At 39.4% G+C, this 72,089-nt stretch overlaps 1 long non-coding RNA gene across 1 annotated transcript; it reads left to right on the top strand.

Annotated features, from left to right (window-relative positions):
- Window positions 1-32,053: 32,053 nt before the first annotated feature.
- On the top strand, window positions 32,054-66,274 carry LOC141985951 (uncharacterized). The gene is made up of 3 exons (XR_012639075.1): window positions 32,054-32,177; window positions 51,319-51,383; window positions 66,083-66,274. It is a non-coding gene; the product is annotated as an uncharacterized LOC141985951 (long non-coding RNA).
- The last annotated feature ends 5,815 nt before the right edge of the window (window positions 66,275-72,089 follow it).

The following is a 72,089-nucleotide window of genomic DNA, read 5'->3' as shown; positions in this document are numbered from 1 at the left end:
GCTCCATATCAGTCAGAGGGGGAATTGAATACAGGTCTGAACATGAACTCTGGGGAATGCCCTAACCACAGGGCTAATAGTTATAAAGAGGGACCACCAGCACCCCCATTTTTTGAATGGCACCAAAGTCCTTGAAAAAATTGTCTGAAGCCATTTGGCATATGTGTGTCAAATTTGCAAATAGTTTCAGATCCAATTGAAACTATATTTACAGCAAATAAAGCATACATACAAAATTTTTGCCCAGCTCTATCAACAAACGTGCTTATGCTATAAAACATAACTGTTATGATGTTTGTAGTTAGTTTAAGGTTGGGATAAAAGAAATATGTTAGAAAACAAAGGAGACAGCTGGGGTGAGAAAATAATTTAAATAATGATGAAACTTGCTGAGCCTGATAAGTTCACTCCAATCAGACAACAGGGAGGGTATATCTTCTGAAGATACTGTAAAGGGAAATCCACAATTTCTAAATGGTTTGTGAGCAGAATGAGGATGTTTGTTTAATTTAAAAATATATGCCTCTCACTCAGGATCAAAAGCATCATTTGAAATTGCCCTGGACTTTGTAAAATGCCCAAAATGCGACTAAGAAGAAAACTGAAAGGCCTGTGTCAAGATTGAAGTCATGTCTCAAAATTAAAATGGAGGAAATACAGGACAAGGTATAGGTTGCTCAGTGACACACTTTAGGGAACTATATTGCAGTGATATGCTGCTTGCTCCCAGGGAGATAAATTTGAGAACCCAAAGCAGATGACATTCAGATGGACACAAATTTAATCAAAGATCATAACACAAGTTAGTTTACAGTTGCTTTGTTTAAGTTACAACTATTACAGTGCATGCTATATGTCATACAGTCTTTATATTCATGCTCCAAAGGGCAGGCATATATGAGCATAGGTTAAGAATTTTGACAAGTCTTTATTACATCAACTACCATGTCAATGTGTTTATGAAAAAACAGTCAACCCATTATGGTAGCTCTCTACCACACCATGTTTAAGCTACATCTTGACACACCCCCAGGCACTGAATGATCTCCACTCAGTTATGACACTGACTGGCATTTTAGAAAATACAGATAAAGCAACATTACTGTTTGAATATTAAGCTATAGCACATTCAGATGTAATGTCAGCATAAAAATATCTGGACACTCAGGGAAATGTAGCTTGCCTGAATTATCTGTGTGCAGCTCCAATTTCACCCTTCATAGCTGCTGAAGTCAACCTTATAATCACCATATTAACTAGACAGCATCTCCTCATCTTGAAGAAACAGCAGTTCAGACATTTCTTGAACCCATTAACTTTTCAACTTTCATTTTTACCTTTGTCATGGCCATACCTTTGCAAATCATCCTTTTCTATGCCTCCAGCTGTAATTCATAAGAATAATTCTCACCATGACCCGCTATATGCAGAGTGCAGGCAAAGTCAGTTAAATCTGTTGGTGACTAATTTTCTAGTTGAACAAATAACATGATTTACCTCAGCAAACAAACAGGCAGTCCTATCCCCTGTTAAAATAAAAACTATTTTGCTGCTTACCCTGGGATTAATTTTGTTTTTTTCTCTGTGACTGTGGATTATTCAACTGAAAGGCTCATTTATAATTCATGGAGAATTATATGGGACACTACATGGTGCTTTCAAAAGTTCTTAAAGTAAAATCTGTTTTTAACTGTGTCTTAAATCTGTTTTTTTCTTTTTTTCTTTTTTTTTAAATTTACCAAAGATCAATGGTTTTCAAATAGGTTTGAAGCCAATCATTATGTATTCCCAGACTAGAAGTATTAATGTTTTTTGCACACCCCAACCCCATTTTTTTAAAGTAATTTAATTTTACTTCCATTTCCTGGAGGAAATATTCTTAAGATAACTTTTTTTATTTCTTCATTTATAGTATGTGTTCGTTCATGAGATAGTTGACCCAGGCTAATTTGTACTGTTACTAGTGAAAAGACATACATTTTCTGGAGAAAGAAAAATATTTGAAATAAAAACTCTATAACAAAAATAAGATATCTAGCTCTTTAAACCCTAGGCATCACTAAAAGGCTTATGTCTCTCTCAGTGAGATATTTACACTATCCAGTCTACTATATCACTGAATTCTTCTTCTTATAGTCCCTGCAGAGTTGTTAGTGTGTAAATGCACATACCTTTGCTTGACTGTCAGGAAAAGCATTGTCCTCTCCTAGTACTACTTGTAGGCAACATAAATAATCTTTAGTCTCTGTCTTCAAAAATAGGATCTAAGACTAGGCACTGGGGACTTATTCATAGCCGACTACATAAAGATTACTTGAAGTTATGGACAACTTGTGAACAGCTCTAAAAACAATGCTAATTCCAAAAACTGACTTTGAATTCTCTGTGGTCTATAAACTCAGACTGAAATATCTAGATGAATACCATGGCCAATGGACTAACCAATCTACTCCTATGAAACGTATGGCTTAGGAGTATAAAGAATATTTTGTAGTAATGAGTGGGTCGAATGCAGTAATGAGTGAAAAGGATACTATTTGTATTGAGATGATATTTGCATATTGGAGCATTCAGGTTTGGAAAAAACAAAGTGGACATAATTAGAGTGTAATATGGACTATGATGAGCTGTGAATTTAGAGCAGAAGCAGCAAAAAGAAGAAAACAGATTTAAAAAAATCAATTATAAATGCTTTCTTCTGATAGTAGCAGCGGAGAGACAGGGCTCCCTGGTATACAAGGACCCTGGGATAGCAACAACAAATCGAAATATCGCAGAAATAGGAGACAGTGTATAAGTCAAGTGGACCGGCAGCTGGACAAATACAGTAATACCTACATAGACCTTATATAACACTTCTCATCTATAAATATCAAAAGTACTTTACAAAGGAGGTAAGTAACATTATTCAAAGCATATATAGAACAGTAGCACAAGGGAAAGAACTGAGATTTGGTTGTTTTTCACTTTTATGTTTTTCATTGTTTATTTGTACAGCAGAATGTATTGCAATGGCCTGTGGCTACTGCTCAGCCAGAGGTACAGATGGATATTTGCTCTTACTTTGGTTATACTATACATTCTTGGGTTCACTTTCAACATGATTGCTGAAAGGCACTCTAAGAGGCACCTAGTTGAACAAAACATTTCCTTTTTTCTCTTGTGTAAATTGCTTTTGAAATCTGTCTTGCACAGAGACGATTCCAAATGGCATACAAATGAACTGCCATGGAACAAAAGATATGTTAAATGCTGTCAACTTTCTGTTATTTTCAGTGTAACTTCATTTGCCAATATTTATGTTGTTCATCTACTATGCTGAAGAAAACAGCTAGCTTGTGGGCAATAACAGCTGAAGAGCCACCTTTCTAGGCATATCTGAAATTTGGCACCTTTTCTTTTTTCCCCTTCTGCCATAGAAATGGCCCATTCTGTTGGTCCATCAGCTTTTGTCTTATTTACTTCAGTTTATTCTCTTCCTTTCCTCTCACTGCTCTGGATCCTCTTTTGCGTTTGCACAATGGGCAGGTATTCCATCCCTTGGAAAAAGTCTGGGATATTTTTCCCTTCATTGCTGCTTCTGTGAAGTCTGGGTTTGCTGTTTCTATTGTTATGATTTGTACTAGTTGAAGTAACTTGGAGTTTTTTATTACAAGAAGAGAATTTGTAGGACAATGTGGCAGATCAGTTTTATCTATCAATAATTCATATTTCACGTAGAGTAGAAATATTGATAAGGATTAAAAAGAAAAACATATGAATCCTGTCTCTTTAAAAAGCAGATAATGAGCTGCCTATTGGGCTCACACTTTCAGTCAGGGACAGTGTGCATTAGACAGGAGGTTAATTAGCATCCGAAAAGGGCTACTTCAAAACAACAAGACACTCAGAAGATGGAGGAATGCAAAAGCAGTCTGAAAAGCCAGCTATGGTGTGAATACATCTTCAAGAAATAAAAATCTGAAGAAATAAAGGTAACACAAGAAACAGAATTCCACACTGGTTTGTCAAGGTTAATGAAAACAACAGTGAATAACCTTAAATGAGCAATTAATGAGAAAAGTTGATAATCTCCTGAAAGAGGATATCTGTGTAAATACCTTTTTAGAAACAACTGATATTACAGTGGCCATGCTCTCTCAGAATTGTATAGTGTTTCCATTTATTCACTGTAACTAAACCTAAGATGTACTGGTCTAGAAGAGTTTGTGCAGCATTTCAGCCTAGATAAGTTATGCACACTATTTATTTAGTTTTAATATGAATCTCTCTCTCTAGTCCTAATCATTCTTGCTTTTAATTGACAGGAAAGCAGTATTCAGCCTTTAAAGTGGAAGTGAAGCAATTTTGCTTGGAGTCTTATCTACTTGGGTATCAGTAATTCCATCCATCTCAGCTTCTGTAGTATGAGACACCAGAAGCAGTACAGTGTCCTGTCTTGCACAGCCTTCTGATTCATATGTCATCTTGACTATGTTCTTTCCTTAATGGGCCTTTAATTGGCTGAGAAGCACATACAGATAAAATGGTTTCTCTTTTTAGACATGACACATACCTTGCTTAGTTCATCTCTCTCACCCCCACGCCCTGCCCTGTTTTTTTTTCTGTTTTTTTTTTTTAAATCTTCTACCTATGTTTGCCAGAGCTTAGGTCACTCATTTTTTCTTTTTTTTGTTCACCTTTTCTAAATGGAGCTGATGAGACTCAAAAATGTCATTCTTGTTTTCTTCAGCCTTTTTCGGTGTCCACATTTCACTTCCATACAACAGTGTTGGTAGAACTGTGGTTCTCTAGATCTGCAGCTTTCTAGTAAGCTTGTTGTCACAACACCCCCACTAAGGTTGCTAAAGGGTCTGAAATATGGCAGCATCAGCTAGGCAAGCATCCACATCTTTCAAGCATCCTCCAACACTGCTTATGACAGTTGCCACCCGCTCAATATCCAATCCAGACAGGTTAATATTGAGCTACTTGTAATCTGGAGCTGGAAGCTTTTTGTAATGGCCAGGGATTTAGTTTTGTCCAGATTAATAATCAGAACAATACAGACTACTCTTGCCCAATCAGATCAAACATCAGCTGCAGCGATTCACCAACCTGAGCCAACAAAACAGTGTCATTGGTGTATTCAAGATCTTGAAGCAGAATGGTGCTCAGCTCAATGACAATAACAGCTGCTTCCTCAAGCTTATCCATCAACCAATCAATGGTGATATTGAACATTGATGATGACACAACACAGACTTTTGATTCTTATTATCTCCATCACCTGCTCCACATCAAGTCCCCGGATAAGATCATAAATGAAGATATTAAAAGCTGAACCCAGCAACTGCCTTCAGCTACACTGGTTTGGTTTTGGTGGCCTTCTTGGTATGGACATTTGCATCCCAAGCAAGGGAGGTAAAAATTTTAGGGACAAGCTGCAGATCCAGTTGGATGAATAACCATCTCAAAAAGGTTATTAGGAGTAAAAAGAGCCTCTATAGGGAATGGAAAATGGACTGGCAAGCAAAGAAAGCTACATCTTGGAGAGTAGAAAATGTAGGAATAAAGTGAGAATTGCTAAAAATCAAGCTGAATTAGCTCCTGTCAAGGAAATTAAAATAAGTAATAAGAATTTTTAGTTACATAAATTAAAAAAAATAAATAAAGAAGGATGAGGTTGGATCACTTTGCAGTGAGGATGAGAAAGAGATTAAAAATAATCTAGGAATGGCCCAAAAACTAAATGAACGCTTTGCTTCAGTTTTCAATAAAGATGATAATATGGAACATTGGCATGAAATCAGGATGGCTAATGGAAATGAATGTATAGAAATGGAGATTTAAAAAAACATAAAGAGCTCAAATCAGGGGACTGGATGATTTCCAACCTGAATACTTAAAGAATTGGCACATGAGATTGCTAGTCCAGTTACAAGGATTTTTAATAAATCAGTCTTTTGGAGGGTTTACCATATGATTGGCTAATAGCTAATGCTGAACGGATATTTAATAAATGGGGGGAAATGATTCAGGCATTACAGACTTTTTAGTCTGTCTTCAGTAGTGTGCAAGGCTTTAGAACAAATTATTAAAGAAAGACTAATTAAATTCATGGAGGTAAATGGTAAAGCGAATGTAATACAAAATGGGGCTAGCAAAGGTAGATTATGCCAGACTAACTTGATGCCTTCTTTGAGAAAATAACTGACTTTTTATATAAAGGAAATGCAGTAGATCTAACATACTTGGACTTTATTAAAGCATTTGACATGCTACCACATGGTAAATTAGTTAAATTAGAAAAGATAGGCATTAGTACAAGAACTGTAAGGTGCATAAGGAAATTGCTAAAGGGGATAAGGCAATGGGTTGTGCTGAAAGGTGAACTATTAGACTGGAGGGAGTTTACTGGTAGATGTTAGGGGGCTTATTCCTTCACCCACTTACTTCCCTGGTTCTTCTCGCATGAACAGAGAGCAACAATACCCGAAGTCCAAAAGTGCAAACAATTCGATGTTTATTGGGGTGAACTTCCAGCAAGCATGATTCCAGTTTCCTTCCTTAGTATCCTCCTTCCCAGCTCTGACACCACAGAGCCTTATACCTGTGTCCCTGTTCCCATTTCTCCCTTTAACCAAACAGGATTCCAGTTTCCTTACTCCCATTCCCTGTTCCCATTTCCCCCTTTAGCAAAACATGGTTCCAATTTCTCCACCCCCATACCCTGTTCCCGTCTCTCCCTCACACACACCCACCCCCTCCCACCAAGGCCCACCCACTTCCTCATTGACTACAGATTATATAGTAAAACTTGAGTTCGGCTTAGCTATACCTTAACCAATCATTTTCCTGAAATTTAACTAACCAATCCTAACATATTGTAACATGATTATGTAACCAGTTATATCCCACCACCTTAATTAGTTTACACCCAGCAAAATTAATTATACAGCAGACAGGAACAATCACAGAACCAGACAGAGATTATACAGACAAACAATAGCAAAGTGGGAACTATAATGACAAAACAATACAGAAGTGAGGATTTCACATCCCAGTATTGATAAGTGAGTTCTTGCCAGACAGGATGCTGTTTCCTTTTACATTTTCTAGGCACTTCCCTTTCTCTGGAGGTGATAGGAATACAATCCTGTCCTGATAATGCCTAACAGCCCAATAGCACCTTCTTTCAATGTGACTAGTTTGGAATGTGAGGATGTGACCTGTCGCTTCCTAGCTTATGGCTGCCTCTGCTGCTTAGCCAAAGGCCTTAGCCTAAGCACAGGGCCTCAGACTGTCACAGTAAGAGAAGGCCCTTACACCAGCAGACAGTGATTTTGATTCTTTCTTTCTTTCTCTCTTTCTTTCTTTCTTTCTTTCTTTCTTTTATACTTCTAGAACTAGCCAAGTGATAAGAATACCCCTAAATTCTTAAAGTACAGGCCTTTACAGACAGGCCTGAATATCTATATCCTAACAGTGGAGATCCTCAAACATCAGTCTTGGGACCAATCTTATTCAATATTTTAATTAATGACTTTGGCAGAAGACATAGGCTAGTGCTAATGACATTTTCTGGGAATACAAGTTGGGAGTCATCATCAATACAGAGGAGGACCAGATTATTATATACGAAGACCTGGATGACCTTGAAAACTGGAGTGATAGAAATGGGATGAAATTCAATAGGTCATGCACTTAGGGTCTAATAATAAGAATTTCTGCTTCAACCTCAGGGCTCATCAGCTGGAAGTGACAGAGAAGGAAAGAGACCTTGGGCTGATCACAACATGACTATGGGTCACCAGTATTATGCAGCTTTGAACAAGGCAAGTGTGATCCTATTATATATCAGGAGAGCCTTTTCCTCTGGCAATGGAGAATATTAATGACATTGTACCAGGCACTGATAAGACCCACCAGGTACATTTCTGGGAGCAAACCCTGCAATACCAAGTCTGTAGATCCACGTTCTCAGACTCTTTGCAACAGGATCGTGAGGGGTTTTTTTGTTTGTTTTTTTGCCTGTAGGCATATTGTAAATGGCGAAGCCACCCTGTTAGTCTGAAACTGTTTACTCTTGTAGTACCACGTTTTGAATGATTTCATTTTGTCCTGCAGCTAGTGACATAAAGACAGGCAGTTCAAAGATAAAAAGGAAGAGTACGGAGTAATATTTCATCTAGTTAAATGTAGTAAACATTTTAAATAACCAAAGATCTTTGTTTCAAATTTAATTTTTAAACCATGAAGAGTTGTATTTTCTTTTCAATTAATATATTTTGCCATATAAATTTTAGCTGCTGCCATTTTTAAAAAAAATGACAGCATTCCATAAGCTTTTTCCCCCATTTGCCCAATACTTCTGCACTTTAGATTTGATATCATTTATTTATAAAAGTAGAAAATCATATCCTCAGGCAACGCACTGAAGGAAACTTTCATGTTTAAATGACAGCTATTGAAGGAACAAGACATGCTACAAAAATAATACTAGTGAATAAGAGTTTCCATTATAAGAATACATTAAACTGACACCAAATCTCTTTGATGTTCTGTATCATTTATCAACATTTAAAAATATGAAAGTTTTATTCAAAATTACTAGTTTGTTAAATATCTGTTTCTTAACATGTTTCCCATGAAACATTAACTATAAAATGATTATATTTTCATTCTTATGTGGTAGTTATTTTATTATGAAAGCATAATATATATTTTATGAATACTAAGCATTTGCCTTAATTTTTTTAATGAAGGAAGCTTAAGATTCTGAAATGAAATAAGTAAAGGCTAATGAAAAGAAAGTTGATTCCTCTATATATGCTAACAAATGAAAACTTTTCCCAATAAATATTAAGAAAAAGCCATATACACAAGGAATTCCATTAACAGAAAGTACAAAATAATGTATCTTTAAGGAACAAAAGGAATGTATATTGGAAGATGCCCAAGAACAGAGCAACTGCTGTATAGGATAGTATAAGAAATTACCTAAAGTCATGTTCTCCTTTTAGTCTGAGTACTTAAGTTCTTCTCTCTTGCCTTACGTGGATTCTTTCTTGAAAATTTCACCTAGTCTCCCATGTCTTCACTTCTTCAGCAATATCATTAAGAGAGTTCAGGCCATCTTGTTGAATGACTGGGTTAACTTCTAGTAACCTAACAGAATATTCTGTCAAATATGTTAATTACTCCAGTGCTTCCTGTGACATTTGTCTGAAATCTAGACCTTACATCTTAATAAGTGAATCCAGAAGCTATTGCTTGAAAAGGCAGGTTGGATACTGAGGAGATGTGCTGATGTGGAAAGGGACTGGCATTCCATAGAGGAACTGCAGAAGTTAATACAACAAATGCCTGGACCTAGTCTTAGTGGGGCCTTATTTGCATCCTCCCCATCAAACTGTGGGGAGAACAGGGCAATCTTTGTGACAGTGGATCCTCCAGTCCTACTGGTCCTCCCCCCCTGCACTGCTCTTCAGAAAAGTGGGCTCCATTCATGGGTTATGTATGTGCTCCCTGTGAAAACACCTGCAATTCTCACTCCTCCTCTTTTACAAAGCAGGACAACATTGGTAGTTCTGCTTGGCATCTCACCATAGCTATGGTATCAACAGCACAATTTATCCCAAGACAAGTTTTGATCACCTTCCAAAAACTACTGCCAAAAAATCCTTTAAGATTTCCAGTGTTGGGGTAGCCCTGTTGGTCCCAAGATATTAGAGAGAGAAGGTGGGTGAGGTACTCTCTTTTATTGAACCAACTTCTGTTGGTGAAAGAGACAAGTTTTCAATTTACACAGAGATGTGTAGCTTGTCTCTCTATAAATCCTTTAAAGTTGTTGCCAGTGAATTGTAAGAGACTCTCTCTATTTAAAGTATTTCTATATTGATAATGATAAAGATGTCTTCTGTTTTTGAACTGCTATGCATTTGTCCTGTTTTCTTAACTTCTAAAGGCAATCTGTTTTATGCAATTTTTATCTCATGCTTTGTCCATTGCGTAAGGTGAATGTGAATGAATCTACTGAAATGGATAATTGGTGTAAGGAAAAGATACTGGGAAGACTGGGGGGGTAGGCAGAAAAGGTTCAAACTGAGTGGCTAGAGATAGTGTGCTGATAGTTGGCTATTACAGCAGGCAAACTATAGGAAAGCTAAATATCTCCATTGTATACATCCACTAGGAAAACTAAAGTGGATGTATACAAGTGAGATATTAGAATGTTACTACTTCATTAGAATTAAAATGTACATGTATAGTTTAAATCAATAACAGAAAAAAAAATGAATAGTTGGGGTTGCTGGACAAGTGGACCATCTTGATTAGTAAGTTTCAGTGGAAAGTGAACAACTTAGAGGAAATAATGAATGAAAGTGATATTGGTTTATTCTTCCTTCTTTACTTCCTCAAATAAAACTTTTGCAAGTGCTTAAATGACTGCAGGTTTTCTGTTTCCTTTTAATTAATTGAATTCAAATGCAAAACAGAATCCTACAAATAATCATGAATGGTATCTGATTGTAAATCCAGTTTCAGTTCTAGCTTACAGTAGGAAGAATACTAGGTTTCTTGTTTAAGTCACAAAATTGTCCATAGGGACTTTATTAAATACAAAAACCCCTCCAGACATAATACACTCTGAATTTATATGAAATGCAAACAAGATTTTCTTTGGTATATGCAGCACAGATGGGCTGGGGTGAAGAAAAGGGAATATTGAAATAGTGAACTTTGCCAGCTACTAGTAATATACCCACTGGTATTGTTTCATTTTGCAGCTATCTGTTAAAATACTATGATATTTGAATCTAAAATATAAGTGTCGTTAGTTTTGAGATTGTATGAAAAAGAGCCCTGGAGAGATTTTCAACATCCTTAATGATATGACTGAACTAAAACTAGTCTGTAGAACTGCAAATAAAATTCTCCATGCTGCCTATTTAATGTAAGGTAATCAATATAGATGCTGTGGTGTCAAAAAAACCTAGGGAACTTATCTGTCTACTAAATTGGAACCATCACAGCGGAACTCAATATGGCACAACTCCAGAACTGGCACAAGCTTCATCCTCTGTTTAAGAACAGATGGCATGTTTTATCCTTCTTTGTGTGCCCGGTAAGATATTGTTCTCAGATTTTAGTGGCAAAGAAGTGCTGGTCTTGCCAGGAACATAATACTGTATTAATCTGTTTTGAATGTAAAGGACCAGCTTCTGCCTAGCCCTGAGTTGGCACACTGAAATGGAGAGGGCAAGAGAATGACTGCACTGCAACTTATATGGGGGGCCAGGTGTTGTCTGACTGGCTGGGGTTTATCATTTCAAGGGTAGAAAGGCATAGACTCTGCTGCAAAAGTAGAGAGGGTTAGCGTGGCAATGCTGACTCATCCACCAGGGACCAGAAGGGTAGAGAGTGATAAGGGGCAAGGCCTGTGGGAGAAGCCCCATTTTCCCCAGACCAGGTGGAGCAACACTCACCCTCTGAAGTGGAAAATACCAGATTTGGTCAGAACCCACTGTGGGCAGAAGTCCCACAAAGGAAACCAAAGAAAGGTGAAATGAATGGACCTTTTGCCTTGATCTACTCTTCACAGATCAACAGTGCTCAAATCAGTGTATGTGTGAATGAGAGAGGACATGTAATATTGCAAGGGTGAGGGAGCGGATACTGCACTGCATGCTCCAAAAAGAGCTCTGTGAGGGATTCTGAGTCATTGCTAGGGATTCAGTGGCCGAGTGCATTCACTCCAGTGCACCTCTGGCTGGAATGACCAGGATTTACTTCTAAAGCATTATTGATTTTTTTTAAACACAGATAAGAGACTTTGTTCAAGAATTCTTATGTCTTCAGACTATTATCTCTTATTTTGAAAAACAAAAATCAGCAATATAATCTTCTCTGCTATGACCCTGATTCAGCAAAGCAGTCAAGCTTGTGCTTATTTTGCTAAATATGTAGCTGGAATTAAGCATCAACACAAAAGTTAAGCATCGCTTTAGTATATTGGTGCATCAAAGCCTAAATAGGTACATCCTTGGGATAGTTAGTGAGGTGCTGTGCAGAAATGGACAGAATTAATAAATCATCACCCATTGAGTTACAATGGTTGCCCTATAACAGACAAGAGTTACTGCACACTGGTTTTTCCTAAAATTATATATTTGGAAATAATTGTGGAAGTCACGGTTCAACTGTATGGAAACTATAGACAAATTTTGATTTTTTAATGGATACCACTGTCTCATTTATTGCAACTGAAATTTCATGGTGATTTAATAGATGCTCTTTAATACACTAGGACAAAAAAGTAGCAACAAAGATGTACAAAATAATCAAACCCATCTCCTTAATAAGGAGAGATCTGTACATTTTTCCAAAACTCTAGAATAAGCTACAAGTAAATATTTTGGTAAGACCAATTTGGTGTTATCTTGGTGGTTTAGGTACACAGAATGTCACACAAACCATGTTTTCTGGTTTTGCTTCTTTGGAGTTGGTCACCTTTGACTTTTGCATTCAGTTTGGGTTGAATGAACCCAAAAATTTCACAGTGAAATTCAGATAGATAATGCCATAATGTTGGAGTGGATGAGAGGATATATTGTCTTGTGGTTAAAGCACTAGATTGCGATTCAGAAGGTCTGGGTTCATTTCTGACTCTGCCACTGATCTCCTGTGTGACCTTGGACAAGTACTTTCTCTCTCTCTGCCACCTATATAAAATGCAAGTCAGAATACTTCCTTTCTTCTACACTTTTTTCTCTCTATTTAGATTATAAATTTGTCAGGACAGAAACTGGCCCAAGCAGCTCAGATTCATAAACCTGGCCTGAATCTTTTGTTTCTCTCTACACAACTTTGGAAAACACTACAAGACTTCACAGTAATTGGATGGTGTGCTTCCTCAGCATTTAAAAATATTTGCTACAAATCTTGGAATTTAATGTTTTGGGTTCTCTTTATTTGGATTTATTTGGATTTATTTGGACAGTGGGGTGGGAGGAAGTTTTGTTTCATGGTCTCTGTGTGTATATAATGTCTTCTGCAGTTTCCACGATATGCTATGCATCCGATGAAGTGAGCTGTAGCTCACGAAAGCTCATGCTCAAATAAACTGGTTAGTCTCTAAGGTGCCACAAGTACTCCTTTTCTTTTTACTACTGTTCTGGTAACATTTCACCCACCAGGTATATATGACTACATAAAATGCATTGTGGCAGAGAATCAGACCCAAGGGGCCTGATTATGAAATGCGTTTCAATCTGCTCTTCTACTTTGTGTCAACAATTTTACAACTGACAATTACTGTGGATGCAAATGACTGAAAGGATATTTTATATCATATTGCCTGATTTTAGGAGGTTAATATTATTAAATGGGATAATGTAGGTTATAGGCTCACCAATTAATCTGATCAAAATATAATAAGGGTCTTGTCCCAGAATTAGGCTACACAGAGTTTGCAAGGACCCTCGGATGTATGAAAGGACACTCACACTGAGACAAATGTAGCCTTAAAGACTTATTAAGATAAATGGAATAATAATCAAATAGTAATCAAATGGTAAATCATAAGAACATAAGAATGACCATACTGGGTCAGATCAAAGGTCTATCTAGCCCAGTATTCTCTCTTCTGACAGTGGAAAATGCCAGGTGCCCCTGAGGAAATGAACAGAACAGGTGATCATCAAGTGGTAATCATCCCCTGTCGCCTCTTCCCATCTTCTGGCAAATACAGGCTAGGGACACCATCCCTGCCCATCCTGGCTAATAGCCATTGATGGACCTATCCTCCATGAATTTATCTAGTTCTTTTTCAGAGTTACAAATGCAATAATACTGTTCTAGGGATACATGTGATGTCATATACTATAAAGCTTTTGATTATACTCTTCCTTGATAACCTGGTGGTAAGAGACAAAGACACGCCAAGAAAGTTCAGGTCTAGGTTCCTCAATTCTTGAGTGTGTAGAGTTTAGGAGAAGCTAAACAGATTTTTACTTAAAAAACGGACTTAAAAACTTACAATTAAGAACGCACAGACTAATAGACTAACAAACAAAGAAGCCTTGAAACTTGAAGCTCGAAGCTTCAAAACCCTGACGCTTAGAAACGTAGAAGCTTCCTTGGCATGGTGAGTCACCCCTCTTCTAGAACTTGAGCCCTTTATGTCCAAACTTGGTTTCCTCACTCACAAAATGTTAGGGTACACTTACGCCATAGGCTGGTATGTTCTGACATACTAAGGACATATACATACTAATGAGATTAGATCAGTCTCACATTTATTATTTCTGTCCTACCCAGTTATTTCAGTTCTTTCCCTTGTGGTGTACCTGTTAAATTTACAGAGGGTATGAACTTAGGAAGCCCCCTATGCCAACCTGCTTCAACACATCCTTTACCCATCTATGTTAAAGGTCGCAGCCATATATGGATCTTATGCTTTAGCTCATCACCACCTAACTGGGTGAAAAGTCCCAGACATATGTATGCTAACTTTACCTTAACTCAACGTACAGGATGTGGCCTGTAGGTCCCTTGTGCAACAGCCAAAATACTTTAATATAAACCTAAAAAATCTATTATGGTAAAACAAATAATCAAACTGTCAAGGTTCCTTCCCCACTCTGAACTCTAGGGTGGGGACCTGCATGAAAGACCCCCTAAGCTTATTTTTACCAGCTTAGGTTAAAACTTCCCCAAGGTACAAACTATTTTACCTTTTGCCCCTGGACTTTATGCTGCCAAAGTGTCTAATAAAAATAACAGGGGAAGTGCCCACTTGGAAACATCCCCCCCCCCCCCGCCCCAAGCACTACACCCCCTTTCCTGTGGAAGGTTTGATAAAAATCCTCACCAATTTGCATAGGTGAACACAGACCCAAACCCTTGGATCTTAAGAACAATGAAAAAGCAATCAGGTTCTTAACATTCTCTTTTAATTAAAGTAAAAGAAAAACCTCTGTAAAAATCAGGAAGGGAAATACCTTACAGAGTAGTCAGATTCAAAACACAGAGAATCCCTCCAGGCAAAACCTTAAGTTACAAAAATATACATTCCATTCAGCACAACTTATTTTATCAGCCATTGAAACAAAACAGAATCTAATGCATATTTAACTAGATTCCTTACTAACTTTTTCCAGGAGTTCTGACCTGCATTCCTGCTTTGGTCCCCAGCAAAAGCATTACACAGACAGAGAGGACCCTTTGTTCCCCCACCCCCCCCTCCAGCTTTGAAAGTATCTTGTCTCCTCATTGGTCATTTTGGTCAGGTGCCAGTGAGGTTATCTTAGCTTCTTAACCCTTTACAGGTGAAAGGGTTTTTCCTCTGGCCGGTTGGGATTTAAAGGTGTTTACCCTTCCCTTTATATTTATGACACAAACCCATAAGAAAATCCTTGAGAAAAAGATATATAGGCAAGTAACCAAGCTAGCCTTATAGGCTATAATCAATCAGCCACCTAACTACCTGATTTGTGGGAGCAATCAAGTAATTAGATGTCTAAGTTGCACCAAATTGGCCTGCAAATAATTGTGGTGGAAAATAAGAGGCAACTTATAAAGCTCAGGTTCATAATGTCATGTTGCAGAGTTTTCATACTCTTTTTTTCTAAGAATGAATCAAGTTGTGGATTCTTTATATAATAAAAAGAAAAAAGAAATCAGATTTTTACAGAAGTCACTGGCATGTGGGCAGGAAGTTTCATCCTATAAGGTGTCTGAGCAATTCCATGGGGAATTAATGATCTTCTATATTCAAGAACAGCTAAAAAGCAATGCCATCTGGTGTTAAGTAGAATTCTAGCCAAGAGCTGGCAGAAAAATAGGTTTGACAACCTTGACATAAAAAACTACTTATTCCCAATGCCAATTATTTGCTCCCCGCCAGCTCAAAAGCATACATTTCCAAGAATGGCATTTAGCCCTGCTGGCATCTGAAATACAATACACACAATCTTTATACCTCAGAGATTAAAGTGCAAATGCTTATGCAAAGTGCCAAGCAGAAACAGGAATGTGGATATAAAATATCCAAAAAGCTGAACAACAAATCAGCATATTAATGACAAAGAAATAGTTGGTGACATCATTAATGGTGTCACAGGTCCAATAGAAACAGAGAAAATAGAGGATGAGTCATTAGTCCGTCTGGGGACACCAGAATCCATTCTTTGTTTCACTGGTTTTAGTCATTTGGTGACACTCGGATTCTTTTTATTCTCCTCACAGAATGTATGTGAGTGCCCCAGCTGAGGCCTATTTTCTCTAAATAAATTAAATTTGGTGTTTGGTCTACACTCTACTGTATACATTTACTTAGATTAAGGACCTGAAATAAAAGTAGACTAAGCCTTCTGTGCCAAATTCTCTCCTGGTGTACTTTGGCTCACATCCACTGACTGAAGAAAATTTGGCTTGGTGTCTTCATTTTCACATACTATTTGACAAATTTCAAATGCTAAAGTAAAGGACATGAATCATGGCTTGTAGTGTTGTTGTAGTCATGTTAGTTCCAGGATATTAGTGAGAAAAGGTGAGTGAAGTAATTTCTTTTATTGAACCAGCTTCTGTTAGTGAAAGAGACAAGTTTTCAAACTTGCACAAAGCTCTTCTTGCACATACTGTATTTCTTCTCTGAAAAGAGTACCCTATTTCCAGGAGCTCCATTGTGTTTCTATCTGAAGGCTGAATTGAGAGAGAGAGAGAGAGCGAGCGCCATAGACTCTCCTGTTCTAAATGTAAAAATTCAATTCCAAAGTCAGTGGCATTGATAGAAATGGCATCTCACTTATAATTCATAAAATGTAAAACAAGTGCTCAAGTCTAAACAGATGGGGATTTCAGGAAAATGGCAATAGTAACCTTTCTGATCTATAAATATGTATGCTGATTGAAAAAGGAACCCACTGTTTGTATATTTGGCATATATATATGGACACAATGGCTCTCAGAACATCAGGAACTGGATTTTTAAAAGATAACCTATGGAAAATCACAGGCAGCATTCTGTAGATTTGTAATTGTATAAGCCCTACTATTCTAAATAGATTTTAAACTGTAGAATCTGTTAGCATAACTTGTGAGATGTAAAATCTTATTAGCCTAGAGAAGCGTTGAGTGTGGTTGCATAATATGTCCTTGCTGTGGCTACAGGCCCTGCTGGATGGAGTGTTACAATTCATTTCTTCTTTCACTGGTGCTAATCTTGCTTACATCTTCTTTGACAAGAAATTTAGAAAAAAAACCAGGATCCAACTGCAAAGAACTACTACTAATATGAGATTTAAATATTGAGTTATTCCCAGAACATAGGCATTATATACAAGGATTGTGGTTTTCAGCCTAACAAAAAATTCCAGTAACACAGATCATACATTTTTAGCAACAGGTTTCAAAAAGTAAACACTGAGCCCCTCTTCCTGAAACTGGAAATGTTCCTTTAAAAATCTTTTTACGGTATTCACATCCTATTCCAGCTACCTATCAAAAAATCATAACAGTATCATTTCGTGTTCCTGCTCTCTACTTCTTCACTTCTCTGACGAAGTTTGGTTGGTTTTTTTTGTTTGTGTTTTTTTTTTTTGGGGGGGGGGGTGGAAAGGGTATGGGAGGAGAACAAACAAACAAAGCTATTCATAATTTTTTTTTTTTTTACTTTTAGATTACAATTGATTTCCACTCAAATTTATGCAATAACAATTCAAATTAAGCAGTGAAAACAGATTATGTAGGAAACTGAGTCATTAAAGCAGAAAAAAAAAAAACCCAAACACTGCAAGTGAATACAAAGAGAAACAGAAAAGTAAATTCCCTAATTATAGTTGACCAAATTTTCTCTGCATATTTTTAGGCATTTGCTGTAAGGCAAATATAAAGAATCACTGAAAGTGCTGAAAATCTTTTTGCTCTGAGCTACAACCTTCAAACTAACTTGAAGGACATGAACTGAATTGCAAATATGGTTACTGTTCAATGAAATGCTGCTTTGGGTTCTACTGGGTTACTGATTCAGCAAATTCAGAATACTGTATAGTAATGCAAAAAGCAAATAAGGCTCAGATGTTTTTAAATATATATATAAAAAAATGCCATATTACCAATGGATATTGTTTTTCTATTTCACACATATGATGTATTTACTTAGGCATTTATATACTGTGATTTCAGTTTAGTTATACACAGTATTTAGAGAAGCCTAACAACATATATATCATATCAGTTTCATTCATAAGAAAGATTCTACCCAATGGTTTCTATGAGATTTAGCTCATCACTCGGGGAAAAATATTTCTTTTTAAATGCTGAATGAGCACTCAGTTCTCCTATGAGAAGTTGAAACATGGGCAATGCACATAGAATCAATGGACCTTATTAACACTTCACTACTGTAGAATGTTTAGAACATTTTTTTTTTCAGTATTTCAAAAGGTTTATTCATAATGAATAAGATTCAGTTCCCATAGAAGATAATGGCAGTCTGACTTCATTAAAAGCTGGATCAGGCTTATCACCAGCAGGTAAAATACAGAGACAACTAAGTTCCATTAAAAGTCAATGGGACATAGACACTTACAGAAATTTTACCCAGTATCTTCAGTAAAGGTGGTCAGAAAATTGTCCTGTCCCCCCCGACAGAAATGTTAACTTTTTAGAAAAAATAGCCAAAATATTTTGGTCAAAACTCAAAATATTTCTGTTCAGAAGTGATACCACAGTGCCACATGTTCTGATTCTCCTCAGTGGGCTTAGCTCCCACACCAGACACCATGGCCATAGGACTCCCATGATGCAGTGCCTATTCTAACCAAGAGAGGTGACCATGGTGCATCATGGGAGATGCTGTTTGAGGAGGGTGCTTGGCTAACACATGGATGCTTGTGGCTCCCCAGCTACAATTCTCAAACCACTGCAGTGGCATTTCTGGATTGAAGTACAGTATTTAGTTTTTAAATCACACGAATTCAGGGTTGATTTGTGTCAATTCAGAAATGTAAGAACAGTGTCTCATAGAAGGTGGAGCCAGCTTAACTCCTTTTCCTGGACGAGAAGCTGGATATGAGTCAACAGTGTGCCCTTGTAGCCAAAAAGGCCAATGGCATTTTGGGATGTATAAGTAGGGGCATTGCCAGCAGATCAAGGGACATGATTGTTCCCCTCTATTAGACATTGGTGAGGCCTCATCTGGAGTACTGTGTCCAGTTTTGGGCCCCACACTACAAGAAGGATGTGGAAAAATTGGAGACAGTCCAGCGGAGGGCAACAAAAATGATTAGGGGACTGGAACACATGACTTACGAGGAGAGGCTGAGGGAACTGGGATTGTTTAGTCTATGGAAGAGAAGAATGAGGGGAGATTTGATAGCTGCTTTCAGCTACCTGAAAGGTGGTTCCAAAGAGGATGGATCTAGACTATTCTCAGTGGTAGCGGATGACAGGACAAGGAGTAATGGTCTCAAGTTGCAGTGGGGAAGATTTAGGTCGGATATTAGGAAAAACTTTTTCACTAGGAGGGTGGTGAAACACTGGAATGCGTTACCTAGGGAGGTGGTGGAATCTCCTTCCTTAGAAGTTTAAGGTCAGGCTTGACAAAGCCCTGGCTGGGATGATTTAATTGGTGATCGGTCCTGCTTTGAGCAGGGGGTTGGACTAGATGACCTCCTGAGGTCCCTTCCAACCCTGATATTCTATGAGTTCTGTGCTGCATCTATTAAAGGTTCAGCAGAAAAATCTCACACTTTAAAATAAAAAAAAAGAAAGAAAAAAAAATGGAAAAACTGAAGAGGGTTCAGAAAAAGCTACAAGAACAATTTGCGATCTGGAAAACTGTTTTTGCAGGGAGAGGCAAAATAAACTATCTATTGAGTTTATCCAGGAGAAAGCTAAGAAGTGACTCAATTATAGACAATAAATACTTACTTGGGAAGAACATTTCTGATAGCGGAGGACTATATAACCTAACTGTGGACGAAACTGTAACACAATACAATGTCTGGAATCTAAAGGGAGACATGCACCCTAGAAATAAGCCACAGATTTTCCCTGAAGGTAGTAACCATTGAAATAATTTACCAAGGCTGTCATCTGAAGTATTTTAATCAGGACTGAGCCTCTTTCAAAAAAAATATATGCTCTAGTTCATCCAGAGTTATGGGCTTAATGCAGAAATTTCTGGGTGGGATTCTATGACCTCGGGTTATTTAGGAGGACAGTCTACATCATCATAATGATCCCTTCCTAGCCTTTAAAAACAAAAAACAAAACAAAAAAACCCACCATTACAAATCTAGGATGTTAAATGTATTAATGATCTTGAAAAGACAAAAATGTCTGCAAAGTTGGAGACTAACATGCCTCTACATCATACTTTGTTTAGTTGGAAAATATTTTAACTTATTGCTTAAATGATATATTATAGTTAATACAGATATTGTAATTAACTTGATTTATTGGTTATAGTTCTTCTCTCCACTCACCCCCACCTCAGCCTTAATTTTGACCACCACCAATAACTTGATTTTTTTATACTAAACCACCAGAACAGAGCTAAATATACTATAAATTGACTATTAAAACATGTCACTATTGTAATTCATCTTTACATACACATTTCTCTGTTTGTTTATTCCTTTTCGCCACTGTCTTAAGTGTAACTTGGATTGTAAGATCCTTGGGGCAGGAACCCAATTTTATGTGTCCACATGATATGTAATGTGATTGTGACTTTAATGCATTATAAATTGCATGTTTGTTGCTCTAGCCAAAAAGTTAGGTAAACTATATCACTCAGACCTGTGAAAAGCTGTGAAAAATTTCATAGTCGGTATGATTTAGTTAAGCTGATCAAAGCCCTAGCATAAATACTGCTAGGTTGATGGAAGAATTCTTCTGTTGACCTAGCTACAGCCTCTTGGAGAGGTGGATTTACTACAGTGAAGGAAGAATACTTAAAGTGGAAGTAAAAGTGTCTACTTTCCAGCAGTGCAGCTTCAGCATTGTTGCTGTGCCACTGTAGCATTTCTAGTGTAGGCATAGCCTGAGTCTCTCATATGCCACAGATACTAAAGGCAGTGCTCATGGTAATCGCACAAGAAATTTTGAATGTATGGTAATTGTGACATGAAAACATTTCAAGCTAAAAGTGTATTTTGCAAGTTGACCTGCAGAAAGAACTTTAGGACCTAGAATTTTTATGTGAATTTAAATTTGGCAGGTGCACAAAAACAGCACAAAATAAAGAGCAAAGTGTTCTGGGATATGTTCTGGATAACTGTTCAGCAATTTTTGCTAGCCCTATTAACAGGGAATAGGGCAGAATTTGAGACGACTGGAATATGTCTGTGTGCAATGTCCAGAAGTGTTAAGTTTCATTTGGAACAGCTCTATAAATAGTTGCTTAATAAAAAGGAGACAGTTTAATTTAATAAGAATGGCGCTCTCAAGTTATCACCCAGCTGTAGCAGATGAAACAATAAGAAACCCTGTCCCAATCCTCTGATGATAAATCCGATGCTGGTAACGTGTCATCCAAATAGACACATTTTATTTTTATCTTTTATGTAGAAAGCCCTAGCTTAAGTATATCCAGTAAGTAAGCTAAAAATTACACCCATATTAGCTACAACTCATCCATCTATTGTAGTGGGAATTTTCCACCCACTGATACCACTCATGCTCACAAGGGCAACACTATTCAGAAAAATCCAGCTATAAAGTACTCATATTTATAACATTCTTGCCAAAAATCAAGTATTGGGGAAAAAAAAAAAAAGAAGAGGAAATGAAGTGGGGAAAGGGACAGTTTAGAACATGAGTTCAGCTATAGAGCTCCATTTCATTGCTACCCTATTCAAAACCAGAAGCCGCCATCTGTGAGTTTTGGGATGTTCAAAATCTGGATCCCAGTTTTTCAGCTTGAAAGTATTTTTGGAAAAAACAAACTCACTACCCCACTTTACTACTCAATCACCCCTAGCCCTTTGGCTACAATTAAACAAACCCACCCTCACACACCAAGCATCTTTAGTTTTTACTTCTGTTATGGGAGGCCATGAAGGAGATATGATCTTGCCAGTAGCTAAGGCCAATCCGATAGAGAGCTTCAGTTACCAAGACAGATATTGTGAACTGATTTGTATTTGGGGTGGGAGAGGAGCTATGATCTGATTACTTGAGTTGCTAAGCAGATGGACTGCTGTGCTTTGTACCCTGATGTCAGCTAGTATAGGGCTTCATTGCTCAACACAAGGAGTTGCAACTATCAAACTACCAAATCTGTGGGTCACCAGGGGTAGGTTTGTATTTAGTAAGACTGTGAGCAATCCACTAGCCCATCAGATGGAAATGAGTGGGTTTCCTTATTTGGACATGTCATAACATTCAGTCAAAAAGCACCCCCAAGGCTGCAAACCAGTTTAGCACTCCAAGGTATCGCTGCAGCAGTAGTAAGGGAGGAATGTAGTTTGTAGTGCTTCTTTCTGCATTCCAGTATTATCTCCATCTTCCTGACTTCCTCTGTTCTTCCCACATATGCTGAATTTTTTTAGGTGGGAGATATTGCTACTTAAATATAATGTACAAGAGCTGTAGAAGCACCAGTTTCACAGGACTGAGGACAAAGTGATAAAACCAACTTATTTTTGCTCAACCTCTTTTCTTTTTAAACAAACAGTTTATGACATTGAATGTAAAATATTTTACAAAGAGCATCCAAGAGCATGCAAACACACGAGGAGTGCCGGCCTTTAGCAGCCTTGCTTCAGCACCACTTCCTAGCTCTGCCCTAGCCCATTTCCAACCTCCAAGCAGGCCTCCCTCCGACTCCCCTTCCCCACAGCACATCACATCTCCCCAGAGCCCTCAGTCCCTACTCTACAAACATGTCTATTGCCATTATTTTTGCCCCACCTATAACTTGAGACAAACAGTGGCAAGAGTGAAGGGGGGGGTACATTATAGTGGAATGGTGTTTCTTGTCATGTTTCAGAATGATTTGAGGGTGGAATTTGTGGCAAGATCCACAAGAGAAGTCAGAAACCAGGTTTCTGTTCCAAAATACTGACACTTATATCGAAAGAGATCCTCTAGCCCCGTCCAACAGATGCACCCCTATCTATGCACATGAAGTGGTGTTTAAGAAATTGTACTCTCTCAGTTTGGGTCCCCAAAGATTAGTAGGTGCCATGTAGTACCCTAGTTACAATTCAACATTTTGAGACTATTTTGAACTGCATCACATCAAATCAATAGTTTAATCTCTAGAGGCACCTACCCAGGCTATTTTTTCCCCCCTGAGGCTTCGCTCTCTGCAACCCCAGCCTTGTTGCTGACCCAAATGTTGGTCACTAGCCCTACCCTGAATCGTCTAGATTTCAAAGGAATCTGTTCTGATTTTAAACGTACTTAGGAAAATTAACAAAACACAAATCATGACACAACCTTAACTATAGTGACACTGCCATGCTACTATAGTCCTCTGAGCAATTATAAGCAGATTCTCTATGTTCTCCATTCTCTATGTTGGCCTTTAGAATGGTCCCTTGAGAGGATCCCTGCAGTGTGCCACCTTTAAGCCTCTGGTGTGGGGGGTAAGGGAATCTATCACAAGTTAAGACTGTGTGGTCTTCCTGCCTCTGAGCATTGCTGTTTCTTATCATAAGCTCCGCCCTGCGAGTCCCACTGAGGTAGGGCTCACGGGACACACTGCATCGGAGACTTTTAATCCCCCTCAGGGATCAATTCACTTCAGCAAATATCTGCAGTAACACCAGTCAGACTTTCCCAAAACAGGAAGGTTTATTAGTCAACTGGAATTGTGCATTGGGAAGTCCTTACGTTAAGTCATAATCCATACTAACTAAAGCCAGTGTCTCATAAGCCATGATACCATAGGAAACATTGGTTTCTTTTTTCCATCTGTCCCTATGTCTTTGTCCCAGTTAAGAGGCTTGTGTCTCTGTGAGCCCAGTTCTTATTACTGCCTCCTGTCACCTCTGCTCATTGTTCTCCTGCTGCAAAGGCATGCTGAGTTCACATATTCAGCCTGCTGGCAGCCTCCCATTCGTAAGTGGGTACCGTTCATTCATTGGGGTCTTAACTGTCTTTGTAATAATTCCATGGGTGGCGTACCCGAGTCCACTTATCCACTGATGTTTTAAAAACTCCCGCACCCCAATCTGGATCTATGCTGGTTATGTGGTGTGTGTACCTCGTGAACCTTGTAACCGATACTTGCAGTCCCCCATAACCCAAGCCTGACCCCAGATGTACAGTACCTTCCCTCTTAACTTGTGTAAATTTGATTTTAAACATTAACTTTAATAAAATCTTCTGTTGATATGGGTTGCCCCCAGCCACTCCATAATGACTTCTTATCGCCCCAGACAGCCATGTGACAGTCACTTCAGGTCTCCTGCTTTGCACGGGGACAGTATTATATCGTTTCTGTACACATTTGGTAGCAATACTAAAGGTGATAATCACAGAGTTATACAGATAGTTGATAAAAACACAGTCTTCTTCCCCTTATCCCATCACCATGGGTTGGGTTGTCATGCAAACATCCAACATCTTCATCTGAGGTGGCACTAAGGTCCACCAGTTTTATCATATTCTTTAATGCAATCCATCCATTGCTTCTTCAGCTTTCATGAGGTCTATTCCTACCATTCTTTCTGCACCAGGTCTCCTTCATTCATCCTCTGCATGTGTCCAAACTAGCATAGTCACACTTCCTGCATTTTGTCAGCCCCATCACAGATTTTGACTTCTACCCTAATACTTTCATTTCAAAATCTGTCTGTGTAACTCCTCTTAAGATTTCTTTGTACATCTCAAACATCTGTAGGTGTTAAACATACCATCTCTTCTTTGCCCATGCAGAATGCAATTTTTTTCTATGCAGTTGGGCTTTCATCTCAGTGGTGTATGTTTGTGATACACTCTTCCTACCCCCTCCACACTCTGCCAAGATGTTATTCCACATTCTTCCTGTACTCTCTAAACTGGACTGTATCTTTGGTTCAAGCTTACCATTTTCCATGAATAAGCAACCAAGGTACTTGAACTAGTCTGGTTTAGTCACTCCACTCATCTCTATATCCAAATTTTCCTGTGGCACCTCTACATGAGATCAGTCTTATGCTCATTTTTATTCTTTAGCTGATCCCGCCTCTGGTTTTCAATTGCCTCTAGATCTTTTTGAAGAGGTCTTTATAGATATTTTAAACACTTCCAATAGTGATGTAAAAGCATGAGTATTAACCTCAGGGGAAACTGTTAAAAACCAGGGTACAAACCCCAAATTGGTTGCGAGTTTCAAACTTAGGTTTCACTAAGTGCAAAAAGCGAGAACTCCTCAAGTATTTTAACATGGAGTTGCAGAGTCCCCTTGGATACTCTGGCCTGTCTTGCCAGTGAGGTGAAGATCTCTGAGATAGTGGAGTCCCCTTACACTAAGAATCACAGCAATATTCAAGTTACTCCTAATTCCAAAGAACCAGTCGTTCACCTAAGGTTAATTGCATTTTAGGTCTCACAATACAGACAATGCTTGTAGCCGATCCTTTAGTAAATACTATGAAGATATATTAAATAGGAAAAGTAGTTAGATAGTTATTTGCGATGTTAAATCAGGCAAACAGACAAAGGTAATATAGACTTCTATAATCAACAAGCTCTATTTGACTTTTAAGGCCAACCATGGCTAAGCAGATGGGGATCTCTTGCTTATGCCTAGAAAAAAAAAAATCTTGCCCCTGCTCAAAGTCCAAACAGTAGAGAGTTCCCTAGGGTTTTTTTGTTTGGTTTTTATCCCCTTTCTGCCATGTGCTCTGAGCTGCAAACTCAGCTGATAAGTGGAGTCCACTTGCATGGCTCATCTTCAAGGGGAGGAGAGCAGAATAATAAATCTTTAGTCCTTTTGTTGACTGTTTCTCAATCCAGATGTAGGGAGTTTCCAGATGCTTGTATGTTTTTGATGGGTCTCCTCTTTTGGGAGGGGTATAACAACTTCTGTTGAAGAACTCTTCACACTAGTGTTCTTCTCCTATATGAGAGTTAATACAATCAGAGGCTCATGATGCAATATTTGAGTGGATGCATCACTTAATATCTGTGTTCCATAGTATAAGATTAATGCACACAGCAACTCACAAGCATTCAGAGTCCAAACACTAAAATATTCTATCAATATTAACACACAACTGAACCTCACAGATTCCAGCTATGTCTCAGATGAACATTGGCAGATGCATGGAGACCTTTGCTTGAGCTGGCACAATCTTAGTGTCCAGGATATGTTCAGCATCTTCATACCATGCAACAATATCTTTATCCCTTGAAGCATCCATTAATGTAGAAACTACCACTCTGCTTATCCATTTGTGCTTCTCTCACCCAAGACTTCCACCAGGTCCACTGTTACCTTATCAAGTCCTGCTGCTTTACTCTTCTTTATTTCCTGGATTGTATTTCTCACTTCCTCCCTTGTGTCAGGCTCAGGCACCATGTGTTGACAATTCCACAAAGTGTTTGCCTCATTTAAGAGGCACAAAGTCTTGTTTCCATTTTTTTCTTCACACGTGTGTGTGTGTTCAGGGGTTACCAGCAATCTCCTTGTTATTTACAAATGGTGTTACAATATCACCCTCCTTCCCTTGTCTCATTTTTCAATGCAATACATCTGTTTGCCAGCCAGCTGAATGTTATTTACGATCACAGTGTACAAATAGTCAAGAGCAGTCTTTGGCCTTCTTCACTGCTTGTGCTTTTATTTGTTTTGCTTTGCTTTTTTTAATTTGTTTTCATTTACATTTAAGGGATTCATCTCTTTTCTTTATGTGCCATTTTCTTGTTTTAGATCACTACTTGCACTTTGTTACCACCACTCCTCTTTACTTGGTTTCTCCACCACCCATCTGCATCATCCACAAACTTCTTCTGCCAGTGCAATCCATGTTCTTTTGAGGTGGTTCCACTCCTCTACAGCTGGACCCAAATCTGTTTCTGGACACTCATCCTGTGCTGCTTGTACAAATTTCTTTGCTACTCTTCTCCTTAGATACTTGTACTTTAGTCATGCATCTTTTGAGCTTAGTTCCATCCTTGTCCAACACTCTACTGCAATAAGAGATGTGTTACAGTGCTACTGCCTCCCTAGGTATCACTTTTCAGTCCACTTAGATTTCTTTACCATCATATCAGTCGGACTTGTTTCAATCACTGAAGTACATAACCAAGTGACTTACCCTGTCTGAAACCATTCATTAGCTATTACCCGTTGGTTGGCAATGCATGTCTCCTATCACTTTCCCTTCCTCATTTATAGTGCCTTGTCCGCATTTTCCTAAACACATTTTGATACGCCCTTCTGTTTGTGTCTGTGTGTACATTCAGATCGCTCAGCACCAACTGCAGCTCCCAATTATACCAAAATGGTTGAACTGGTGGCCAGAATTCTTGCTGACCAGGAGTCCTTCAAAGTGTATTCAAGGAGGGGTCATTGTCCCCAGCTGGAGAAGCCTCAGATGATGTTCTTAATAGCCAACCTGCAACAAAATCTGAGGGGCTTAATATTGGGCATGTGGAGGTAGAGAAGAAGCTTAATAGTCAGCCTCCAAAGAGGAAATTGTAGGTTTTGAGACTGGGGTCCCTGGACCTGATCCTTCTAACTGCTGGCTGGTCAGAGGCAGCCCAACAAGCCAAGAATGGAACACCTCAGTTAGCCAGAAAGAATGTTCTCCCCAAATGGCAGAGATACCCCTCTGCATTAGGAATACATGTCTGGGGTTCCTTGGACCCAACACTGGTGCACAGTACCCTTCCAACCCTAACAAGGTGCACCCAAGTCAGCCATAAAAGGATGGGGAACCAGCTGTTCCTCCGATGCTCTTCTGTCCCTCTAATGGGTCCACAGCCTGGTTAAATGAGAGAAGTCTGTAGCATTTATTTACAGCCAATATCAAGGGTGCCAGAACCTTTGTAAAAGTGTGTGCGTGGGCCACCGGTACTGGAACCAGGGGTCTTGCACCCCACTTTTTAACATGGGTGTAGTTTGTGCGGGACAAAGGTCATGTTGCTCCCCCCCCAAACTGCAAACCTCAGGCAGGCATGGAGCAGCACTGGCAGGGGCTGCACTTTGCAGAGGGGGAGCTGATAACTAATGGGAAACACTTGGTTTTATTATTATTCCTATCAAAAACCGGAGGAAACCTCAAAAAGTCTGAATTTCAGGCACACTTGTTGGGGTCCAGTTCCACATCCATGAATGGGTTGATAAATTGTGGGCATGTTGATTTTGGTATGAATAGTACATGAAGGCTCTGTGCAACCAAAACAAAAAACAAACCAAAAAAAAAAAAAAAAAAAAACACAGACCAGAAGCCCTCACTAATGAAAACCACCACCACCACCCACACACACAATTTGTGTGAAATCAGCATTGTTCACTCTGCCTCTCCACACAGAGGTGAAGTGTCTTTGCAGAAGGCTGGAGTTGTGGGTTCAGTCCAATTATCAACTTGCTCACCTTGGTAGATTCCATCCATGGGAGAAATTTCTCAGAGGCCCAGCCTGATGCACAAAATACATCTTGGACTGGATTTCAGAAGGAAGGAAGAAAGAAAAGTTGACTACAAAGAATGAGTTATTACAGGGTGACTGAATAAGTTTCCTCCACTTCATGGATGGTATCTTACTGAGGCTGACACTGCTGATCTGCCCAAGGTAAGTGTGTTAAAATGGCAGTTCTGCCTCAAGCAAATGAGCTAGTTTTCCCCACCAGAAGTAATGGCTGTCATGAACTGGCTGCCTTGTGGATGTACCAGATACTTAAAAGGTGTATGTAGTACACTGGTTAGTTTGTCTCCCAGAACTAGAGTACAGGAAATATCTGGGTGCTGGTACATTGCAGACATACTAGATTTACGTAGAGGCACAGTGAAGTGGATAGAGAAGCAAAGGTTAAGATGGGAGTCAGTATGGACTGTCAGAGCCATACTACTGTAGGCATCATCTTGGTTTCCTTTCTTTGTCTCAGTCTCTTTGTCTTTAGACCAAGAAAGATCTGTGTCTCTGTAAGCCCAGTTCTTATCACTGCTGCCAGTCACCTCTGCCCATTGTTCTCCTGCTGCAAAGTCATGCTGTGTTCACAGGTTCACCCTGCTGGGAGCCTACCATTGATAAGCATCAATTCTTCAACCATCTTCCATTCTAGTCCTTTTTGACCCATTGTCCATTCATATCACCCCAGACAGCTGTGTGACAAAGGCACCTCAAATCTACAACTGTACCCCAAGGGCAGCATTTTAACTCCTCCTCTGCATCCACCGGGTAGCAATATGAAGGTGATAAGTACAGAGTTATACAGATATTTTTATGAACTAGTTAGACAATTCCCACTTCTGTCATAGCAATAATATCAAAAGGCTAGGATCCTAAAAGAAAATGCAGGATGCAAGTACAGTATTTTTAAGAGGAGGAAAAGGAATGATGATTCATTTCAGTCCCTTTTAGAAGCTGACCTGCAGATTACTAAATTCAAGTATTGTAGTTTTACACATTTTTAGGCATGAAACTGATGAAATGTCATATCAATACCCCTTTTTAATGAAAAAAAACACTGTACTAGTATCATCTGCCCACTATAAACTGGAGGGAAACTCAGGACCCAAGAAAGTTACATAAGAGGGCATCAGGATATGCAAGTATGGATAAACTGCCTCATGGTACATATGGATGCTGCTGCTATAAAACCACGTCAGTGGGACAAAGGAATAACGCCCACAGCAGCTGACAAGTTACAACTTGAATTTTGATTAACAGAAGCCCTGATGAGCTTATCCAAAAACTCTCCACAAACAAGACACATTACCAATGGTTTTGCAAGAGAACACACACAGAAATCCTTGATTACATTTATTAGCTGGTGAAAGGTTGGAGTGTTCGTGAAATTGAAAATCAGAAACTAACCAATAACTTGAAATTCAGATGAACTGAACCTTTGCAGCTAGAGGGACTAGTTCAAATAATGCCTTCAGCTGCAGGAAGCACCCAGGTTATTGGGGTGCAACCTCCCTCCCCCAGGACAGATGGCAGTGTGATCTTTAGCTCTCATATGCCAGGGCCATGTGGTGTGGACTGCAAGTAGCTTGTGCTGACAGAGTGACAACTTTAGCTGCTTGGGGATCTGGAGATTTTCTAGATCTGTGACCTTCAGTGGGAACCACCATAAATTTCACCTCCCTTTTAAACAGGCAACCTTCATTAACAATTCCCTCAACTCTTTTTTTTTTTTTTTGGTGGGGGAGGAAGGGAAGGGAGAAATATTTGCAGATACTTCCCTCATCCAAACCAAGTTATGTAAAGCCAGAGATGAGGCAGTCCACAGTAAGCACAATTTTCCAGTATACAATTATACAGCCTCCGCCACATCCCACAGCTCCCATTGGCTGGGAACATCGGACTGCGGCCACTGGGAGTTGTGGGCAGCCATGCCTGTGAACAGTGAATGTAATCACTGTCTTGAGGTCTGCCAATGGATTACCTTGATGGGCCGCAGGTTGCCCATCACTGTCCTACAACCTAAGAACAGCCATACAGGGTCAGACCAAAGATCCACCCAGCCCAGTATCCTGTCTTTCAACAGTGGCCAAAGCAAGGTGCACCAGAGGGAATGAACAGAACAGGTAATCATCAAGTGATCCATCCCCTGTAGCCCATTCCCAGCTTCTGGCAAACAGAGGCTTGGGACACCATCCCTGCCCATCATGGCTAATAGCCATTGATGGACCTATCCTCCATGAACTTAGCTAGTACTTTTTTGAACCCTGTTATAGTCTTGGCCTTCACAACATCCTCTGGCAAGGAGTTTCCCAGGTTGACTGTGCCCTGTGTGAAAAAATACTTCCTTTGTTTGTTTTAAACCTGCTGCCTATTAATTTCATTTGATGACCCCTAGTTCTTGTGTTATGAGAAGGAGTAAACAACACTTCCTTATTTACTTTCCCCAAACCAGTCATGATTTTACAGACCTCTATCATATCCCCAGCTTAGTCGTCTCTTTTCCAAGCTGAAAAGTTCCAGTCTTATTAATCTCTTCTCATATGGAAGCTGTTCCATACCCCTAATCATTTTTGTTGCCCTTTTCTGAACCTTTTCCAATTCCAATATACCTTTTCTGAGATGGGGCGACCACATCCGCATTCAGTATTCAAGATGTGGGCATACCATGGATTTAAATAGAGGCAATATGATATTTTTGTCTTATTATCTATCCCTTTCTTAATGATTCCCAACATTGTTTGTTTTTTTGCTCCACATTGAGTGGATGTTTTCAGAGAACTATCCACAATGACTCCAAGATCTCTTTCTTGAGTGGTAAAAACTAATGTAGACCCCATAATGTTATCTGTATAGTTAAGATGATGTTTTCCAATGTACTATACTTTGCTTGTATCAACACATCTGCCTTTTTGTTGCCTAGTCACCCAGTTTTGAGAGATCCTTTTGTAGCTCTTCACAGTCTGCCTGAGACTTAACTATCTTGAGTAGTTTTGTACCATCTGCAAATTTTGCCTCCTCACTTTTTACCCCTTTTTCCAGATCATTTATGAATATGTTGAATGGGACAGTATAGACCCCTGGGGGACACCACTATTTCCCTCTCTGTATTCTGAGAACTGACCATTTGTTCCTACCCTTTGTTTCCTATCTTTTAACCAGTTACAGATCCATGAGAGGACCTTCCCTCTTATCCCATCACAGCTTACTTTAAGAGCTTTTGGTGAGGAACCTTGTCAAAGGCTTTCTGAAAATCTAAGTACACTATATCCACTGGATCATTGTCTACATGCTTTTGACCCCCTCAAAGAATTCTGGAAGATTGGTGAGGTATGATTTCCCTTTACAAAAACCATGTTGACTTTTCCCCAACAAATTATGTTTATCTAGGTGTCTGACAATTTTGTTCTTTACTATAGTTTCAACCAGTTTGCCCAGTACTGAAGCCAGGCTTACCCGCCTGTAATTGCTGGGATCTGCTCTGAAGCCCTTTTTAAAAATTGGTGTCACGTTAGCTGTCCTCCAGTCGTTTGGTACAGAAGCTGATTTAAATGATGGGTTACTACTACAGTTAGTAGTTCTGCAGTTTCACATTTGAGTTCCTTCAGAACTCTTGGGTGAGTACCATCTGGTCCTGGTGACTTATTACTGTTTAGTTGATCAATTTGTTCCAAAACCTCCTCTAACAACACCTCAGTCTGGGGCAGTTCCTCAGATTTGTCACCTAAAAAGAATGGGTCAGGTCTGGGAATCTCTCTCACATCCTCAGCTGTGAAGACCAATGCAAAGAATTCATGGCCTTATCATTCTTGAGTGCTACTTTAGCATCTCAATCATCCAGTGGCCCCACTGGTTGTTTAGCAGTCTTCCTGTTTCTGATGTACTTTTTTGCTATTTCTTTTTGAGTTGTTGGCTGGCTGTTCAAGTTCTTTTTTGGGCCTCCTAATTATATTTTTACATTTCAGTTGCCAGAGTTTGTGCTCCTATTTTCCTCACTAGGATTTAACTTCCACTTTTTAGAGGATGCCTTTTTGTCTCTCAGTACTTCTTATACGTTGTGGTTTAGCCACAGTGGCACTTTTCTGGTTTTCTTAGTATGTTTTTTAATTTGGGTATACGTTTAAATTGAGCCTCTATTATGGTGTCTTTTAAAAGTTTCCATGCAGCTCGCAGGGATTTCATTTTTGGCACTGTATCTTTTAATTTCTGTTTAACTAACTTCCTCATTTTTTGTATAGTCCCCCTTTCTGAAATTAAATGCTACAGTGTTGGACTGCTGTGGTGTTTTCCCCACCACAGGGATGGTAAATCCTATTCTTATAACCTGCAATTAACCAAGAAAATCCAGGGAAACCATATGATTTCATATCAGATGATAGATTAATAGGTTAGTATGACAAGGTCTATCAGGCTCTCTGCCCCCTGCTAGAGGTGTCAGTTCCCTGAGACCCTTCTGCTTAAGGAAAACCCTCTCAGTCCATATGACCAACAAGACTTAGCCCACCAGAGACATAGAAGGGACAATCAACAACCAGCCAGCCATTTAAGAAGGCCTGACTGCTTCCTAACCTAGGAACACTGGGTGAGGCTGGGGCAGGAGAACAGAGCTTCATTCCTAACCTTGACATGAAGTGCTGTGCACATTCAGTTGTCATTTTATGTTTGTTCAATAGTTTAGAGGTACAGGAAAAAAAAAAAAGCAAGAGTTTGGCTAACTGCTTAAAGACGGATGCCAAGCTCACAGCACAGGCCACTGTGCTCCAGACATGTCACACCTTGTAAACTGAGGCAGGGAGTGCATGTAGTGTCAGGCTCAACCAGAAAAGGGTGCTGAGGGAAGACCACACCTGTGACAGCTAGGCACATAGAAGTGTCAAAAGAGTTCTGTATTTTGTTTGCAGAAACTCCAAGGTTCATAAAAATAAGTTTAATAACAAAGCCAATAGTATAACACTACTCAATATGGTATGAAGCTTTTTAGACATATTTCAGAGTGCTTTACATAAGTAGTTATCATCCCTGTTTTACGTTATGAGAAAGTGAGGCAGATAAATTTGAATAGAAACATTCAAAACTGGTATCCACTTTTTCATACTTCAGATATTTGATCCCCATATACAGTCTGATTTTCATTGATGCTGTAAACTTTCTGGATTAATTATTTCTGTGGAGTTGCTGATGCTTTGCACCTCTGATCTTAGGTCTAATGATGCTGATACAAAGCCCCCTGAAGGTGGGCTTGCCCAAGGTGGCAGAGAATCAGCATCAGAGCTGGAAACAGAACTCAGGTCTGGCCCCTGGTGCACATGAATTATGATACTTTCGCCCCCAGCACCTGTCTCTTTCAGTGCATAGGATGGACAGTGCCCACTGAGTAAGCAGCTATTCAATATTTTGTTGTATTGCCATTGTACAATGTGTTTCCTGATGTCTTATTTGCCACACACTATCCACAATAATAATAATTTCCTCATGGGCTTTTTGATGACATTCATCACTACAGTATGAGTGTTTCATAAACAATGAATTTATCTTCACACTTCTGAGATGAGGGGATGGCATAATTACCATCTTAATCTACCAGTACCTTGATCCCTCATTAAGTTAAGACGTGTCCACTAATTTTGGATGCACAGTTTGAGATACTTAGGAACTGATTTTTCAAATAATTCATCCTTATAGTATATTAAAAAAACAAACCACCACCACCACCCACACCCACACACTGTTCTAAGCACAACTCCCATTGGTTTCAGTTGCAGCTGTGAGCACTCAGCACTTTTCCAAATCGGACTCAATGGTCTCATCTCAGGCACCTGGAAAATGAGGAATACATAATGGCCACCCATGTAGAAGTTTTAAGCGACTTGCCTAGCATCAAAGGCACTATGACAGATGGGAGGGGAGTAGAATTCAATTCTCCAGAGCAATGTGCAACTGCCTTCACCCTAAGACCTTCATATCTTTTACTGAACTCCCCTGTTTCCTTCATTACACTTTCCAACTTCTGCAACAAAGGAGGTGGGAGTCTACAGATAGCAGCCTCTTTCACTACATAATTTAGTCATCCTCAAAACACTGGCCATCCTGTGCAGTGAATGAGGGAGGGTCTTACTGAAAAAATACTGTGTGTTCACAAGGCTGTAATTAAAGAATATCATAAAGCATACAAACAAGAGGGGCAAATTAAGGTTGCACAGGTAACTTGAGTATTTGATTGGCAACCTTGACATTAATAGTTTTATGTGATTTTTATGTACCTCCAACTGAAAAAAAAAAAACCCCAAACCCCACAAACACAGAAGGATTCCAGGATGCAGCTGATTGCATGTGTATGTCCATTACCTATACCACCAAGAATTAAGCTTGCATTGGATTCCTCAGGGGTTGTTTGCCTTTTATATTTCACTAAACTTTAAGTACAGAAAAAGAAATCTAGCAGCTGTGCAGAAGTTTCCTGGATTTAATTAAGAAAATGGTAAGTAATTTCCTCTTCCTATAATGAAATTAAGCAATTTAGCTTTCCATGGAAAGCATCTTTACCAACAGATATTTAGAGCTATGTGAATACCTTAAGAGTCGGAGAATATTTACTGAAATAACTGAATTAGCTTCAGCTGCATTTGGGCTTTTGCATTTGTTTTCCACAATTATAACAATTGAGTTTACTGGGGATAATGGTCATAGAAACAGCAGCTGTGTTCCCCAACCCCCAGAAAAAAAAACAAACACAATTACAAGCTATTTGTAGGAAACAAATTCTGAACATATTAATGCCCTCTTCGAAAAGGTCATCATTGTTTATTCTTCCCAACAGTAGGAAAGTCCTGTTCTCGTCAGGAAAGAAGTACTTCTGTACTTTCAGGAAGCAGAAAGAGATGCTGTGGGGAACAAGTGAAGAGAGGGAGCAATAGACCTTACTAAAGTAGTATGTGCCCTCAGTTCCACTGAGAACAATAGAACACCACAGATATTTTGAAAGTGGGCTGTTCTTTGTAGAACATTCTTCTTCATTATTATTCTTATTATTCTTCATTCCTGACTTTTCCACCTTACAGATAACACAAGCCCTAAAGACAGGTGTTGGTGTGTGAGTTAGATGGAAAGGGGCAGATATTGTGTGATACATCACAATGGTTTGGTTTCACTTCTTTAAAATGTTGTAACTCCATTGATTTAAATGGGCTTATAAGAGGATTGATTGTGACCAGAGACACATGTAGTTACTTATGTGTTCTATAAACATTAAATATGAAAAGTAGAAAGGATTTATATTTGAAGACAAGAAATAGAATAGGCTGACCTACAAAGATTAAACTCGTATCCAGCATCTGATGAAACTTGCTAAAGAGCTCAGAAAAAAAAAATATCTAGAGATACTAGAGATTTAGCCACTGTACTTCTAAGCACAGTATTAAAACATTTGAGAAATAAACCATCTTAGACAGTTCTCACTATCCGATGTCTAGAATACCACCTGGGTTGAGTTCTACAAGAACGATGCCAATTGACAGCAGTGAATTTACCCTCTGTTCTTTATGGATGAAAGGTGATACCAATGGTTAGACAAAGCTACCAGCATTTAAATAACTACACTGTTTGCCTTCATTTGCTTAAACTAATCAATTTAGCAAAAAAAATATACTGGCCTGAAAAGATCTAAGCAAGAGATCAGTGTAAGCAACACTACACTAGAAGTAGACCTGGTAGATAGATATTGTACCTTAGAGAATCCTCAGAAACGATTCCCTTCTTGCTTCCCCTTTGCTCTAGAGGAAGGGGTAGTAATTGCTGTTGGTATGACCCAGCCACAAGCTCTAACACTGCCCATGTCAGCTCAGCTACACTACCTGGCCTATTGGAGAGAAGAGCCAGGACTCCCCTCATTCACTTTATGTGGTGTAACTTATGCAATGTAGTGCTGCTTACTGTTAAAATGCCTGGGCCTAACTTCTACATTGCCTAGGCAAAAGAGTGAAGAGGGGATGCTTATTTTCTTTCATCCCATGCATATCCAAGTCACAACAACACCCATTTATAATGCAGATCTCAAAGTATTTTTAAAATATTAAAAAATTAAGCCTCCCATCACATGGGAGGCAATTAAACACTCAATCCCCATTTTAACAATGAGAAAACCAAGGTACAGAGAAGTTGTGTTTCAGAGTAACAGCCGTGTTAGTCTGTATTCGCAAAAAGAAAAGGAGTACTTGTGGCACCTTAGAGAGTAACCAATTTATTTGAGCATAAGCTCTCGTGAGCTACAGCTCACTTCATCGGATGCATACTGTGTGATTTGCTAAAGAGTCACTCAACAATCTGAATGAGAACCTAGATCACCTGACTTGCAGGCAATGCTTCCTTTTGAATGTAATTGAACAGCCTCTTAAAGAATCAATAAAATTTAGTTTATAGGTATGCCTTAAAATGAAGTGGCACCCAGTATAGTTATATAGATAAATAGTAAGTCTTCTATGGTTCTGAGGGCATTTCAGCCTATTAGTCTCTTAGTGGAGTAAAGTTGTAGGTTAAAAACAGAGCACTGTGAAGTTACAATAAATTCATAAAATCATATTCCAATTAGAGAACATGTTCCTACTTATGGAACACTCAGTGCAAATATATTTTTGTAAAGTATTGAAGCAGAGCTTCTGTAATATGTATTGTGTTCATCCCAGCCAAGTAGTTCCCTATTAATGCATAATTATGGGCACTTTGCTTATAAAGTTACTGCTATAAATAGGATGCTTTCATATTTATGATGTAATAAGCTGAGAAGTGTTCAGAGAAGCTCAGACAGCTGAACAATGAATATATATATTCACACACTGAATAAAGCTTAGGTCACCATCATTCTGTTATACACCTTTCAGAGGTTTGTTTTCAGGTGTTTTAACTGTTTATTATTCAACAATAGAGATACCTATGTATACCAAAGGTAATTAGCTGAATGCCATATTATGCTAGCTACTAACCTGTTACATTTACACTTCCTATGTGTGTCATAGTACAAGTAATACAATATGGGTGCACAGCAGGATCAAAGTGCATACTCTGTAACAAATGGAAGTTTAACCATATTTAAAAGAAAAAAAACTGATTTTCTCTGCTACACTGTGTATAGGGGTTTTTTTTTTTAGACCTGCATAATATACCACATGCAATTTCTTCAGTGTCAGCCATATTCAGTATATGTATTACTTTTCTTTAGTTTGGATCCCAGTATTAAATTTAGGCAGGTACATGGCTTTTTTGTTATTGTGAGGAGGTGGGGGATAGAATTAGGAAGTCATTATTTCCTTTTTGGAGGCCTTAAAAAAACTTCAAAAGAATATGTTGTGTAAAGGATACTTGAGGAATAGTGGTGAAAAAAAAGAAGCTATAATAATTTAGGAGTCAAGGTCATAAAGATTAAGAAGTGAAAGAAATATCAGAATTGTTCTGTATTTGTTTCAATTGACTTGTTTCCTTAACTGAAACCTGTCACTTTTCTGACCACGGTTTCTCCTTTTTTTTGTGGACCATAAATAAATATGTACTGAAGTTTTTATTACAGTACCATCTACAGGCCCCAACTAAGATTGTTGTTAATTGTTGTTATGGTTAATTGTTGTCCATAACCATACTTTGAGACAGATACTGTGCTATGGAGCTTACAATGTATACAGATAAGACAGAGTGGGGGGAAGGAAGTATTGGTAATTGTTGTTATACTGACCTCATTTTTACAGATACCTACCTCTTATACAGCCTCTTCAGCAGTTTTGTAATTATAGGTTTCCTCATTATACTGATGGGGAATAAAATACAGAGATATTAAGTGACTTGCCTGAGGTTGAACAGGAAGTTCATGGGAGAGCTTGGAAATTACTTCAGGTCTCCTAAGGCTTAGTCCACTACTTAAAAGGAAAAAAAAAATATCTTTCCTTTCTAATTGAGGTTCAAATAGGTAGCTGAAATAGTAATAGCTGGCTTTCAACAAGTATTATTTTGAATACATGAAAGAATGAGAAGAAAGGAAGAGATTAATTTTCCTTCTGCTGCAGCACTGCTGGTTTGGTCAATTCAACACAGGGCTGAGTTGTGGGGAGGGGAGGGTGAAATGGGGACAGAGTTTTCCTGACACCTGGAGCATAGCAAGTTTGGCAGTGTTTTGTCTTTTGCACCTCGCACAGATCTGGAGAGAAAGGAGTGCTAGAAGGAGGTCTCAATAACCTCTCTTTTGCCCTGCAGTATGACTAGCCAGTATGTTTCTTATCTTCTACATTTTACAGATGCAAGAGGAAGGAAAATGGGTGAGCCTCAGGTGACTTAAGAAAGTAAAGAGATAAGGAAGAGTCAGGTGACCTGGGAAGGGAGTGTTATGGAGGGGAATATGAGAAATGGAGAACATGGCAGGCACAGGGAAAGATGAGAGGAAACAGGGTTAGAGGCAGTGAGAGATGAGGGAGAACTCAGGGAAGCATAGGAAGACAGGAACTGTCAGGCTGAATCAGACTTGAGGTCTACCTAGTTCAGTGTCCTGTTTCAATTCAAAATTGAAATTTTTATTTTGTGTTGCTTTTTAGAGCTGAATTTTTCCAGAGCTCAAAAAGTTGAATATTTGGGTATTCCTCTGTGTCCCCTTTTTTGCCATTAGATGCAGTAGAATGAATGAGTAGAAGAGGTTCTTTACACTTCCCCCCTTTCTACTTTACCTTTCAAAAGTTCTCCTCTTTAGAAAAGTTTGAGTTACAAAAGGAAAAAAATGAAAGATCATAAGTTTGCACCTGTAGCTTTTCAAAAGAGTCAAGGAAGTTTTGAAAATGTGGAATTAAGAAACCAAACCGGTGGGGGGGGGGGGGGGAAGAGAGAGAAACCAAAAAACCCTAAAAGACTATATGCAACTGTAGACACAATTCATTGTTTCACTCATTGCAAAGGAGAATAAAAGAGTGAGGAAATGAAAATTCAAAATTTTCAAAGGTTTTCAATTTTCTAAAACCAAAAATGAAATGAGAGTTCATTTCATTTAGAGTCCCAATAATTTTGATGAAGACATTTCCCCATAAGAAGTTTCATTTGGGGGGGGGGGGGGGGGGAGGGAGGGAGCAGGAAATGTTTTCAATCAACATTTTGACCAGCTCTAATACAGAGTATACATTATAAGTATCTTTTCACTGAAATCTGACCAGCTCCTATATGAAATACAATAGCTGCTTTGGAGCACAGAGCAAAGTTACAAATACTGGAAGGTAGATAATCACAACAAGCTTCAGAATTCCTATAGCAGTGGCTCTCAATCCTTTTCCATATCACGAACTATGTTACCTCAGAAAAAAAGGTTTGGAATCTATGCCCCATTTACCGATAAAGAAAGGAAGGGATAGTCACTAGTCTCCTGGACTGGCAGATTGAAAATCCATATCCTATAACATTTTTCAGAAGTAGCTTCTGAAAAGCAACTGGGTTTGCCCCAGCTAGTTATACAACCATATACAGTAAGTAGTGTTACAACTGTAGTTATACAACATAATAAAGGCACAAAGTTCAGAAAGCTAGTTCTCCGGTGGCATCTGCATTTCTGTATCATTACTACTCGGAAGGGTCCACTAGAAATTCCTTACAGTGCTGTTGTCTGAATTCTGGCTCTGCATTTGACCTCACTATTCTTTTAAAGTTACTTTTTAAAATGAAGCTGTATTGAGTGAGGAAAGTTTTAAAGCAACAGAATTTGATCAAGGTCTACATTTGTTTCCACTTTATTCTTTTAAGTTTCCTTATAATTATAATATAAAGTAGCATTTGTTTTTGTTTGACTTTGAGAGAATTGAATAGCTTTGTAAAAAAAACAAACAAAACCACACCCCACAATCCTTTCCTGGAAGGAAATTTAGACAGTGCAGAGTTTTTCTTGGCCTTTACAAACAAACTAGCTACACATATGCAACCCCTTAACCTTTAATATGTGGCTATGAAGTGTAAGTCAGTGCAGAATTTGGCCCATTGTTTACAATGGAAACATAACTGTTGGCCTTACTTGGGGTTAACGATCTGGTAAACAGAAGTGAGAGGGAAACAAGTTGTTATGAATGTGTAATGTACCTATCTGAAAGTCCTGTAAAATGTAATGCACAGATTAAATTGTAACTTAAAATCAAAGATTCTGAGCAGGTCATATTCCACTATAAAGAATACGTTGCAGGTTTCCTTTGAGAATCCCAGGGCACTTTGCAAATTTTGAGAGTATTTTGAGATGGCAAGAATCAGTTTATTTGGTTGTTATATATTCCTCTCTTGGCACATCTCTAATGCCAAATAGCTTCTTGGCCGAAAGATTTTATGCCATGTGATAGCACATCTCTGAACTAAGCAAACGAAAAATAACCCAAACAGCTGGAAAACCGTGATGTCTGCTGGTTCACAAACAATGCAGGCACTTTTGTGTTCTCTGCTTCTGTCCATGCAATAAAATCTAATAGAATATTGAATATCTGAATTGATTATCTAACTTTCCAAACCAATAAAATAGAACTGCCAGAACAAACTGCATGTGGTCCTGGATGCTATTCTGACACTTCTAGGGGAGACTTTTTCCTTGTTATCATTTCCACAATGAGTGTTACAGTATGTACGTTATTTCTTGTTCCTTAGTCTAAATTAGACAGCTATGGACAATAATATTTTAGTATACAAAATGATACAGTAAATGTGGGGAAATTATGTTAAAGAACAAGACCAGTACAGTTGGTGCAAGTGAGCCTCTTGTTAGCAGTCTCAGCTGAAAGACCACAGATTGAATATGGTCAATATGCCTCTAGTACTCTCTGTTGTGCAGAAAGGCACTAAACAATGGAGAATATGCACAGGGAAGATTATATGCATCTGATCTGTGCTGGTGCCATGCTGCTCCTGGTGAGGAATTAAGTAAAGGAACCACTTTGCAACGCTGAATGTGGCTGGGAACATCTGGTCATGGTTGGAGGTAGCAGGATGCTGCAACTACATGCCCATGCAAATACTATGTTGCTAGTCTCGACATCTAGTCCATTAGAAATATACTACAGAACCTCTTATAGCTCCCCCTTCATGTACATGCCTTAGCAGCATTCTGCACTATTCCATGCCCTTTAGGGCATTCAATTCCATCATATTACAATCCAAACTGCAGATCTCACTCCCTTCTCTCCTCTATCAGTATCTAGTCCAACTTTAGCCACAAGCTTTTCTTCTTATCTCCCACTTGAGCTCGTAACCACATCTGCCACCCTCATCAGGCATTAGTACTGCCATTCTTGTGTCTAATTGTATCTCCGTAAACCCCTGCCTTTCACAGAGTGATCTCCTTCCCATAATCAGTATTGTCAGCTTCCTTGCACCTGGATACCTAGTTTCAGCCAGCAGCAGATGTTTCAGAGCTCTGCCTGGAGTTTGGCAGAGTTATCAGGGTATACTCTCAAATTCCTTGCTTGGGGGAGTTTTATCTCAAATTTAAAAAAAAAAATCTGCAATTCCTATTCCACATTCATATGCAATTTTACTCCTGCTTCCCATGGACTTTGCCCTAAATCAGACTTAGTGTTTATGGATGAAAGATTTCTTCAAATGTTGTTCCTCCAAAAAGGGGAAGGCACATTGGTATGGTGGTATATGGAACCTGTAGATTGTTTGATCCTAGAGTGTGCTCCTAGTAGAGGTGCATACCATTACAGTTCCCTGCCTGTTTCCCTTCAGGTTACTAGAAATAATCCAGTCACAGACAAAGCCATTGAAACAATATTCCCCCTCTCCTAGGATCTAATTTATTAACCATCATTCAGTTCACCAAAAGGTCCTTTCCACTCACCACTCACAGTCTTCCTCCTCCTTGGGATAGTGGGTTTCATATCCTGGCCTCTCCAGCCCATGTGCTCACCCCTCAAATTGAGAGTCTTGAAACACACCTTTTTGGGACTATATCCCAACTGACTTCTCCCTCACAGGAATGTCTTCAGCAGATCCCTTCCTTGAGGGGCATTGGAGCCTCCTTTTCAATTATTCATCTAATAAACTAATTATGTTCTTGATCCTCCCCAGGTGGGTCTAATAACATCAAACACCTCTCATTACTACCTGGGAGAGAGGAGAGACTTGCCCACACTCCCCAAAACACTTGGTTTTGCAATACTACAACACCTAACTCTGAGGTGCCCAGAAAATCACTAGAGCAACACTAAGATACACAAAGCCTGAGTTAGACACCTAGGCTCCCCATAAAATGAACAGGGAGAGAGAGGCACCTAAGAATGGGATCCACAAAAGCCAGCAACGGTATATGCTGACAAAAAGGGTGTGTCCTAAGCTCCACCCCTCTCCTGGAGATAGATAAGTGCCTAAGCCCTGACTGTGGGAAGGCACTTAACTATGCTTGCAATCCATAATCAGGAACTCCTCTCCTGGAGTCTGGCAGCTTAGGTGCGTAAATTGTTTCTTGTGAGAATGAGTTAGGCACCTGCCTCACTCCACACAAAACAGGGGGAGTGGCAGTGCTGCTGTCTCTCACAGTGCTTTGCTAGTGACAAGCAGCAAACCCCTCCGGGCACTGTTATCATTCAGCACAACAACATGTGGAGCCCCAGATCCAGCTAAATTGAATCCTGAGCCACACATGAATCACACACAGAGAAGGGCACCAGGAAATCTCCCAAGTCTCCAGCCTTGCACCCCAGAACTGCGCCCTCTTGTCCCGGTGAGAAGCATGACCAGTGCAAGTTCATTACCCACTCCACCCTTCCCTCGATGTGGAGAGGACACACATTAACCTTTGTAAACTGAGTTGAGATTTCCCAAGCACTTCAACCAAAACACACTGTTTTAGGGAATATATAAATTGATTAACTACAGAAAGATAGATGTTAAGTGATTATAATTGGCAGGCACAAAAGGTCAGAGATAGTTACCAAAGAAGATAAAAGTTAAGCATGCAGACTAAAGCATAAACCTTTTAACAAGGCAATATTTGGATCAAGCAGTTTTTCTCCCCCACTGGATGTTGCAGGTAGGTTACAGTTCTTAATCATAGAATATCAGGGTTGGAAGGAACCTCAGGAGGTCATCTAGTCCAAACCCCTGCTCAAAGCAGGACCAATCCCCAACTAAATCATCCCAGCCAGCCTGACCTTAAAAACCTCAAAGGAAGGAGATTCCACCACTTCCCTAGGTAACGCATTCCAGTGTTTCACCACCCTCCTAGTGAAAAAGTTTTTCCTAATATCCAACCTAAACCTCCCCCACTGCAACTTGAGACCATTACTCCTTGTTCTGTCATCAGCTACCGCTGAGAACAGTCTAGATCCATCCTCTTTGGAACCCCCTTTCAGGTAGTTGAAAGCAACTATCAAAACCCCCCTCATTCTTCTCTTCCGCAGACTCAACAATCCCAGTTCCCTCAGCCTCTCCTCAAAAGTCATGTGTTCCAGTCCCCTAATCATTTTTGTTGCCCTCCGCTGGACTCTCTCTCCAATTTTTCCACATCCTTCTTGTAGTGTGGGGCCCAAAACTGGACACAGTACTCCAGATGAGGCCTCACCAATGTCGAATAGAGGGGAACAATCACGTCCCTCGATCTGCTGGCAATGCCCCTACATATACATCCCAAAATGCCATTGGCCTTCTTGGCAACAAGGGCACACTGTTGACTCATATCCAGCTTCTCGTCCACTGTAACCCCTAGGTACTTTTCTGCAGAACTGCTGCCGAGCCATTCGGTCCCTAGTCTGTAGCGGTGCATGGGATTCTTCCGTCCTAAGTGCAGGATTCTGCACTTGTCCTTGTTGAATCTCATCAGATTTCTTTTGGCCCAATCCTCTAATTTGTCTAGGGCCCTCTGTATCCTATCCCTACCCTCCAGCGTATCTACCTCTCCTCCCAGTTTAGTTTGGGTCAGATCAAAGGTCCATCTAGGCCAGTATTGTGTTTTCCACCAGTGACTAATGCTACGTGCCCCAGAGGGAATGAACAGAGCAGGTAATCATCAAGTGATCCATCCCCTGTCGCCCATTACCAGCTTCTGGCTAGGGACACCATCCCTGTCCATCCTGGCTAATAGCCATTGATGGGCCTATCCTCCATGAACTTATCTAGTTCTTTTTTAACCCTGTTATAGTCTTGGTCTTCACAACATCTTCTGGCAAGGAGTTCCACAGGTTGACTGTGCATTGGGTGAAAAAATACTTCCTTTTGTTTTAAACCTGCTGCCTATTAATTTCATTTGGTGACCCCCTAGTTCTAATGTAATGAGAAGGAATAAATAACGCTTCCTTATTTACTTTCTCTACACCAGTCATATAGACCTCTATTGTATCCCCCCTTAGTCGTCTCTTTTCCAAGCTGAAAAGTCCCAGTTTTATTAATCTCTCCTCATATGGCAGCAGTTCCATACCCCTAATCCTTTTTGTTGCCATTTTCTGAACCTTTTCCAATTCCAATATATCTTTTTTGAGATGGGGCGACCACATCTGCACGCAGTATTCAGGATGTGGGCATACCATGGATTTATAGAGAGGCAATATGATATTTTCTGTCTTATTATCTATCCCTTTCTTAATGATTCCGAACATTCTGTTTGCTTTTTTCACGCCGCTGCACTGTGACAGTGCACCCCATAAGGCTTTATGGAAATATGCCTATGAATGTATATATGACATAACTGGAATATGTTTTATGTTGCATATGCCATGTAACATATCTCTGTAAAGGTTATGATCTACTGAATCTATTCATCCTACGTGTATGCATGTATCATTTTGTATTCAAAGCTATGAATATTGGCTGTGTACTTGCTTGATTTTTAAGTAGCCTTAGTAAAGTGTTTGGTCAACTTCTTGAGAACAGAATGTGCAAATTAAGTGCCCATTCAAGAAGCACTTAACAAACAATGGATCTTGGAAGGCTCCAATCCACAGAAGAAGCCTTCCTGGAGACATTCAAGATAGCATGTGGACAATGGCTGCTGCCTGTAAAAACTGAGTCATGCAGGGACATGTGACTTGCCCGGGTGCCTGCAAAACTCCATCTTAGAGCTGAACTTTGTATAGGAGAGAGGAGGGTGTCTCCACCCACAAGAGAAAGTATATTTAAGCCCGTGGGAGACCCCTCCATTTGGTCTTCAGCGGGCTAAGGAGATAGCCTCTCCACCCCCAAGGATACCTCAAAGAGACTGGAACAAAGGACAATAACTACAGGGTGTGTGAGTGATTGCTGGACCCAGAATAGAAGGAGACTAATCTGTAAAAGGAAGCTTACTGGAATTCCTCTTAGGGTGAGGTTTTATCTGTATTCATTTTTCTTAGACATAGACTTGCATATTCTATTTTATTTTGCTTCGTAATTCAGTTTGTTCTGTCTGTTATTCCTTGGACCTACTTAAATCCCACTTTCTGAATTTAATAAAATCACTTTTTTACTTATTAATTAACCCAGAGTATGTATTAATACCTGGTGGGGGGGGGCAAACAGCTATGCATATCTCTCTATCAGTGTTATAGAGGGTGAACAATTTATGAGTTTACCCTGTATAAGCTTTATGCAGGGTAAAATGGATTTATTTGGGGTTTGGACCCCATTGGGAGTTGAGTATTTGAGTGTTAAAGACAGGAACACTTCTTAAGCTGCTTTCAGTTTAAGCCTACAGCTGTTAGGGGATTTGGTTCAGACCTGGCTCTGGGTTTGCAGCAGGCTAGCGTGTCTGGCTCAAACAAGGCAGGACACTGAAGTCCCAAGCTGCCAGGGCAGGAAAGCAGGGGCAGAAGTAGTTGTGGGTGTATCATGGATTTATAGAGAGACAATATGATATTTTCTGCCTTATTATCTATCGCTTTCTTAATGAGTCCAAACATTCTGTTTGCTTTTTTCACTGCTGCTGCACACTGAGTACATGTTTTCAGACAACTGTCCCCAGTGACTCCAAGATCTCTCTCATGAGTGGTAACAGCCAATTTAGACCCCATCATTGTATATGAATAGTGGGGATCTGCGTTCCCTGTAAGCTGCGTGGCTGCACAGCAGCTTATTTAACGTCGTGCAGGTGCTCAGAGAACCCAGCCATCCAGGACCTGCCATGGCTGGTGGAAGGGTGCCCCTCCCCCGGCCCTAAGCTAGCCCCAGCTTGCTGTGGCCGGGGGAGGGACGCTCATAGGTGCTAACTTCCCCTCTAGCCAGGGGCTGCTTGATCCCCACTCTGCCCCAGGCCCCGCCCCTGCCCTGCCTCTTCCTGTCCCTTTCCCATCTCCTCCCCTGAGTGTGCCCCACCCCCGCTCCTCTCCCTCCCTCCCAGACCTTCCTACTCTCCGTGAAACAGCTGATTGTGGCAGCGGGCAAGAGGTGCTGCGAGGGAGGGGGAGGAGTCAGTGGGGCCACCAGCAGGTAAGAGGCACTGGGGGATGGAAGGAGCTTGGCTGGCTGCTAATTTTACTCTATGGGTGCTCCAGCCCTGAAACAGCAATGGCCATCACTTTCAGCCCCCCACCTAAAACATCTCCAGAACATCATCAACGATCTACAACCTATCCTCGAAAACGATCCCTCACTCTCACAGACCTTGGGAGGCAGGCCAGTCCTCACTTACAGACAGGCCCCCAACCTGAAGCAAATACTCATCAGCAACTATACACCACACCACATCGCACCGCAGAAAAACTAACCCAGGAACCAATTCCTGTAACAAACCCCGCTACCTACTCTGTCCCCATATCTACTCTAGCAACACCATCAGAAGACCCAATCACATGAGCCACACCATCAGGGGGCTCATTCACCTGCACATCTACTAATGTGATGTGTGCCAGCAATGCCCCTCTGCCATGTACATTGGCCAAACCGGACAGTCTCTACGTAAAAGAATAAATGGACACAAATTAGACATCAGGAATGGTAACATATAAAAGCCAGTAGGAGAACACTTCAATGTCCCTGGACATTCAATAGCAGTTTAAAAGTAGCCATCCTTCAACAAAAACACTTCAAAAACAGACTATAAAGAGAAACTGTGGAGCTACAATTCATTTGCAAATTTAACACCATTAATTTGGGCTTGAATAGGGACTGGGAGTGGCTGGCTCACTACAAAAGCAATTTTTCCTCTTTTGGCATTGACACCTCATCAGCTTTTGGGAGTGGACCACATCCACCCTGAATGTATTTATCTTGTCAACCGCTTGTAAGGTAACTCCCTTCTCTTCATGTGTCAGTATATTTACGCCTGCATCTGTAATTTTCACTCCATGGATCTGAAGAAGTAGAGCTTTTTACCCACAAAAATTTATGCACAAATAAATCTGTTAGTCTTTAAGGCTTATCTCTCTCCTCATTGTTTATCTGCTATTTTGTAGCCCAGTCACCCAGTTTTGAGAGATCCTTTTTAGCTCTTTGAAGACTGCCTGGACCTTAACTATCCTGAGCAATTTTGTATCATCTGCAAATTTTGCCACCTCACTGTTGACCCCTTTTTCCAGTACATTTATGAATATATTAAATAGGACTGGTTCCAATACAGACCCCAGGGGGACATCACTATTTACCTCTCTCCATTCTGAAAACTGACCATTTATTCCTACCCTTTGTTTCCTATCTTTTATCCAGTTACCAATCCGTGAGAGGACCTTCCCTCTTATCCCATGACAGCTTATTTTGCTTAAGAGCCTTTGGTAAGGGACCTTGTCAAAGGTTTTCTGAAAATCTAAGTATACTATATCCAGTGGTGAGCTGGAGCCGGTTCGCACCGGTTCGCGTGAACCGGTTGTTAAATTTTGAAGCCGGTTTAGAACCGGTTGTTAAAGGGGTGGGCAAACTGTGGCCCATGGGCCACACGTGGCCTGCAGGACCGTCCTTTCCATCCCGCCTGAGCTCTCGGCTGGGGAAGCTCCCCGGAGAATTTTTACTCACCCAGCGGCACTCCGGGCCTTCGGCGGCACTTTGGCGGCACTTCGGCGGCGGGTCCTTCAGTGCCACCGAAGGTCCGGAGCGAGTGAAAGACCTGCCGCCAAAGTGGTGCCGAAGACCCGGAGCGACTGAAGGAACTGGTTCTTTAGCTTCTGGCAGTCATCACTGACTATATCCACTGGATCCCCCTGTCCATATGCTTGTTGGACCCCCCCACCCCCCAGCCCCCAAAGAATTCTAGTAGACTGGTGAGGCATGATTTGCCTTTACAAAAACCATGTTGATGTTTCCCCAACAAATTATGTTCATCCATGTGTCTAACAATTTTGTTCTTCACTATGTTTTCAACCAGTTTGCCCAGTACTGAAATAAGGCTTACCGGCCTGTAATTGCCGGGATCACCTCTGGAGCCCTATTTAAAAACTAGCAACCCATTAGCTATCCTCCAGTCATTTGGAACAGAAGCTGATTTAAATGATAGGTTACAGACTACAATTAGTATTTCTGCAATTTCACATTTAAGTTCTTTCAGAGTATTTTACTGTCACTATCACCATCCTAGTCAGGTGGTCAGTAATATATTATGATTATAGCATGGAATTACTATCCAAAGAGATTCTAAGGCACAGCTTGGTTTATATAAGATTTCTACTTCATTTGATTCTATGCTTTGTTTCACATATAGTTCCACTCCACTACCAGCATGACCTGATCTGTCCTTCCGATATATTTTTGTCCCCTGCTATTACTTTGTCCCATTGATTATCCTCATTCCACCAAGTTTCTGTGATGCCTAATATCTTCATTTAAAATGAGGCAATCTAGTTCACCCATCTTATTATTTAGACTTCTGGAATTGGTATATAAATACTTAAAATACTTGTCACTCTTTAGCTGTCTGCCATTACATGATGTAATTAAACAGGACTTTTTTTCATTTGACTGTTTCTCATCAGATCCTACCTGTAATTTATCAATTTCCAACCTCTCCTCTTACTAGGACTTAGAGAATCTCCATTAATAGATCTTCCCCTCAGGGATGTCTCTGTCCGAACCACATGCTCCTCCGCACCTGTCTGCTTTTCCCCAGCCCTTAGTTTAAAACTGCTCTACAACCTTTTTAATGTTAAGTGCCAGCAATCTGGTCCCATTTTGGTTTAGGTGGAACCCATCCTTCCTGTATAGGCTCCCCCTTTCCGAAAAGTTTCTCCAGTTCCTAATAACCCCTCTTCCCTATACCATTGTCTCATCCACACATTGAGACTCAGCAGTTCTGTGTGTCCAACTGGCCCCATGTGTGGAACTGGAAGTATTTCAGAGAATGCTACCCTGGAGGTCTGGGACTTTAATCTCTTACCTAGCACCATAAATTTGGCTTCCAGGACTTCTCTCCTATCCTTCCCTATGTCATTGGTACCTACATTTTCCATGACCTCTGGCTCCTCCCCAGCACTACACATAAGTCTATCAAAATTGTTGTCCCTTTTTGACCCAAGTGGCTAGGCAAAATTCCAGGAGCAGAATTTGGTCGTAATCTGATATTTACAATGAATATACAAAGTCCGGTGACTCTGACCGCAGATGTAACCAAGAACGAAAGGTGCAGTTTCTTAGCTTACAGGCCCAAGCCTCTCAAGCCAACAGCCCAAAAGCTCTCTAGCTATTCCCAGGGTCACACTGTGTTTACAGGCTCCTGCCATGCTTTTTCTTTTTCCTCTGCCTTTCTCTTTTCTTGTCTGTGATGTCAGTGAGTTCTCTTATATTTCCACACAGTCCTACCCACAACAATACCCAGCCCAAAAGTTTCTAGGCAGGTTCACAAAAACCTTTTGCCTTAGGTGGATCTTATATTTTACAGTTACGTTAATTGAAGGGTGAGTTTTACACCTATCAAACGCAACAGTATACTGCCTATAATGTGCCTGCTTTATGAATAAAGAAAGGACTTCTGCAGATATTAAGGCCAGAAGGGATGATTATGATTTAGACTGACTTCCTGCATAACAGACAATAAAATTAACCCAGTAATTCCTGCATCAAGCCATAACTTTTGTTTGAGTTAAATCTTTCTAAAAGATGTGCTCTAACATTCACTTAAAAGCTACAAGTGATGGAGAATCCACCACTTCCTTATCAAGGTTGTTCCAGTGGTTAATTACCCTCATGGCTGAAGAACAGCCTCTACTTTCTGGGCTGAATTTGTCTAGCTTTAGCTTTCAGACCTTGGCTCTTACTATATTTTCATTAGCTAGATTCAATAGCCCTCTACTATCAGAACTGTTCTACCGAGGTAGTTTCTTATACACCATGACCAAGTTATCCCTTAACCTTCTCTGTGATAAGTAACATAGATTGAGCTTCTTTAGTTTCTTACTGTAAGGCATGTTTTCCAGACCTCAGATAATTCTTTTGGCTCTTTTCTGGAGCCTTCCAAATTTTGATAATATTTTTGAAGTGTTGACTTCCATTATTCCAGTAATGGTCTTACCAGTGTCTTATACAATGGTAGTACCACCTTCCTATTCCTGTATAAACAGGGAGATATAATATATCAAGTGATTGCCTTAATACCCTTGCCATAGCATCACACTAGGAGCTCATGTTTAGCTTGTTACGTCCTGTGGTGTTACTGTGGCTTTAGAAGAATGAATAGAATCACCAGGGTGTGGGAGCCAACAGTGGGAGTAGGCAGTTGTTTTAGGTTAGACTGATGAAAGGATCTGACTTAAGATGCTCTGTATGTATGTTATGTATCTTATAAAGACTGTTAAGTTACTAGCAATGAATTATTAGTAAAACTAACAGATTACTTGAATATCAGACAACACATTGACCATGTCTTTTTCGGCTGCTGCTTTCCAGGATGCAGTCCCCCGTTGAACTCCCCGAGGAATTAAGAACTGTTACAAACATCCCCAACTTCTGCTGTAAGTGCAAGACAAACCTCTTCAGCCTTGCTTTTGTTCATATAAACCACACATCACAGTGTACATATAATACATTCAATTATAGAAAAGTAGAAAAAATCCATGATGATTCTCCATTTAAACTTATTTTGATGTCTGCCATTTAACCAGTTTTAATTTATTTAATATGTACTACATTGATTTAGTAGAGAGAAACTTTTTAAACAGAATGTTGTGTAGTACCGAGTCAAATACCTTACAAACATCCAGATATATTGGCTCTGATCCTCCTCCCACAGAAATTAATGACAAAACTGGTATTGGCTTCAACGGTGCAGGATTAAGCCCATTATATGTGTACATTGTTAACTTTATCAACAGACTTTGTAATCTCATCAAAATGATATGTTCATTTGACAGGGAGTATTTTGCATAAAATTATAGTGATTAACATTAATTATGCTACCACCCATTAATTTTTCACTGATTGCATCTCATAGTACTTCCATAATTTTGTCCAGGATTGATGTAAGGCTAACTGGGCTATAGCTTAGGTCATCCTGTTCATCCATTGTATATATTCACACAACATTAGCTTTTTTGCTATCCTCTCAAACTTCCACAGTGTTCCAAAATATTCTAAAAAATCAACATTAATGGTTCAGTGAGTTCCTTGATTAATTCTTTTAAAAAGTGTAAGTTATAAAGAATGTTATCATAGCCCTGCTCAATCTTCTCTTCACACTAAACAAACCCTTTCCTCCCCACCCCCCCAATCTTTCCTCAGAGGTCATGACTTCTAGACCTGTAATCATTTGTCTACATCTTTCCTGAAGTATGGTGCCCGGAACTGGACACAGTATTCCAGTTGGGGCCTTATCAGTGCTGAGTAGAGTGGAAGAATTACTCCTCATGTCTTGCTTACATTACTCCTGCTAATAATCCCAGAATGATGTTTGATTTTTTTTGAAACTTGATTACATTGTTGACATATTTATTTGTGATCCACTATAACCCCCAAATCCTTTTCTACCATCCTCCTTCCTACACTGCCATTTCTCATTTTGCAATTGATAATTCCTTCTAAGTGTAATACTTTCCATTTGTACTTATTTAATTTTATGCTATTTGTTTCGGACTATTTCTCCAGTTTGTCAAGATCATTTTGAATTCTAATCCTGTCCTCCAAAGTGCTTGCTACCCCTCCCAGCTTGGTACTGTCCACAAACTTTATAAATGTACTCTCTGTGCCCTTATCCAAATCATTTATGAAGATATTGAATACAACTGGGCCCAGGACAGACCTCTGCAGGACCCACTCCATATGAGCTTTCAGCTTGAATGTGAACCGTTGAAATACTCTGAATACGGTTTTCCAACCAGTTGTGCACCCACCTTATAGGAGGTTCATCTAGCCTATATTTCATAGTTTGCTTATGAGATGGTCATGTGAGACAGTAACAAAAGACTTACTAAAATTGAAATATCACATCCGCTGCTTCCACCCACCCCATCCACAAAGCTTGTTACCCTGGCAAAGAAGGGTATTAGTTTGGGTTAACATGATTTGTTCTTGACAAATCCATGTTGATTATTACTTGACACCTTATTACGTTCTAGGTGCTTACAAATTGATTGTTTGATTATTTGTGCCATTATCTTTCTGGATACCAAAGTTATATTGACTGGTCTATAATTTCCTGGGTTGTCTTTATTTCCCTTTTTTTTTTTTTGATAGGCACTATATTTGCCCTTTTTTCAGTCCTCTGGAAAACGTGTGGCTACTGGACTACTGATGAGATTCCAGATCTCCTCTATTTGTTCAATTCACAAGAAATATACAGAATGCCTTTCTATAACAAAGGTGCAGAACAAGGACTGTCTATGTTATCTTAATGTGTATTTGTAGAGTATTCAGAAGAATGGAACCCTGGTCCTCCTAGGGGTCTTTGGGTGCTACCATAATATTAATCAGTGCTACTAAACAACACTACTACTAAGCTCATCTAATAGAAATTAGAGACAAAAATATCTATTAGCACATCTAGTCCAAAAGACTGTCTCTACAGTTATTTTATTAATGCTTTATGTAGTCCATAATTAATATTGTGCATTCTCAGCAATTCTAAATTTCATCTTTACAATTTGCTTTCCATGAAGTCCCTGTATTGCTACTGAGCTTAACATCTGAAACTTCCCTGAAGATACAAGATACTGAAGTTTAAAAAATAGACAAACAAAAAGTTATCAAACGTGCTCTTTCGTTTCTTTGTGGCAAAAACTCTGAATGACAAACCCTAGAGCTTCAGTCGAAGTTTTATCACTGTTTTTGTTTCGTTTTATATAAAAGCTAATACTGGAGCTATTACTTTAAGGTTGCATGATATGAAGATCTGTGTTTATATGCAAGTATCACTCCTGCCAAAGTTGTATTGAAATGTGAGGTAGAAATATGACTGCTTAACTCTTCTTCCAGGTGGAGCTAGCAGCAACCAGGCCCGGGTTCAATATCTAGGGGTTCCTTTCCATTAATTCAACACAGAGCCAGCTTGAGCCCACACCCACTAACCTGGGAAAATTACACACCACCCCTAGGTGCCTCTGAGAGTCAATACTTCCCCACTCGCAAGCACAGAGTCCAAGTGTAAAAAAGAAACTTTTAATAAAAGGAGGGAAGTAACTCAGGGTTAATTTGGGAAAACACCACAAACAGGGTTCATAAACATAAACCATTAGTAAAAGACCGACCCCCAAGTAGTTTGGACAGTGCCCTTTTCCCCTCCGGTTCTTAAGTCCAGCAACCCAAAAATCCTTTCCACATGCCCGAACCTTCTCTGAACCCCACTCACAGTAGCTGTATTTGGTCAGTGCAGACCCAGAGTTCAGAGGTCCATCTGCAGAGTTCACCTCCAACCCTAGGTGGCAGGTAAACAAGCATCTTACTTGCTCTGCTGGCCGCTCACCGGGTTCCAATCACCGCTCTCATGGCACCCCTCCACTTGCTCTGCTGGCTGCTCATCGTACCTCTCTGCCACCACCCTGCTGGCCACGCCTCTCTGCTGCCATCCTGCTGGCCGCTCATCATACCTCTTCACCACCACCCTGCTGGCTGTCAGTCACCTTCTGCCTCTCTGCTGTGACCTCTGCACATCAGTCTCTCTGTGATTTTCAGCTCTTTTGCAGGCTGGCCAGAAACATTGCCCCATCTCAAGTGATTTCGCTTCTCAGTGTTTTTAGTTCTTAGCAGGCAGGGCAGAAACACAGTCCTACCACAATTGGTTTCAGCTCTTATTGAGCAATTAAAATAACAAAAAAGCCTCCTAATGAAACCTATTTAGCTCTATTCTTCAAACAGAGGGGAAGAACAGGTTAAGCCAGTCTAGAGAGGACACCTGCCAGTGTGTGTGTGTGTGTGGGGGGGGGGGGGGCTTCAGCCTCCTGACCAGGACTCCTGTCCCCACCCCTCTTATTTTCACAGGGCTTTGACATTCAAGCCTCTGCTTAATTATGCTCTTTCAATTGTGGGTGCCCTGCCACATTTGGGACAGGTTAAGCACAGTTCTGCTTTCCTGTATTGCTACATTAATTACAACATTTGTAATCATATTTCACTACCCCTGTATTCAGTACTAAGGTCATTTGTACCCAACACCAGCCAAAGTTGATCCTTTGACGCAGCCATAAATGATGAATATGTAAACAGAGCAGGAGCAACCTGTATTGACATATTTCAGAGTAGCAGCCGTGTTAGTCTGTATTCGCAAAAAGAAAAGGAGTACTTGTGGCACCTTAGAGACTAACCAATTTATTTGAGCATAAGCTTTCGTGAGCTACAGCTCACTTCATTGGATGCATTCATTGTCTCATCCCCTTCCAACTAGCTGTCAGGGAAGCATTCATTAGGTCCTACTTACAACTGACAATTAACTTCCTTGGTTCAGTTCTGCATTTTTATTTTTAATCAGTAGATTAGAATTAAATCATTGTTCTAAGCAAACTATATTCAGAAGTTTGCAACGGTTATTTTGAATTTTTAATTAGCATCAAATCTAATGTACTGGAGCAGGTATAGGTAATGATACTGAAGTCTTATATTTTTTCCCCTGTGCTGCTTTTTAGAAGGTAAATAAAAAAAACATGTTTTTCCCATTTCCATTAATACAAAGGAGAAAAATAAACATTGGTAATGCAGTAGCTTAAGTGGCCCTTCATGAACAAAGGCACCTACAGGATCTCAAGCAGAAGAGACCAGTTATGAGTGAAGATAACAAATACACCGCCAGCTCTTTGTGCCTGGCCTAAGAGTACTGTGGATAACATTTGTGGTAGGGATAAATTTGGCTTTCTAAGATTAAAGGGATCCCTAATTTTGGTACAAATGTGAGCACTGACCAACATCTTGGCTAATAATGAGCCTGGTCCAAAGCCAGCTAAAAGCCACAACTCATTAATCTCAATAACAAATACTCCACAACTGACATTGGTTTCAATGGCCTTTGGAGTAAGCCTAAATATGCAGTCCTTATGCAGGTAAATCTCCCATTTGATCTTTGAGATATCACTCTAAAGATATATAACTAGAGAGAAATGATGTAACAAGAAATGCTACACTTTGAAAAGAACATTACGGAGATGAAAGAGAAAGTATTCATATTTAATTTTCTGTGCAATTCAAAAAAAATCTGTCTAAAATATAAACACAATGGACTTCCATTAGTTGCTCGGCAACATATATTTTTGATTTTCTGCTTTTGAATTTCATATTGATGAATTAATTTAAAAACAAATTCTTCAAGGACCCTTTCACTTGAATGCTTTAATTTGAAAATATACGCTTCACTTCATTGGGGATTTGGCCAAAACTGTTGTCAAATTAGGAGATTAAAAGATATATAAATTGCCTGATAGTGTATATAATTATTTATTCCCTGATCCGCCAAACACTTCAGCATATGTGCAACTTTATTCCTATTAGAGTCAGGACCTTACAGCTTATTCGAATGGGACACTAGGTAAACTTCAGAATTAAGAATTCATTATAAGGGTCTCAATTCTATACCCTAGCAACTGGTGTTAGTACCACTACAAACCCCACCATTAATTGACACTCTACTTGGAAGTCTCAACAAAGACCAAGAATAATATGGACATGGAGACTGAACTACCCTCTCATAACTCACAACAGAATTGCAGGGCATATTCTCAGGCAGTATGAGAAATGTTGCTGCCATGGCCCATTCTGTATGTGTTCTGTATTCTTTCTGGTTTTACTATTTCCTCATCAATCTGACTAATGATTTTTTACAATTATTTTTAAATCAAACCACTCCTATTACATTTTTTAAATCACTATGATAGAGTAAAGCATATCTAATAAAATACCATACCATTTTGTTCCCATAGGGCAGCATGATATAAAAATGTTTCTAAGAATGAAGTCCAAGGTCAGTAACATTTCCCAGTCCTAAAGTTGGTAACAAGAGATGATGTGTGAGAAAAACAATTACACATTACAGAGATTAATGGGAAATACTTACATAAGTGGAGAATTAGAAAGAGAATTTATACAGCTTTCAAAAGAGATAAATTATAAAATATATAGTGAGCTAAATAATAATGTTGCTTTAGTAATTCAAAACATTAATATACTTTATATTGGCTAAGCATGCAAGGATCCCACTTAGTCGTCTGCTGTTGATATCTCATATTAGGGCAACTTTTCATCAATAAGAATAATTAGCCCAATTAAAATTCAAGGGAACTGTAATGTATTTCTAGCAATATGCTTTAGAATGATGATCCACTACAAAGTCTATGACTCCAAATGGATGCCAGGTAAGAAACACGATACAGTAGATTAAAACCATGTATCTTCTATTGCTAAGACAGTTTGGATATATGAAAAACATATAGAATCTGAGAAGGAGTTTAAATATTACAGTGGACATTGTGATTCATGCCTTATTGTATATAGTCAAAAGGAATTCAAAACAGTTCTAATCATATTATATTAAAATCAGGGATGTCGATTAATCGCAGTTAACTCGTGATTAACTCAAAATATTTAGTGTGATTAAAAAAATTAATAGTGATTGATCACAGTTTTAATCTCATTGTTAACAATAGAATACCAATTGAAATACATTAAATACGTTGAATGTTTTTTCTACATTTTCATGTATATTGTATTCCGTGTTGCAATTGAAATCAAATTGTATATTATTTTAATTACAAATATTTGCACTGTAAAAATGATTAAAAAAAAAGAAATAGTATTTTTCAATTCACCTCACACAAGTACCGAAGTGCAATCTCTTTGTCGTGAAAGTGCAACTTACACATGTAGATTTTTTTTTGTTACATAACTGGACTCAAAAACAAAACAATGTAAAACTTTAGTGCATACAAGTCCACTCAGTCCTATTTCTTGTTCAGCCAATTGCTAAGACAAATAAGTTTGTTTACATTTACAGGAGATAATGCTGCCCTATTCTTATCTACAATGTCACCAGAAAGTGAAAACAGGTATTTTCATGGCACTTTTGTAGCCTGCATTGCAAGGTATTTACATGCCAGATATGCTAAACATTGGTATACCCCTTCATGCTTTGGCCACCATTCCAGGGGACATGCTTCCATGCTGATGATGCTCATTTAAAAAAAAATCGGTAATTAAATTTGTTCCTGAACTCCTTGGGGGAAAATTGTATGTCCCCTGCTCTGTTTTACCCCCATTCTGCCATATATTTCATGTTATAGCAGTCTTGGATGATGATCTAGCACATGTTCATTTTAAGAACACTTTCGCTGGAGATTTGACAAAATTCAAAGAAGATACCAATGTGAGATTTCTAAAGATAGCTACAGCACTTGACCCAAGGTTTAAGAATCTGAAGTGCCTTCCAAAATCTGAGAGGGACAAGGTGTTGAGCATGCTTTCAGAAGTCTTAAAAGAGCAACACTCCGGTGCAGAAACTACAGAATCCAAAATACCAAAAAAGAAAATCAACCTTCTGCTGATGGCATCTGACTCAGATAATGAAAGTGAACATGCGTTGGACTGCATCGCTTTGGATTGTTATTGAGCAGAACCTGTCATCAGCATGGATGCATGGCCCCTGGAATAGTGGTTAAAGCATAAAGGGACATATGAATCTTTGTGCATCTGGCAAGTAAATATCTTGTGATGCCGGCTACAACAGTGCCATGAGAATGCCTGTTCTCCCTTCCAGGTGACACTGTCAACAAGAAGCGGGCAGCATTATCTCCTGCAAATGTAACCAAACTTGTTTGTCTGAGCGACTAGGTGAACAAGAAGTAGGACTGAGTGGACTGGTAGGCTCTAAAATTGTACATTGTTTTATTTTTGAATGCAGGTTTTTTGTCCATAATTCTACATTTGTAAGTACAACTTTCATGATAAAGAGATTGCACTAAAGTACTTGTATTAGGTGAATTGAAAAATACTATTTCTTTTGTTTTTTACAGTGCAAATATTGTAATAAAAATAAATATAAAGTGAGAACTGTACACTTTATATTCTCTGTTGTAATTTAAATCCATATATCTGAAAATGTGGAAAAATCAAAAATATTTCAATAAATGGTATTCTATTATTGTTAAACAGTGCGATTTAATTGTGCAATTAATAGTGATTTTTTAAAATCACTTAATAGCCCTAATTAAAATGTAAATATCAAAAGTTTTTTACAGTGAGATTTTTGCTTCCACTCCGCCATAATTTTATGTATAATTCTTCAGTGACATCCATAAAAAAGAAAACTACTGATTAAGGGTTTGATCCTGCTCCTATCAAAGTCAATGATGTGGGATTAGGCCGACTAGGACAAACATTTGTGAATATATATATATATGAAAGATGTTCAGAAAACACCTTGGATTATTTAAGGGAAGATCTACTGAAGAAGAGATATTGAACAATTCAGCAAATAGATAATCTAAAATATGTCAAATGGGCATTTAACTGGTGATATTCCATTTTTTTTAGTTTAATATCCAAAATAGGAAATGGAAGTTATATCAAAGTGTATTTTATACATTTTTTAGGTTGACTAAGCAGATATAACCTATTCTTTACTTTTTCAGTGTGGTAAACCCCAGCCTAAAAGGCATTACAGCCCCCTCTTTCAACAACATCTATGTAAGAGCAATGTACTCTACCTTATGGAACTAGGAAGAGTTGTATCACCTTACAGTGGCCCCAGTGAAGTGCTGGTTACATCTTCTTTTCTTTCAATTAGTTGATTCTCTGCAATGTACAGCATGCATTCACAGTGATGATTCAAGTGTTAGAAATCCCACATTTGGGACCATGACCCTCTACATTCATGAGCACAAAGAGAATAGAATTTACAGGATTCCAGTCCAGTGAATGTAGAAGAGGGAGGTGCTGCTTCTGTGGCATTATTCTTTTCTTTCCCCCAAATGTCCCATTGTAGGTATTCCGCTTGATTTGGGGTACTCAGCACAAGAGGACATGGGCTCAACATAACAACATTGTCCCCTTCTGCATCTTCTTTCTGTAAGTGAATGACTCTTTCTGTAGAGTGGGTCAGGAATTTTCCATTGGAATGAGTTTCTGACAAAAATGTCGCTTTTCAGAAAATCAAAATTTCCACTGGAATGTTTCAATTTTTCTGGAAAATGCTATTTCCCATCAGAAAGTTGTTTCTACCTGTGCACCTCCACAATTTCTCAGAAGCCCACCTGGTGAAAACTGGAATTTCCATTCTGTGGGAAATTCTGCAATTTTGAGGTTTGTTTTTATTCCAATTTGGAATGAAAACAAAACTTCTAAATTTCCATCATACTCAACTTAAAAAAAATCAGGTCTGTTGAAAAAAGGTCATTTAAATAAAACCAAAACATTTCATTTTGATTTTATTTTAAAAATTGAAATAAAAAAATGAATCAAAATTAATTTCAAGATGAAAAATTGAAATATTACATTCTGAAAATGTCAAAATGGAACATTGAAAATGGAACATTTTGACATTTTCAAAACACTGTTTTTGTTTTTTTCCCCTCAAAGTGAAATTTATTTAAATTGACAAATTCCTACAGAAAGTTTTCATTTCTGATGGAAAAAGTTCCATTGGAACATTTTTGACCAACTTTAATTTTGATGTCCAGAAAACCTTTGACTGTCTCTTACACAACTCTACTAAGGAGACAAAGTAGTCATGGGATAAAGGGTAACATCTTGGATTGGAATTTGGCTAGGAGACAGAGGGAAAAGTAAGAATATTCAGCAAGACTGAAGTTAACAGTCCCGAGCTGTAAGGCCCTTATGAATAGTAACTGATTTTAATGACATTGCATATTTTGATGGCATCACACCCACTTCACTTTAAAGTTTCTTTTTAATTTTTGGATGAATGTCATCCAATCCCAGTGATGTGTTGAGGTTTAATATCTCTGTTTGTTCTAGCACCTCCTCTTCAGACACCTCATTCTGACACTGCTTCATCTTTATTATATGAAAAGAGTAGGAGCAGGATAGGTGTCTCATTAACATCCTTTGTGATGAAGGCTGATTCAAATATATTATTTTGTTTCTCTGCAATGTCCTTAAAACTCTTTAATTGCTCCCTTGACTTCCTTGAATACCAGCAGACCAATTTTTTTACTAGCTTTCTGCTTCTGATACACTGAAATGATTTCTTGTTTGTTTTGTATGTTTTTGATTAATTGCTCTTGTTCCCCCAGTTCTAATTTCCACATTACTTTAAGTGTTAAATTTTACCTCCATTCCTTTCATGTAGCTTTCATTTTGGTAAGGATTTCTGTTCAGTTAAAATAACCTCCTGTACCTTGTTATTTTACCATATTGTATTTTTTCCTCTCTGCCTTCCTGTTTCCTGTTTTCTTTAGGTATATACTTACCTTCGTGACTCAGTTATGGGATGATTAGTCACCTTTATGCTGAGCCTAAGGGCATTTCTACATGGAGATGTAGTGCACAGTAAAAAAGTGCACTGTAGATTCACCCCCTGTCTTTTTATGCACTAGGGCTATGTCTACGCAGCCCTACAGTTCAGACTACGGGGGTATGAATTGCAGTGAGTACTAGCATTCTGTATTGTAACTCCACTGTGTAGACATTGCTGGCATGAAATAAAGGCTACCTACTTTGTGTTAATGTAGTCTTCTTTAAACAGGGCTATGTTAATGCAAACCAGGTACCTTTCAGTTCTCACCCACAGTATCCACATGAGATAGTTACAGTGCAGAATGCTTGTATGCACTGCAATTTACACCCGCATAGTCTGAACTGCAGGGCTGTGTAGACAACACCAACGTATTATAATTGCTTCATCTGGGGGCTTTAGCGTGGTTTTTTTAACCTCTCTCTTCTAGGCTCTCCAAAGTTTATCCAGCAACTTTGCTACAGGACAGTCTTATCAAAACTTGCAAGTGTCTGGATTTTGTACAGGTGAATAACCTGATAATTGCATTGCTTGGTCATCCCAAAATCCCACCAGAGTCCATGGGAATTTGGGATATGCAAGTAATGAAAGACTGGACCTTAAACTGGAAATGAATCCTACATCTAAGGTCTTATCAATGAGACATAATCAGGTCTTGTAAACTACCGAAAAGCTCAAGGTAACAGGGAAATGACACCAGTTATATTAATTTTCATTGTGTAAAGGGGCACTCACTTGAGCACCTCTGAGTAGCTGGGTGTGGTACCACAGTCCTTTTCATGCCCCTGGTACCTCCTGCAGGCTGCCAAACAACTTTGGCAGGTCTTCAGTGGTTTGGCCTTCCATCCAAGTCACAAAGTTCAATTTAACACCTTCTAGGGTATTAAAGAGTTCAATAAACAAACAGTCTATTTCTTTTGCTCGGGTCAGCTCAGGGCCCTTTAAATTCAGCCCATTGTTCAAGCTCCCAAATAAGTCTTGTCCCCTTCTTCAGGTTTACACCACTTTACCTGTGGCTCGTAGGGAAACCTGGGTCCACCCGCTACTCCAGGTTACAACCTAGGGACCCTATAAACAACAGACACATGCAACTGGATCCAATTCATTGCTGCTTCTTTCCTGTTCTTTTCCTACCTTGCCCCATTTTCATCACAGTCATGTCATGGTTAACATTCTTGTACTTCCCTCTCCCTGCAAACCCAGTTATGCAAAATGCAGCCAGAAATAGACTCTGGCTATCCCTCAAGTTCCTTTGGCCAGAGCAGAGCATCCTTCTTTATTCCTCTCATTCCAGCCAGAAGCTGAACAGCTCTGGCTAGGCAGCTCCTTTTATCTGAGCCTGCTGGGCTCTGATTGGCTGTTACTACTCCTTGTAGCCCTTGGAGTACCAAGTCTCTCTAGTCTCCAAGATGGCTGTTTCCAAGAGGCCTCTCTAAGCCGTCCGGGAGGCCACACCATTGCTGCTCCATTCCACACACATTGCTACTTCCTGGGGTAGGGTGTAGTAGGACTTTGAGATCTCCCATAGGGAGCCACAAAGACTAAGTACACCCCAACACACTGTGCCTCTCCAAACAATTCAGGAACTTGAAAAAATTCTTTCCAAGTCATGTGAATGATGAAATTTCAATGAAATAAACAACTCCCTTTAATATATGTTACTCTTTAGATTTTCCTCTATTTCTGCATTATCCCCATTACCGTTACCTGTACACATCAAAAGCAAAATACGTTCATTCCTTTAGTCTACAACTTTCTTCTGGCTTAGTGACGGGTAAATTTTCTAAAGATGCAGGGCTTTGATTTGGTTATTGGATGTTTATAAATTAAATGTATAGGAGTGTTGTAAGCAAGGCATGAGAAGTCATTCTTCCACTCTACTCTGTGCTGATTAGGCCTCAACTGGAGTATTGTATCCTGTTCTGGGCACCACATTTCAGGAAAGATGTGGAAAAATTGGAGAAAGACCAGAGAAGAGCAACAAAAATGATTCAAGGTCTAAAAAACATGACCTATGAGGAAAGATTGAAAAAAATGGGTTTCTTTAGTCTGGAGAGGAGAAGACTATGGGGGACATGATAACAATTTTCAATTACATAAAAGGTTGTTACGAGGAGTAGGGTGAAAAATTATTCTCCTTAACTTCTGGGGATAGGACAAGAAGCAATGGGCTTAAATGGCAGCAAGGGTGGTTTAGGTTGGACATTAGGAAAAATCTTGCTAACAGTCAGGTTAGCACTGGTTAAGCACTGGAATAAAGTGCCCAGGGAAGTTGTGGAATCTCCATCATTGGAGATTTTTAAGAGCAGGTTAGACAAACACCTGTCAGGGATTGTCTAGATAATACTTAGTCCTGCCATGAGTGCTTTGAGGTCCCTATCAGTACTTTGATTCTATGATTCGATTCTATGATTCTATCTGAACTTCTGTAGATACAGGAGGACATGAAAAACTGCAGAAAATAAAAAATAAAAATAAAAATGGAAGGATGGAGTTAACCTTGACTTTGGTTTGAGCTTTTAGGTGCAGATTTGGGACAGATCTTTTTCCAGATGTATCAATTCATCCATCCACAACAATAATCTAACTTCACTAATTTGATTCTGCCAACTACAGTGATGATTTCTTAATATGTAGTAGTACATGATCATTCCTACTTTCCATTTGTGAACACACCAAAAAAGTTTGATACAGTACCAACCAAAATATTAGTGACTGATTATTTTTCTATATTGTTATGTCAGTAAAGCCCTGCTGATGGTTTGGAATGTCTGATTAATAAATTATGACAAAGTGTGTATTATTATGTAATAATTCATGCTTATGTGAATTATTCACGTTATGAAAGATCTATTTCTAAATCATCATCTCTTTAGATTTTACTGTGATTGGTTGCTTAGGACCTGATCCAAAGTCTGTTGGGAGTACATGAACATACCTCTATTGATTTTAATGGTCTTGGGATAATCCCTTAGGCCGTACAGTGGATTACTGCTAGAGATGAGTTTAAATCCTTAATCTCCAATATATGTTTCTGGATATCAAATTTATTTCAAAATTTGGTTCTAGTCAACACTGAAGCCAGCGTTTATTAGAACTTTAGGAATGGATAAGAAGCAAGGTTTTTAATTGTGTAGGTTTTTGTTGTGTTGTGTTTTAGTTATCACAAAATTCATGTAACTTCTCAAATGGAATTCCTGTTTCACACAAATCATATGCCTGCAGTTTATGTGGTCATTTATGCCTTGGCCCACCAAAGTGCTTAAGCATTTGCTTAACTTCAAGTATGAGAGTAGTCCAAATGACTTGCAATGCTTAGGCATAGAACTATATTGGGCCCTTATTCCTGTGTATATAGATGTAAAACACAACTAATATAGGTTTCAGAATAGCAGCCGTGTTAGTCTGTGTTCGCAAAAAGAAAGAGTACTTGTGGCACCTTAGAGACTAACAAATTTATTTGAGCATAAGTTTCGGGAGCTACAGCTCACATCATCGGGAAATGAGCTGTAGCTCACGAAAGCTTATGCTCAAATAAATTTGTTAGTCTCTAAGGTGCCACAAGTACTCCTTTTCTTTTTACAACTAATATAATTAGCTGAACAGGGCATGATCGCATAACTGATTTAATCTCACTTCATAATTAATTATTATAGCCACATCACATTACCCCAATATTCCTACAAGTGTGCAATACATGACCTTACCACATACAATGTGATGCAGCTGATCTCTGAGCCATGCAACCTGGAGGGAGCCATCAATGCTTTTTTCACAGCAGCAACTATCAGGTGGAAAAGGGACTTATTACAAAAGGCATCATACTCCAGCTACATGTTTGTGTTATGCAGATGCTCAAGAAGCAAAAGTTTGTGCAATTGAGCTCCTCTGGCCACATCCTGGCTGGATCCCTGGTCCCTCTTCACTGATCTGGGCAGCTGAGGTCTTCTTCAGTGTGAAGGAGTCTTAAGCTGGTGTAGAGGCTATGTGTAGGAGCTTTGGAGTAGTAACCAAAGTTACCCATGGTGTTGCATGATGGGAATCATTATGTAGTCAGCCTTATCAGCAGTAGCACATGGCTTGCAGTTGGAGCCAGGCAAGCAAGCCAGCAACATCTGGCTTTACAGATCTCAACAGGAAGTTAAGTGTTTACTGTTACTTTAAAGAGTCTCCAGTATCATTTCTTATGTTATAATAGCAAGCTGGCAACAGCTATTACACTACTTAGCTGGCAGAGTGCTTGGGATGGTAGATGGCATGACTGGAATGTGCTGTGCTCCAATGAAATGAGGCCAGTACGACAGCCTCTGTGGGCTGCTACAAACCAGCTTCCAGATGTCTGCGGGAATAAAGATGGCATAAAGCTTTGAGGAGCTGACAAAAAATGCTCTTGCACAAATGAGGCTCTGGCCTTCTTTCTTGGACTTCTATTTTCAGAGCAGGCAGAACCTGATTGCATCGATATGTACAGGGCCAGCCTGGAGAGGAAGTTTAGCAATAGAATTAGAAATTGATACGTGTTCCTGTGTATTATGTCAGTTTCGATGAAGCTGCATTTTCCTATGGAAAACTGTTCTGCTGAATTTTTTTTACCAGATCTACTTGACCAAACCAGTCTACTCCCAAATCACACCCAGTATGCATGCACATTCTATTGACATTGTGCTCATAAACATGAACTATTCATTTCAAACCAGCATGTGTCCACATGGGGCAGATAGGAATGATCACCTTTTTGACTCCTGATTGCTAACTGAGATTTCCTTTTAGCTCAAACGGTGAGAAACCCGTGCTTTTGCAGCAAGAGGCATCCTGACCCTTCTGTCAACAGGAAGTTCTGAGTTATCATGTGCAGCAAATTAAGAACTGTCAAGTCCTAACTTTGGCCATGGCTGCATTTCAGTAGTAAAGAATCCATTTGGCTCTTAGAGCCAGGACACAATGGAGAGCATGGAGGAAAGATGGCACGTTAACAAAACTAGTGGTGACTGGAGGAATTATTCCTCCAGAGTCCACGAGCAGTTGGACACCTGCAGGGGCACTCAGAAGATGTGCTCAGCTGTGGTGTATTTGAAAACTGGGTTGGAATTGTAGGTTGTCACTTTAATTTGTAAGGAATTTCCTGGGGTCCTGCTTGCAGGCTAGATTGCTCTGTAGGAAAGCATGTCTGTCTGGAAAGAGCCAGCCTACAGCAAGGTGGAATGAGTTGTGCCTCACCGCCTTAGGGAGCAGCCTGCTTCCCCTCTCTCTGTTTTTGGTCTCTGTTTTTGGTTCTTGTGTGTTAACGTTTGGGATTTTAAGAAATAAAGTAATGTTACACTGCAACCTCTCTAAAAGAGTATTTGATGTTTTTACCTCTGATGGCATGCCATGGACATAACAGTGGCTATGTCTGCAGAAAGGATGCAGCATATGCTCAGTTCTCTCTCACAGCACAGTTTTCTAATACTTCGCCAGAACACAGGTGGCTTCAGTGCTGTGGCCATGCCATTACCCACGCCCTCACAGAAACATCCCCTGTGGGCCACTGAGCACTGCTACCGGTGTTAGCAAGGTGCTGCTTCTCTCCACCACACTCATAATTAGGCCTCATGCAACTCTAATGGACAGTCTCGGGTACTTTTTTGGAATACACCAAACATTTGCAAGGTATATCTCATGGATTGTCTATTGCCAAATTAGCACTAGTTAGCATATGTAAGATAATTTTATTTAGAAGATGTTAGATTCACATTTATTCAGTGTGATGTCAATATGGAGGGGAAATTATTAAAATTCATAGAGGATTATTCAGTCAATCTTTGAATAAATTACATTCAACTCTGTTTCCATAAATCAGAATGCATTATTTATTTTTACATGTGTTTGTCAAATTTTACAATGAATAATGTATTCATCTCATAGTATTTGACCTATTTAGCGTTTCATTAAGTGTAAATCAATACGTACATACTGAGCTAGGAACACTGGAGTGACACATTTTTTTTCTGGTTATGGACTATATGGTATGTTTGGCTTTTTAAAATGAAGCCTTTATTTAGGAAGTTTGAACAGATTTGCCAATCCTAGCCATATAAATATCAGAAACAATAATAATCATTGCAAGAATGAACTTTTGTTTAGAGCAACATTATACAGTAATATCACAAGATCTCTCTGTTTAATAGAGTGTTACCGAGTGAGTGTCTTTGCACTACCCAGGACATCATTTCTAGTGATTTTATTAAATTGAATGAATTGTCTGATTACACATTTAATAAACCAGGCACGTCTATCAAATAATAAGATTCAAAAAAATTGGACAGGTGTACTTTTTCATGATTTTGTCACAGCATTTGGTGATGAAAGTCATGGTGAATATATACATGCATAATAATATCTAGGGATGAAAATAGATTATATGAATTATCAGGATCTTTGGTTTAAAAAAAAGTTACTGCTCGGTGTTGCAATAATTTCTCTTGGGTTTCCTCCGCAATTATTCCTGACCCCTTCATTTTCTCTCTTATTCTGTCTCTAACCTAATTTAACCCAACAAGTTCTGTGCTCTCAATATCCTCTGTTCCTTCACAAATACTAGCCCCCAACCCTGCACATAGACCTTGTTCCCTCTATTCCCACCCTTGAATTCCTTAACCAATCACCACTGTCCCCAAGACATCTGTCCTTCCTAGGATCTCCTTGTTGTTCGTGGCATTACCACTACTAGCCCAGGATCACTTTATCCCCTCTCCAGGATGCCTCTCATTCCCTGTCTCTGTCACTGTCCACACCTATGGTATCCATTTAGCTCTTAAATCTCTGTCCATGTCTACCATGTTTCCCCACCCCCTTAATCTATATTCTGCCCCTCAACTCTCAGGGTCACTATTCCTGTTACTTACTCCCCAGCATGTCAATTTTCTCTCCTTGCAGTGTAATTGTGTCCCCACTATGGTCACTTCCTCCACTCCACAGGGACACTGTTCCTATGCTCCATTCTCTAGATTCCTTCCCCCATCTCCTGCTAGAGTCACCGTTCTTGTCCCACACTCTGCAATCACTGTCCATGTCCTAACTCCCCAGCATCTCAGTTCTCACTCCCCACGTTCATGTCTTCCCGAGAGTCACTGTATCTGTGTCCCAGTTCCTACATTCCTGGACTCTCTATCACCAATAGCACCCTCCCTGTCCTCTCTTTGCCAGTGTCACTTTGCAAGTCCCCCAGTTTAGAATTTCTGTGACCCATTACCATAGTGTCTCTGTGTCTCACTTACCTCTGTGGTCACTCTTCCTCCTGCCCCCAACTCCCCAGAGTCTCTCAGAGTTAGTGGAGGACATGTCTTTCCATTTCCCTTTGTAATTGCACCTGTGCTAGTGGTATCTGTTTTCTCACTGTTCTGTATCATCCTTGATCCCACAACAGGAATCAAGGAGCCCGCTTTGCCACAAATCAATCTTTCCCCCAATCCACCCACCATCCACACCTAGTTGTGTATTCAATGTACACCTACTTAGCACATAGTTCCTCTTGTGCCACTGACATTTCAGACAGTCCAGTTCCTTCACTGATTAGAATCAATCATTAATTGTGGTACTTCTTCCCAGGTGATAACAGTACATACAAAACTCTGTTACTGTTAGTAACAGTGCTGGTCCAAGCCTGGATAAAAGAGGACTCTGCTGTTGGGTTTGCAACTCACTCAGGTAATAACTTGCTTCAACAGAAACAGCTGTATCTCCTACTGCTGATGTAAAATAGACAGTGAGGTTAAGTAACTTACTTAAGACCACAGGAGAAATCAGGGTTGAAGCCACAAGAGTTTCTAGCTCCCAGCCTCATGCCTAATGCACTAGACTACAATTACTGTCATCAGCCAAACTTCCTAGACCTTCCCAATATCCTCTTGAAAATGGTTTGCATTAGTGAACTGATGATGTCTGAAACCATATGGGATTCTACACAAGCCCTAATTAAAATTAATTGTTCCATGAATAATTAATGTTTACTCTGAATTTTGCTGGCTCCAGTACTAGGGAGATACAAAACAATTGCCTTTGTTTAAAAATCAAGTTACATATTTAACCTCCGAAATTAAACATTGTTCTGGAGAAGAGTAGGATGTGCCAAACCTACTTTATATGGAATTATACTCTATCAAATACCAACATCGGGCAATTTGATAGGGTAGTAAGATAGGTCATACATTTTGTTCAGAAAAAAATGTCTTATTTATTCCAGTGGTGCTTTAAAGAATAACAAATAACTACATAAAAATGGCAATGCACAAAACATCCATTTAATGTAAGACATCTTCTGCCTCCACAATATATCTGATTGAATATATTCAATTGGGGGGAGGGATAGCTCAGTGGGTTGAGCATTGGCCTGCTAAACCCAGGGTTGTGAGTTCAATCCTTGAGGGAGCCATTTAGGGATCTGGGGCAAAAAAAATTGGGGATTGGTCCTGCTTTGAGCAGGGGGTTGGGCTAGATGACCTCCTGAGGTCCCTTCTAACCCTGCTATTCTATGATTCTATGAATATGTCCATCTTGCATGAGTCCTTAGATAGAAATGAGGATGTATCATCCCACTGCACTGCAGTAGCCTTCAGCAGATTGACCAGGTTCTTCTCTGAAAATCACTGGGATGGTGCTGGTGCTAGCTGTGCTTGGTCACTTCAACGTCCACACAGATGACAATGCTTCTGGTGGACTTGGAATTTCTTGGCTGCCATAGGATAGTCCTCAGATAGTTTGTAGCTCAACTCTTACATCTAACAACTCTTTGGATATGGTGTTCAGATTGTAGTTCAGGGAGCTGGCACTCATCTATCTATCTAGTGCCTTTCTGTTGTTATCAACAACAGAATACAATTGTATACATCAACTGTATAGTCAATTGCTTGACCATACTTTGGTTCGGTATGAAATATATTCAAGAGACCAAATAACCAATATCAGTCAGCTTTATTGCTAAAAGTCAATAATAATATAGTACAAGAAAAAAGTTTGCTACAATATAAGTTTCTAGGAAGCTGTCTTGTGCAGCATTATTAAGTTTACCTTACACAGAATATGTGGTCCCAAAGTTACACAATGGTGATATTTATAGGTGATAGTTAAAAACTTTGTACATGTCATTGAAATCCAATCCACCAGTTTGTACCAGTTCCTTAACTTGTTGTTCTGTACCTTTTCTTATCATTGTTTTGGATATTAGCATTCTAGGTTCTGGTCCATGAAGGTACTTCTCCAGCATGTACCATGGCAGAACATTAATGTATTATGCCTTTGACATGTTTCTTATTTTCTGAGCTTGACTTCAGCTTTGCAAAGTGTTATAGGATAGTTATAACAAGTGAACAGGATTATAGAAAGACATAGGCCAATTCAGGCCATGTAATGGCTTGAAATACATACACTACATAATGTTATATTGATATCATGTGCTTCACAGCTTAATGCATACAAATATATGTGGTGTGAATAACACATATTGATAATGTGATTATGCGCGCACACACACACACACACACACACAAGCCCATCATATATCGGTCAGTATTTGAGTGCCTATCATGGACCTACAATTATCTTCTTCAATTTGGAACTGGGAAACTTTTCTCCCATCAGGAAGTGGACCCATTTTAATAGTTAACCCTGAGAAGATAAAATAAGCTTAGGAGTTTCCAGAGGGCACTGGAGGAAAACACTGTTTTTTTTGACAGAATACTCTAGACTTTGTTACAATCCTTTGTCTTAATGACCCTTAAACATCATCTCCTCTATCTTTGCTCTCACGGGTCACTGTAGTTTGCTGCAACTCATATCTAGGAATGACATCACATTCTTGAACGACCTGCAACTGATACACAACCCAGTAGCCTGTACATTAACTAATGAAGGTTTCCAGGAGCATTTCACTTACTACAGAATCATGTTCTAAGATTGATTTTCAAGGACCACAGGCAGTGAGGATCCATTGCATGGTACTACCATAACTCTTCATGACAGCTACACTCCATGGGAACAATGCAATAGGTGAAGATCCATGAATGCACAAAACAGGACTTCAACAAGAGTGGGACCTGGACTGTGGAACTCACTCATGCAAAAGATTGAATTGACATCAGTTGTCACTGCCTTCAGAAACAAATGTCCCAACTCTTTGAACTAACATTCCTCAAATAAAACACACACACACTCACCCCTTAACTTTATTCAAGCATTTTACTCCTATATGATGAGAAAGAAGAGCTTTTTTTAGATGCATTGCAGGCTCTCGGATACTACAGTGATGGAAGCCAATATCGGAACTTAGAAGATAGATAGATAGATTCCAGAAAGAGAGGGTAAGAAGGCCGGCATGTGGATCTGGAGGCAATCATCTTGTGACACATATTCTTATATTCAAAATTGTACCAGAAAAAAGTACACATTTTAACAAGACAAATCGAGTATAAAACATTTTGTCTCAAGTTTGAACAAAATTTCTTGCATATCTAGCTCTTATTCTTATTCCACTTTCATATTTGTATCAGTCAGTTCAAGAATTGATGTCATCATGGAGATGCAAGAGGATGTTATCATCTTCCTCATTGCCCCCGAGGAAAGGAAAGGTCATGTTAGCCTCATTGGTAAGTGTCTTCTGTTTAAAAAGATTAAAAGGAAAGAAACCGAATTCACCATATTCACATTAAGGGCTATCTGACTTACATGCCTGAATGTTAGCATGATTTTCTTTTGGGAACAATGCAATTTATCTCCCTCTCCTCTGCTACATTAATGAACACTC

Source organism: Natator depressus, chromosome 4, assembly GCF_965152275.1.
Source record: "Natator depressus isolate rNatDep1 chromosome 4, rNatDep2.hap1, whole genome shotgun sequence".
Classification (NCBI taxonomy): Eukaryota; Metazoa; Chordata; order Testudines; family Cheloniidae; genus Natator; species Natator depressus.
This window is presented reverse-complemented; position numbering and strand designations above follow the sequence as displayed.